Source organism: Bombina bombina, chromosome 3, assembly GCF_027579735.1.
Source record: "Bombina bombina isolate aBomBom1 chromosome 3, aBomBom1.pri, whole genome shotgun sequence".
In the NCBI taxonomy this organism is placed as follows: Eukaryota; Metazoa; Chordata; class Amphibia; order Anura; family Bombinatoridae; genus Bombina; species Bombina bombina.
In genome coordinates this window covers 771,388,867-771,460,955 of record NC_069501.1, presented here as the reverse complement: position 1 = coordinate 771,460,955, position 72,089 = coordinate 771,388,867, and positions in this window count along the sequence as shown.

Sequence of the window (72,089 nt, the reverse complement as noted above, 5' to 3'; positions counted from 1 at the left end):
TAGGGGGAACAGAGCAATGAGAGAAGTAACGCAGCTCTTTCTATAAAATGTTGTAAAGAAACTTAAAAACACACACAGCTTCCCGGGGTAGATGCTCTCACAGAGCGATCACAGTAAAGTGACAGGGGATATGACCCACTGCTACAAGGAACAGTGGGAAAAGGGTGGGGACCGTGTTATGTTCCGCTACCTAAACAGAAGGTAATAGCCCAGAAAGCAGATTGTACACAGGGCCTTTGTGCTTTGACTAGTTTGAGAGCGAATCCAAATGAGTCACAAAGTATGGATTAAAAACTTTGAGTAGAGACCAATTAGGCAGGTAAAGGGCTTTAACGCTCAAATGTCTCTGTTGCAACGGCAAATTGTTCAGCTCTTATTTAAGTATCCATGTCTAAACTCAAGCAGCCCTCGATATATAACTGCGTATCTCCTCAGTTATCCGAATAACAGTAGCCAGTAAAGCAGCGTCCATATCACCAATTATAATATTCAGTATTCGGTTTCAGAATCAGGCAGATGTAAAGTTTACCTTGTTAGCCCGCGGTCTGCCGTGACGCAGTTCAGAAGCAGCGTGGGCTTGCAGAATGCTGCTCAATATTCACCCTCAGAATCGGAGCTGGTCATTAAAAGTTGGTGCAATGTGCTCACAAGATATTCCGATGTCTTTATCTTGGTCTCATGTCGACATAGCTCAAAGTTTACAGTTATAAGGGGCCGTTATGCCCAGCTTGCCTACAGAGCCTCAATGAAGTGCGGCCATCTTAATCAGCCGCTCGCTCCGCCTCCTGCAGTGGGGATGGGGCATCATTTTATTGCAGGGGGACTGGGCATTATTTTATGACAGGGGAGCTTGGGGTTTAATTTTAATGCTGGGGTATCATTGCAGTGGGGCTGGGGGAATCATTTATTGCAGGGGGCTTGGGGGCATCATTTTATTGCAGGGGCATCATTTTGTGCAGAGGGCATATTTTTTGCAGAGGGCTGGGGGTATATTTTTTTTGCAGGGGCCTGGGGGCATAATTTTATTGCAGGGGGACTGGGCTTCATTTTATTGCAGGGGGCTTCATTTTATGGCTGGGGGCAATTTAAGGGGGACTGGGGCATAATTTTATTGCAGGGGAGATGAGACAATTTTATTGCTGGGGCATCATTTTTGTGCTGGGGGCATCATTTTATTGCAGGGAGGCCTGGGGGCATATTTTTATTGCAAGGGACATCATTTTATTGCAGGGGGGCTGGGCATCATTTTATTGTAGAGGGGTTTCATTCTATTGCTGGGGGCATCATTTACTGCAGTGGGGCTGGGGGCATCATTTTATTGCAGTGGGGCTGAGGGCATCAATTTATTGCAGTGGGGCTGGGGGCATCATTTTATTGCAGTGGGGCTGAGGCATCATTTTATTTCAGGGGGGCTGGGAGCTTCATTTTATTGCTGGGTGCATAATTTATTGCAGGGGTGCTGGGTGCATCATATTTTTGTTGGGGGCATCATTTTATTGCAGGGGCTGGGGGAATAATTTTATTGCAGGGGAGCTGGGCATAATTTTATTGCTGGGGCATGATTTTTTTGCAGGGGGACTGGGGCATCATTTTATTGCAGGGGGGCTTCATTTTATTGCTGGGGGCATCATTTTTTGCAGTGGGGATGGGGCATCATTTTATTGCAGTGGGGATGGGGCATAATTTTATTGCAGGGGGACTGGGCATAATTTTATTGCAGGGGGCATCATTGCAGTGGGGCTGGGGGAAACATTTATTGCAGGGGGGCTGGGGGCATCATATTTTTGCTGGGGGCATCATTTTATTGCAGGAGCATCATTTTTGTGCAGGGGGCATAATTTTATTGTAGGGGGCTGGGGGACTAATTTTATTGCAGGGGGCTGGGGCATAATTTTATTGCAGGGGGGCTGGGCTTCATTTTATTGCAGGGGGCTTCATTTTATTGCAGGGGGCATCATTTTATTACAGGGGGACTGGGCATCATTTTATTGCAGAGGGCTTCATTTTATTGCAGGGGGCTTCATTTTATTGCAGGGGGCATCATTTTATTACAGGGGGACTGGGCATCATTTTATTGCAGAGGGCTTCATTTTATTGCTGGGGGCATCATTTTATTGCAGTGGGGATGGGGCATGATTTTATTGTAGGGGGACTGGGCATCATTTTATTGCAGGGAGCTGGGGCATAATTTTATTGCAGGGGGACTGGGCTTCATTTTATTGCAGGGGGGCTTTATTTTATTGCAGGGGGCATAATTTTATTACAGGGGGACTGGGCATCATTTTATTGCAGGGGGACTTCATTTTATTGCTGGGGGCATCATTTTATTGCAGTGGGGATGGGGCATAATTTTATTGCAGGGGGACTGGGCATCATTTTATTGCAGGGGGGCTGTGGCATCATATTTTTGTTGGGGGCATCATTTTATTGCAGGGGCATCATTTTTGTGGCATATTTTTTTGCAGGGGGCTGCGGGCATAATTTTATTGCAGGGCGCTGTGGCATAATTTTATTGCAGGGGGACTGGGCTTCATTTTATTGCAGGGGGACTGGAAATCATTTTATTGTAGGGGGGTTTCATTTATTGCTGGGGGCATCATTTATTGCAGTGGGGCTGGGGGCATCATTTTATTGCAGTGGGGCTGAGGGCATCATTTTATTGCAGTGGGGCTGGGGGCATCATTTTATTGCAGTGGGGCTGGGGCATCATTTTATTGCAGGGGGGCTGGGGTTTAATTTTATTGCTAGGGGCATCATTGCAGTGGGGCTGGGGGAATAATTTTATTGCAGGAGCATCATTTTTGTGCAGGGGGACATCATTTTATTGCAGGAGGCTGGGGCATAATTTTATTGCAGGGGGACTGGGCATCATTTTATTGCAGGGGGACTGGGCATAATTTTATTGCAGGGGGGCTTCATTTTATTGCTGGGGGCATCATTTTATTGCAGTGGGGATGGGGCATCATTTTAATGCAATGGGGATGGGGCATCATTTTTTTTGCAGGGGGCTGGGGGTTTAATTTATTGCATTGGGCCTGGGGGAATCATTTTATTGCAGGAGCATCATTTTTGTGCAGGGGGACATAATTTTATTGCAGGGGGCTGGGGCATAATTTTATTGCAGGGGGACTGGGCTTCATTTTATCGCAGGTGGCTTCCTTTTATTGCAGGGGCATCATTTTATTACAGGGGGACAGGGCATCATTTTATTGCAGGGGGGCTTCATTTTATTGCTGGGGGCATCATTTTATTGCAGTGGGGATGGGGCATCATTTTAATGCAGTGGGGATGGGGCATTATTTTATTGCAAGGGGACTGGGCATCATTTTATTGCAGGGGGGCTTGGGGAATCATTTATTGCAGGGGGGCTGGGGGCATCATATTTTTGCTTGGGGCATCATTTTATTGCAGGGGCATCATTTTTGTGCAGGGGGCATATTTTTTTGCAGGGGGGCTGGGGGCATAACTTTATTGCAAGGGGGCTGGGGCATAATTTTATTGCAGGGGGACTGGGCTTCATTTTATTGCAGGGGGGCTGGGCATTATTTTATTGTAGGGGGGTTTAATTTTATTGCTGGGGACACCCTTTATTGCAGTGGGGCTGGGGGCATCATTTTATTGCAGTGGGGCTGAGGGCATCATTTTATTGCAGTGGGGCTGGGGGCATCATTTTATTTCAGTGTGGCTGGGGCATCATTTTATTGCAGGGGGGCTGGGAGCTTCATTTTTTGCTGGGTGCATCATTTATTGCAGGGGTGCTGGGGGCATCATAATTTTGTTGGGGGCATCATTTTATTGCAGGGGCTGGGGGCTTCATTTTATTGCAGGGGAGCTGGGCATAATTGTATTGCTGGGGGGGCTGGGAGATTCATTTTTTTGCTGAGTGCATCATTTATTGCAGGGGTGCTGGGGGCATCATATTTTTGTAGGGGGCATAATTTTATTGCAGGGGGACAGGGGCATAATTTTATTGCAGGGGGACTGGGCATTATTTTATTACAGGGGGGATTCATTTTATTGCTGGGGGCATCATTTATTGCAGTGGGGATGGGGCATAATTTTATTGCAGTGGGGATGGGGCATCATTTTATTGCAGGGGGACTGGGCATCATTTTATTGCAGGGGGGCTGGTGGTTTAATTTTATTGCTGGGGGCATCATTGCAGTGGGGCTGGGGGAATAATTTATTGCAGGGGGGCTGGGGGCATCATATGTTTACTGGGGACATAATTTTATTGCAGGAGCATCATTTTTGTGCAGGGGGGCATAATTTTATTGCAGGGGGCTGGGGCATAATTTTATTGCAGGGGGACTGGGCTTCATTTTATTGCAGTGGGGGTTCATTTTATTGCAGGGGGCATCATTTTTACAGGGGGACTGGGCATCATTTTATTGCAGGGGGCTTCATTTTATTGCTGGGGGCAACATTTTAATGCAGTGGGGATGGGGCATCATTTTAATGCAGTGTGGATGGGGCATCATTTTATTGCAGGGGGACTGGGCATCATTTTATTGCAGGGGGGCTGGGGGTTTAATTTTATTAATGGGGTATCATTGCAGTGGGGCTGGGTGAATAATATTTTTGCTGGGGGCATCATTTTATTGCAGGGGCATCATTTTTGTGCAGGGGGCATATTTTTTTGCAGGGGGGCTGGGGCATAATTTTATTGCAGGGGGCTGGGGGCAATTGAAGGGGGCTGGGGCATCATTTTATTGCAGGGGGATTCATTTTATTGCTGGGGGACTGGGGACATCATTTTATTGTTGGGGGCATCATATTTCTGTTGGGGGCATAATTTTATTGCAGGGGGGCATCATTTTATTGTAGTGGAGATGAGACATAATTTTATTGTTGGTGCATCATTTTTGTGCTGGGGCATCATTTTTTTGCAGGGGGGTCTGGGGCATATTTTTATTGCAGGGGGCATCATTTTATTGCAAGGGGGCTGGGCATCATTTTATTGCAGGGGGCTTCATTTTATTGATGGGGCATCATTTATTGCAGTGGGGCTGGGGGCATCACTTTATTGCAGTGGGGCTGGGGGCATCATTTTATTGCAGTGGGGCTGGGGCATCATTTTATTGCAGTGGGGCTGGGGCATCATTTTAGTGCAGGGGGCTTGGAGCTTCATTTTAGTGCTGGGTGCATCATTTATTGCATGGGTGCTGGGGGCATTATATTTTTGTTGGGGGCATCATTTTATTGCAGGGGAGCTGGGCATAATTGTGGTTAGGGCAGAGATTGGGTGGGGTTGGGGCAGAGATTTGGCAGGGTTGGGGTGGAGATTGGGCGAGGTTGGGGATGGGGAGAAAGGGGGTCCCATTTTGTTATCCTGCCTTGGGCCCCGCAATGGCTATGGCCAGCCCTGGACTTACCCACTCTCCAAAGCTGAAACCAAATCAATGGAGGAGTACATTCAAGAGAACGTAGCTAAAGGCTTAATTCACCCTTCCTCCTCTCCTATTGGGGCATTCTTTTTTCGTCAGTAAGAAGGATGGTGGGCTCAGACCCTGCATTGACTACAGGGCCTTGAACAACATAACTATCAAGAATCGCTATCCCATTCCTTTAATTACCGAACTGTATGACTTACTCCAGAATGCTTGCTTCTTCACCAAGCTGGACTTACGTGGGGCATACAACCTGATTCGTATCTTCCTAGGCCAGGAATTGAAGACCGCCTTCAACACAAGATCAGGGCATTACGAATACCTCATAATGCCCTTTGCGCTGTGTAACGCCCCTGCAGCCTTCCAGGAATTTGTCAACGATGTCTTCCGTGACCTCCTCAATTGCACTGTCATCATCTACTTGGATGACATCCTTATTTTCTTTTCCACTCTGGAGGAGCATCATAAGCACATGAGACAGGTACTTCAATGTCTCAGAGACAATTCTTTGCTAGCCAAACGAGAAAAATGTGAGTTTTACCAAGTTCAGATCCAGTTCCTTGGTTATGTCATCTCGAAAGAAGGTTTTGCCATGGGTCCTTCTAAACTCACCGCAGTTTTAGAATGGCCTCAACCTAGTTCATTAAAGGAATTACAGAGATTCTTGGCGTTCTCCAATTATTACTGCAAATTTATAAAGAACTTTTCTCAAACAGTCGCTTCACTCACTGAATTGACAAAACGGAACAAGGACTGTAAACATTGGCCCCCTGAGGCCATAAATGTCTTCTCTTGTCTAAAAAAGGCTTTCTGTTCTGCTCTTGTGCTCCGCCATCCTGATCCTGACCTACAGGTCACTTTAGAGGTTGATGCCACCAAGATAGGGGCTGGAGCAGTTCTAACCCAAAGGGATCCTTTGCCCTCCAAGTCAAACCCTGTAGCCTTTTTTTCCAAACGCTTTACTCCTGCAGAGAGGAATTACGATGTGGGTAATCATGAACTCTTAGCCATTAAGATGGCCTTGACTTATTGGCGTCATTGGTTAGAAGGCACCGCCAATCCTATTCAGATTCTCACCGACCACAAGAATCTGACTTACCTAGAGACTGCTCATCGACTCAATCCTCGACAGGCCAGGTGGGCCTTGTTCTTTTCCCATTTTAACTTTGTGGTCTCTTATCTTCCTGGGACCAAAAACAAGAAGGCTGATGCCCTTTTCTGTCAGTTTCCTCACTCAAGTGATTCCTCTGAAACTCCTATTGAACACATCATACCTCCCTCCTGTGTGGTTGCTCAACTGAATACCACGCTTTTTCAAAGACTGCAATGTGCCCAGTCTAGTAAACCTCCTGAAGCCCCTGTGGCTTCCAATATCTTTTTTGTACCTTTGAACCTACGCACTCCTGTGCTATCCTGGGCTCATGATATTAAACTCTCAGGACATCCTGGTTTGACAAAGACTTTTAAGCGTCTTTCCCAACATGTATGGTGGCGTACTATGACGTTTGATGCTCAGGCTTATGTTAAAGCCTGCACAACTTGTGCTGCCAACAAAACTCCCTGATCCTTGCCTCCTGGCTTGCTCCAACCATTGTCCATTCCCAAGCAACCATGGACACACATAACAATGGATTTAATTGTGGACCTTCCTCCTTCTGACCACCATACAGTTATCTGGGTTGTGGTGGATTGCTTTTCCAGACTGGCTCATTTTGTACCCCTAAAAAAAAGTGCCTTCTGCCCAAGAATTATTGTCTCTTTTTCTCTTGCATGTGGTACGACTTCATGGCATTCCTGCGAATATTGTTTCAGACCGAGGTCCACAGTTCATTTCTACCTTTTGGAGAGTCTTTTGTAAGTTGATTGGAACCACTGTTTCCTTGTCTTCTGGCTACCATCCTCAGACCAATGGACTAACAAAGAATAAACCAGGATCTTGAGGTCTACCTTAAAGCCTTTGTCAATGCTCTCCATACCAACTGGTCTGAGTTGTTACCCCTAGCTGAGCGGGCAAGAAACACTCATTGGAACTTTTCTCTTGCATGTTCTCCATTTCAAGCCGCAGCAGTCTTCCCTCTTTCTGCTCAGTCCACTGGGGTTCCTGCTGCAGATCAACACGTTACTTAACTCACCACTCATTGGCAACGTATTCGCTCTCAGCTACATTCAACTGTCTCTAGATACAAACGGCTAGATTTAGAGTTCGGCGGTAGATGGGTTGCTAACGCCACGCGTGTTTTATGTCTAACGCACGGCATTGTTTGACTCCGGTATTTAGAGTTCAAAACAGACCATCTAACGATGCTCCTAACGCGTGTATGTCACACGCGTAATCCTGCCCGCGTTAGACAGTCTCCCATAGAGATCAATGGGAAAGGCAAAAAATTGCTTTTTTCACCTAACACTCGATCTCGCGAGAATACGCACAGCTCGGTCATATGACGCATACCACATCATGCACAACAATAACACGCCGCAAATGTCACAACAACAATCAATCAACAAAGCACACAAGCATTACACATTCACAAGCGGGGGAATTTGAAATAAAATTATATACGGGGAATACGCATATACTTTAAGATGCGGAAATTCGCAAAATAACAACAAGGAATAAAAAATATATACATACACTAGAAAAATATTCGCATTCAATATCACTATATATTAGGACAAACATACATATACAACACTTCAATAATACCACACCATCGCAAATTCAAATTTAAAAAGAATACTATTGGACAATGTTAGAGCAAACGACCACTATGACATCATCGCATTCTACACATTCCACAAATAATAACTCAAAATGAGCATGCACAAATTTACACACCTTATACACATTGCACTAATATTAATTGCTAATAAAGCACACCTGAACACAATTTACAACGCAAATCGGTACATCATTAAACATTTACACAGGGTATATAAGCACCACACAAGCAGGGCTTCTTTGACTGTGTTGCTGGTGGGTCTTTGGAGATTGGAGGTTTAAGATTAGAGAGTTGGTGCATTATTGTGAGTGAGTTAGTGAGTTAGTGTTAGCGTGAGAGAGTCAGTTGTTAGTGTTATCGTGAGTTAGTGGGAGTGGGAGAGAGTCTGTTAGTGGGAGCGTGAGTGAGTTAGTGGGAGTGGGAGTTGTTAGTGAGAGTTGTTAGTGGGAGCGTCAGTTAGTGGTAGTTAGTGAGCGTTAGTGGGAGTGTTTGTTAGTGAGAATTAGTAGTAGTGTGAGTTAGCGAGCGAGTGATTTTTCTGTACACTTAACACATTTATACGCAAACACATTCAATACATACATACACTTATCAATAACACTACATACACTCCATACCCCATACCCCCTCATACTACACTCCATACCCCATTCCTTGTAGTCCCATTCCCTTTCATCCCATTTACTCTTATCCCATACCCCATACCCATCCCATACCCATCCCCTAGTTACATTTAGTTTACATATCCTCCTTTTAGTCTTCTTCTTCTTTTGGTTTATTTAAATACTCCTTACCCTCTTTGTTTTTTTACATCCCTCTCACACTTTAAGCACTTTTTTTGTCTTTTTACTTCTTTATTTTGACCCCCTTTCATTTCATCACACTCACTTTTTGTTTGATTATTTGGGGTTTAGTTTAGGGAACAGATGGAGGCCAGGCAGGGGACAGGTAGAGGGGGGAGGAGAGGGAGGGGGAGAGGAACAGGGCAGGAAGGGGAGCAGGAAGGGGGGCAGGAAGCGGGGGTGGAAGCGGTGGGTGGACCCAGCCACTTGGTTCAAGATGAACAAGTGGCTGGGCCCAGTGGCGGTCAGAGTAGGGCTTCACAGTCCGGGAAACAGAGGGCATCGTCACAGGGGAAGGCCAAGGCGACTAGGGAGGCGAGGTTTTCGATGGAGGAGAAGGAGGCCCTCGTAGAGGCCTATATGGCCAGGCATAGGAGGCTGCAGAACCAGAAGACAACCCCGACTGACAAGAGGAGGCTCTGGAATGAGATAAGAAATGCAGTCAATGCAGTGGGTGGCCGGAACAGAGATCTGGATTCGATAAAACATCGCTACCGGGACTGTAAAATGGATCTAAAAAAAAAGTTAAGTCTGGAGGCCCGACATGCCGCAGGAACCGGTGGCGGACCTGCCCTGGAAATAGAGTACTGCCGATGGGAGGAAATGTTGCGGCCCAGCATCTCCGAGGTGGAAGTAGTCGGTATCGGAGGAATTGATACCGGGAACCTGCCACTCTCATCTGATGGTAAGCTCATTGAACAATAAATTCACATACAAATGTATTTCAAGGGGCACTATACGCAAACCTTTACTTTCATGATTTAGGTAGCGAATACAATTTGACAAAACATTCAAATGTACTTATATTACCTAATTTGAATCCTTCTTGAGATATATTTTAATGAAGAAATAGCCATGCACACGGTGAAACAATCACAGGAGGCAGCTATATTCAGCTAACAATCAGCATCTTATAAGCATATTTAGATATGCTTTTCAGCAAAGAATATCCAGAGAATGAAGCTAATTAGATAAGAAAAGTACATTAGAAAGTTGATAATAAATGTATGCTTCTAAATCATGAAAGATAAAACATTGGGTTTCATGTCCCTTTAAGGATCAGATTAATGCTATAACGTTGTTTACACGCATTCAATTACTTTGCGGTTACATCAGTATCTAGGCTATAGGTTAGGTGTGCATTTAAACAGACTGAAAACAAACGCAAAAACATTCACATTGACCACAGATATCACAAACACGGTTTAGAAAAAGCGGAAATCGTATTGATTGTTTGTTAGATTTCAAAGTGGATTAATGATTCTGCATTTGTAATTGTATCGTAAGCTAAGTCATTTAAAGCTTGATTTGCAAATATGCTAATATATACATTTTTTTTTTCTTTTTAAATATACAGAGTCTGGGGAGGAGGCAGCACAGGAAACACAGCCTCATGCATCTCCCCGGGATGAGAGTGGTGGGGAGGAATTTCCACTTCGGAGGGAAGAGGCCCCCCGTGACGAAGAGCGCACGGGAGCTGATGAAGAGGCCCGGGAAGCAGAGGAGGATCCCGCGGAACCAGAGGACCCTCAAGGACTCGCACCCCGCCGTGCACAGGCACCCCGCCGTGCACGGGTACCCCGCCAAGCACAACAAGAGGAAATAGCGGAGGTGCGGGTTCTACTGGACTACATAGACCAGATGCGTAACTCCCGGATACAAAATATCGGACGCACTAGAATACTTGATGGCCAAAATCAAATAATTGAAGGACAAAACCAAATAATAAACATACTCAATAGAATCGAACAAGGCCAAAACAGAATCTTTCATCTGCACCAAGAGATGTTCAATTTTTTCCGGGAGGCGCATGCTGGTCTACCTCCTGGTCCGCCTCTTGCTGCTGGGCCTCTTGCTGCTGGGCCTCTTGCTGCTGGGCCTCCTCATGCCGGCCCATCTCCTCCTGCCGGCCCATCTACTCCTCCTCTTCAGCCATCTCCTCCTCTTCAGCCATCTCCTCCTCTTCAGCCATCTTCTCCTCCTCAGCCATCTTCTCCTCCTCAGCCATCTTCTCCTCCTCAGCCATCTTCTCCTCCTCAGCCATCTTCTCCTCCTCACCTTGGTCGTCCCAGTACTCTTCCTTCCACTCTTCCCACAACATCTCCAAGGAGAACTCTTCGGAGTCGGCAGTTGCCCCTCCCAGAGCCTCAGCCCCGTGGGAAGAGGGGAAGGAAGAGGAAGTAAGTATTTGTTTTCATCTTTAATGTTTTTTTTTATTTAATGTGTAATGGATAGGTATGTGATGATGTGGTTTTCATACACTTGTGGACCACACTCTGTATATAATCTACTTCTATGGGACCGGGTCCATGGAGGCAGATTTTTTGCAGAGTGTGGGTTATAAGTGTGTGAAAACCACATCATCACATACCTATCCTTGTTCATGATATTGATTGGTTTCTGTGATGTGATGTCCAAACTGTTTCCCGAATCGCAAACAAAATTACCATTACAATTATCCATGATGGCATATTACTGTTTGAATGCAAATAACACAGCTTAAAGGGACAGTCAGAAAATTATTGATTACAAAGAAAACACTGTATTAAGCATTATCAAGTTGGAAACAACAAAACATGCAGAAATACGTGTGACTTATGTGCTTAACCTTGTATCTATGACTCTGAAAAATGACCACTTATTTGTTGTTCAGACATAACAACATTTTAGATATCAATGATCAATACATGGTAAATAATATGCTGTATGAGCACAAGGTTTTACATATACAAATGCTATCCAAATGCCCTCTAGTGGTCAAATTGTATAATGATTACATGCACTCTTCAAGCTCGAAGAAATGAGCACACGAACCTCATAGGTTTAGCTAGCAAATTTAAATAAACACAGACAAATGATTAATTGGTGAGAAACATTTGATATCATTGATATTACATAATTGACTTTTAGAATAATGAAAAACATTATTTGTTTTCTAAACTGTCCCTTTAACAAAATTACATATGCTAACACATATTTGAAGCTTGTTGGTATATCTACATGTACTTGTTCAAAAAATAAATATTGAAATCACATTTATATTGACGTGTTAAATAAAGTCTATTTTCTTAAAGAGACATTATTGTGTTAATTTTTTATTGGAAAGACATTTGTTTGAACAATGAATATGGTTTAAAGTCCTTTTAGGAGTGGGGGGGGGTGAAAATATGCTAACAATAATATATTTGAAGATTAAACAATGTGGAACTCATACATGATACAAAAATCAACATTTGCATTAAAGGGACAGTATACTATATTTTTAACAGAACTGTATGTAATAGACACTACTACAAACAACAAGATTAACATATACTGATATCAATATTACAAAGCTTCAAACACATTCAAAGAAAATCGGGTTAGCTCTATTTAAAATATAGATGAACCCCCATTACAAACGTAAAACAAGACAATACCCCATCATTAACATATGAAAAGACCCTTTACACAAACAGGAGAAAGCTGGAGATGGTACTCACATGAAACTCAGAGGCTTTGCGAGGAGTCTGAAAATTACTTACATTTTCTTAGAACAGAAGCAAAATGAAACGTATTTGTTAAACAATGGACTATCTAACTAGAGACAAAATAAAAGCTTTTGATTTATAATGTGAGTGTCTAATGAACCTTTAATAAAATATACAACGAAATTACATTTAGAAGAAGTCGGCATCATATATTTAGCATATGATAAAGATAAATGCATATTGATTACTTGATTCTAACACAATAGCGCATATTTATTAATTAGATATCTTTAACATTAAACACAACAGTCATTTTTCAGAAAAAGGAACATTGTTGACAAACATATTAAACAACATGGACTATAGAGATTTGCACTTGCCTCGAAATATCATATGCATGAAAACATTTTGCTTTCGTTCGTTTATTCAACCAGACATCCAGCAAAAGAGAATGTGGTGGTCTTTATCAGCTACGGGTCAACAATGTAACAGGATGCAAATAATACATATTCGCAAGGTTTTTAAAATTGGCTGCAGTCACAAACGTTTTTAACGTGCACAAACAAATATTGCGGGACTACGTAATCCAATCAGACGTTTTTTTACCTTTGCATGTGACGTCTTAACATGGCGCTTCCTTGATCACGTAAGAACGGCATCCAATAAAAGGCACATTCTTGATCACGTAAGAACGCCCCAAAAAAAAGGCGCATCCTTGATCGCGTCAAAACGCAATCCAATAAAAGGCACATTCTTGATCACGTAAGAACGTCAGTCAATACAAGGAATCATTGGACAGCCTGGCAGGTGACGTCTTAAGCAACATGGCGCATCCGAGATCGCTGAAAAACCGCAGCCAATACAAGGACTCAGTGACATCTTGGCATATCACTAAGAAACGTATTTATATTTTAGGAACTAGTATGTGTCTAGATTGCTATCTAGGAATGTCACCAAATCATGAATCATCTTTTCGGACTTGACTGTCCCTTGAACTATAGCTATGGTGTATATCTTTAACATTTAAAAGATACACATGAGAAATACATATGCCATTGATGTTTTAAGATATGTTTGGATTGTTTTGGAATAACAATAGTTATACATGGATTGATTAAACGTGTCATTTATTCAAGTTTAATTATGGTCAGCCTACCTATAGCCATATATGGGAGGAGAAGTATTTTGTTAACATATTTGTTAACAAATATTCATCATCTAAATTATTTGCATTACACACAGAGATTTATTTGGTTACACTTTTACAATAAGATAGAATTGAAAATGAAATACATGTGCTGTCAACATTACAATAAGATTGTTTATTAATAAGATTATATGTCCTTGTTCATGTAAAAAGGACAAAAACGCTTTAGAAATGGAAATACATTCATTAACAATTTTGCTCACCATCACTTAAAGGGACATGATTTTGTTTTTAAAAAGAGGATACACATAGACAATACTATTTCAATAAAATAAACACTTTACAGGGATTATATCATTGTATCAATACTCAGATCATTTGTTAAAGGTGCATCAATTCATGCAGAGTTTCTAAATACACACATGGATCTAAACATTGAAATATACATATATACACAAATAACAATCTATATATACATATATAAAACAATTACTATGCTAATCATAATCATGCAATGATAAAGCTAAGAGAAAAATATATAAAGACAAATAATAAGATTACATTGGAGATGTTAATCTTAAAGTCATTTACAATTGTCTTACATATATGATTTTATTCTAAAAAATATTTTTGGTAGGTCCCTTTAAGGATCAACAACATAAACTAGAGCTTTAAAAAATTAACATGAAGAATCAGGACAAATATTCGTGCAATGACATGTCTTTTATTAGTATGTAAGAAAACATCAACAACGTTTATAAATAATCTTGTCAAAATAAGGAATATATGAGCCATATGACAAGGTAACACAGTGCATCACAGTCCATGAAGAGAGTTGACAAGGGCCAGCATAGCCCCATTGGAGACATATGACAAGGTAACACAGTGCATCACAGTCCATGAAGAGAGTTGACAAGGGCCAGCATAGCCCCATTGGAGACATATGACAAGGTAACACAGTGCATCACAGTCCATGAAGAGAGTTGCCAAGGGCCACCATAGCCCCATTGGAGACATATGACAAGGTAACACAGTGCATCACAGTCCATGAAGAGAGTTGCCAAGGGCCACCATAGCCCCATTGGAGACATATGACAAGGTAACACAGTGCATCACAGTCCATGAAGAGAGTTGCCAAGGGCCACCATAGCCCCATTGGAGACATATGACAAGGTAACACAGTGCATCACAGTCCATGAAGAGAGTTGCCAAGGGCCACCATAGCCCCATTGGAGACATATGACAAGGTAACACAGTGCATCACAGTCCATGAAGAGAGTTGCCAAGGGCCAGCATAGCCCCATTGGAGACATATGACAAGGTAACACAGTGCATCACAGTCCATGAAGAGAGTTGCCAAGGGCCAGCATAGCCCCATTGGAGACATATGACAAGGTAAAAGAGTGCAACAGGCACAACAATAAACTTTTAAAAAGGCCAAATGGCAACAATAAAACAAAAAAATCAACATGTGGACGGAGGATTCTTATCTGCCACCTTGGAGCATCTCCAGATCCTCCACTTACTGGTCATCCTCTTCATCGTCCTGTGCATGTCCAGCTCCAGATTCAGGCCTTGAACTTAATCGCATAATTGCACGCAGAGTCAAGTCCTGAACCCGGAGTTGGGCCTGCATGGTGTCGTTCATCCCTCTCAGGACAGCTGTGTTCCTCAACACGGCCTGCTCTACTCTTGCTATACCTTCTAGCATGAGCCATGCTGAGTCACAGCCTAAAATAAAGAATACATTAAATATTAAGGATAATTACACAACAGACGAAAAAAATAGAAAAGATACATTGTCATCATAAAGACAAATCATTCTTTACATCAATTAGTTTAAATTTATTCTTTACACATGAATTAGGTTATTCAGACAGACAGAAATCATTAAAGGTACAGTTTACTCAAACATGTTGTCCCCTTTAATTGGTTTTAGATGATCCACTTATACAGCTTGAGTGTATCAAATCTTGTTAAAGGATTTACATTGTACTTACATTAGCAATTTAAATATTTCAATTATACTGTGGTAGGCACACCTATCCTTAAACATTTTGGCATTGAGGACAAGCTGTGTAAACATAGCAACCTGAAGAAATTACATTCCCACTGGGTTAGACAAGAGATAATGTATCAACATTTGTACATTAATTGTTGGATCCAAGTAGTGGTGATTGGTATATGTAGTGATATCCAATTAAAGGGACACTGAACCTAAATATTTAATTGACTGATTCAGATAGAGCATGACATTACAAATCTTTAAAAATAACACATATTCTTTAAATGTTTGAATTCTATAGCTAGATTTTGAATGCAAGAATGTTGCTTTTTAGGGAAGCCAATATTTGTTTATCAACTTTGTTTGTCCCTGCTGGTTGATGGATACATTCATCCAACAATAAAGAAATGATGGCCACAATTATTTTATTGTTTAAAATAATTATAGGCATTTCTTTGTTTCAATAAAGATATCAAGAGAATGAAGAATAATTCATAAGAGTAGTAAATTATAAATTTGATTAACATTGCATGCTCTATTTGAATCACAATAGAAAATATTTACCTTCACTGTACCTTTAAGTATCTTATAAAGTGGATTTTGAATGATACTTACAGCTGTGCCTGGGAAGGACAATCCGACACCCAGGACAATGAAGGTTGAGACAGGGGGGAGGGATGGGATTGGCTTGGGGAGGGGTGAGCTGCTGCTCCAGGGTAGGCCGTACAGCTGGGGAGTGGGGAGTTGGGGTCTGGGCAGCTGTACGGGCCATAATACGGGGAGAGCGGCGAAGGGGGTTGTAGGGGCGTTTTTTGGGAGGGACAGGAAATGATAAATGGGAAGGGCCGGCAGGGGTCTGGGCATGGGCAGGAGTCTGGTCATGGGCAGGGGTCTGGGTGTGTGCAGGGGTCTGGGCATGGTCAGGGGTCTGGTCAGGGGTCTGGGCATGGGGAGGGGTCTGTGACTGTGCAGGGGACTGGGCAGGGGCGGAAACCAGATGACCAGAAGTGGTGGATCCATCTGAAAATTTAATAAATATATATTAACATCTCATACATCATGAAATCAAATCAACGCATTTCAAATTGATTATGTTTTCAATATACTTCGAAGTGTGTTTGAATTTGTAAACAATTATGAAATGAGGATATGGTATGCATATAGGCACTCAGATGAATATCAATTACTGTCTGTACAAATATAACATTATTATTGTGTTTTGGCCTGGAATATGCATGTGACATAATGATGGCATGAATTTTAAATATTTTCAATTCAAAATTTTTCATGCTGCCTGATATAGAAAGGGGGCAGTAGTGTATTTGAACAGACAAATAATATTCCTTTTTAAAGTGCAAAAGCTGTAGACTTTGAATGTCTTCAATTAAATTATTTCAAATAAAGCAACATGTTGGAAACATGATAGATATATTTCACATACCATTAGACTCCAAGGCAGCCTCTTCCTCCTCCGTCACATATGTTAAATCAATCTCTGTAAAACATAACATGTTGTGTACACGTTAACAACAGATATTATAACATATGTTACTGTTGTTCAAAGACACACATCAATGTTGCATTAAAGATATACACACACAAAGTTATGATTTACATCATTTTGATGGAGCATACAAATTACATTAGATTTGTTATTCTCAATGATTCATATTTTCGATGTATTGTTTGGATTAATTTAAAAATCATAAAAGCATAGTACATAGAACATTTAAGATTTCTCATGTGTGTATCACTTGATGACTGTTGTCAAAAAAGAACATGGAAACAAACATATGCTATACATCTTCTGAATAACAAATGTGTAGACTTATAAAGTTTAAATTATTAATCGTTCAATATTAAAAGAAAATTAATATATAATCAGAAGAGAAAATTATATGTTTGTTTCAAATGTTATGCTTCATCAGAATCATGCTCATAATATTGATTACCAATACACCTTCAATTACATATAAATGAGTCAATGGACTTACCAGGAGACCGCAAAGGCGGCTCTATGTCACTGCTGGATTCCTGTGGGCTCACCACACCAACTCTCTCTATGAATGATATAGATATATATTAGGAAACACATTTGGGATATCACTAAATCACATCTGTCTCGAATTTTAAGATTAATCAACTTTAAAATGTGAAGAATAGAGCAGTCATTAAACCAGAAAATACTTGATTGAATCAAGGGGATTGTGTTAAAAATTCTGTATTGAACATATGTTTAATTTCAGACTATATTAGACATCAAACTCATCTCATACGATGCTATTGCATATCTAAATATACCCATTGATCAATGTTCGTAAAAGAATACACACAAACCACATTATGAAGAGCAGCTGTTGACAAATCTAAAGAAACACATGTGGCACATCGAGCCATTTGTGCAATGTACAGTAATCTTGTTTAGGACACAACACATATTTATCACAATACAAAACCAAATTGATTAGTACAAATATGTAATCATGGTGCTGTTAGAGTATGCTGATATCTATAAAGTAACTCCAACAGTGAATATGTGAATTATATATCAATATTGTTTAATCCAAAGAATGTAAAGATGAATGAATCTATTTTTTCTTAAAGGGACACTGACATGGTTAATTTAAATCATTGATTTCTCTGTTCAAACTGTTCAAAATGATTTAACATTGACTACTATTATAATTTGAATGTTGCTACATTTTAATCTTAAAGGCAGATAAGCAATATTGGATTCAATAAATATTGTTTGTTGAAGGTATCCACCAATCATCAATAAAAACCCAGGTTGGTCAACCAAAATTGAGATGTAGATAAACGTACATTCTTGATTTTAAAATACATTTAGCAATAGAAGATTTCACATATGATGATAGTATTATATTTAAATGTTTATTAATATAGCATACTCTATCTGAATGACAACATTAATAATTGTAGCTCAGTATCCCTTTAATATAAAATTATATTGATTTGACATTGTTGGTGTTAATGAATTCTCTACTCCATATGTTGATGTAATGAATGGGATTGAGCATGCAATTCAAATCTAATATGTTATTTAAGGATATCCGAACAATTATTTAATTTCCATCTATTAAAGGGACATTACATATAAATATTGAACAATGTGGATTTAGTATGTAATGTTCTGTCCATGTTTCTAAGACAAATGTCAATTAAAATGAGACATACCATACTGTGACAAGCCCTGCCTTAAGGATCCAGCAGCAACATCCATATCTGTAATATATTAAATGAGGATTGCATATAATTAATACAAATCATGCCATGTTTAAAATCTTTACATTATTAGCAAATCAATTTCAAACTATTAATCCTTTGGTAGTCCCATGAGTTAATTGTTTCCTCAATTCAATTCATGATAAATATATCCTGTACTCTTATTTTCAATCAGTTGTGTTGTTTACTGTAGCTTTAATTATTGATAGTTGTTATTTCATTCTCATCAATTGATGGGCATATGTTATAATTTATTTTTATTGTTATTTTTTTATTATGTATAATATTGAAAATAAGAATACTGTATTCTTCACTTATATAATAATTCACATTTCATTTTGACCAACATGTGTAAAGCAATGCCACTTACAGCAAAGCCATGTTAACGTGGATGCGAAATTCCATTTTCGCGATCATTGCGCAATGATTCCAAGCGGAATTATGCATCCGTCATTTGACCAACATGTGTAAAGCAATGCCACTTACAGCAAAGCCATGTTAACGTGGATGCGCAATTCCATTTTCGCGATCATTGCGCAATGATTCCAAGCGGAATTACACATCCGTCATTTGACCAACATGTGTAAAGCAATGCCACTTACAGCAAAGCCATGTTAACGTGGATGCGCAATTCCATTTTCGCGATCATTGCGCAATGATTCCAAGCGGAATTACGCATCCGTCATTTGACCAACATGTGTAAAGCAATGCCACTTACAGCAAAGCCATGTTAACGTGGATGCGAAATTCCATTTTCGCGATCATTGCGCAATGATTCCAAGCGGAATTACGCATCCGTCATTTGACCAACATGTGTAAAGCAATGCCACTTACAGCAAAGCCATGTTAACGTGGATGCGAAATTCCATTTTCGCTCTGTGACGCATATTCTGTAGAGTGCAAGACACATCATTCCTATTTCATGTATCACTAATCTAAAATCAGATATCTAAACATCATATGTAGTGTATGTTGTGAGATCTGTATAGGTTTAGTATCTGACTATATACACATTTTTTGATAAAAATAACAAATATTAAGTTATTATATGAAGTTGGATAATTACCTTGTTCAGATTCTCCATCTCCTCCCAGGCCACCGGACGGAGAAGCAGCTGCCCTGGCCCCCGCGTCAGGACTTTCAGATCCCGCAGCTGGGAGGGAAGAAGAGGAGGCCGAGGATGGGGAGGATCGAAATCTTTTGGGGACCCGGAGATTGAGGAGCTCGCATAAAGTCACCTCATAAGGGAGTAGGTACAGTTTCCGCGGGGCCTCTCTTTTGCCACCTCTTTTACGGGCTTGTACCCAGTCCCTTATGAGGTTGACTTTTTTGGTTAACCGCAACCTCATATCTCCGAATCTCCTCATGATCTGATCCTGGGTCCTCTGGACGTCACACACCAATCTAACCGCATTGGTGATAGACTCCCAGAGGGCCTTCTTAACATGCGCATCTGTCAACCTCCTCTTGTTCCCAAACAGCTGGGGATAAAAGTCCTTGACGGCGTGGACCAGTGCAGCGCTCTCCTCCTTGGTGAACCTGGGAGCTGACATGCCTGCTGGGTTTTCAAAAAAATATATTATTATAATATATACTGCCTGCAGGCATTAGAGAACTGACAAAGATGGCAACGTGTAATGGACTTTTATATGGTGAAGTAAACATGAGATGCACCATGGGACAAGTTATCTGTACATCTGATTGGATAAAGGTTTGAAATATTGTTAGAATGTCTGTGAGACCATCCTGACTCAAGTTGTGTTTGTGTGATGAACTCTGATTGGCCGTTCATTAATGTTTCATATCTTAGTAACTTCCTTACACATACCTCATGGTGGTGCTGTTACTTCATTTTTCATGTAGACTTATTAGTAACTCATGGGCCTGTCATGCGGATATGTGTGACGCAGATTTAATATCCGTGATCCGTTAAATATTAATGATTAAATTCTCTTTAAAATATAATACTGTCACATTATTAAATGTTGTAGACATTTCTCAGTTTAATAACGGTCTTTTTCTTTAATACAAATACACATTTAATATTGTATGTCTTTATTGTTCATAAAATCCATTTATTGACATATTGTGAAGTATTGATATTGCTCTATTAAATGTATTTCATAATGCACATTGATTGTGTGCTATTGCGTGACATTAGACTAATGTTTATAGATGCTAATCTGGTGTTTCAAGATGCGTTTCCCACACAATATTTCTTAATGATCAAATTCAGGTTATAAGGTCAGTAACTTGGATAATCTGTTTATAAATGGTAAACTACAGGTTTGTTTGTTATTAGCAAATAAACCTCGAGCTTGTATTTGTCGGAAGTGCTCATATATGTTATTTTGCAATGGCGTCTTTATTTTTAAATAGACATTACAAACAAACAATTGTATCAAATTATCTGTAGAGATAGAAGATTGTTTAGACTTTAAAATGTAAATCAATTGATCTTAGTATTTAGATATCCTCAACAGAAGAAATTTAAATGCACATGGTTGAGCCAATCACAAGGCATCTCTGTGCATCCACCAATCTTCATCTACTGAGCCTATCTCGATATGCTTTTCAAGCAAAGTATGTCAAGATAGGAAGAGAAGTAAATACACTCTTTAAATTTCTTAAAGGGACACTGTCCAAACAAATTTAGCGTTGGTGATTCAGATTGAGCATGAAATGTTAAGCAACTTTATAATTTAATCCGATTCTAAAATGTTAACAGTTATCTTTCTTTGCAAATCAATAATGATATTTTAGATTACGGACAATTGTTTCAAAAAACAAGGGTTGTCCTTGATGATTGTTGGATAAATTAATCCAACCAAAAAAAAAAGTTCTGTCCAGAGTACTGAAGCAAATAAATGATCTATTTAATGCCTTTTTTTAAAGTAATGATAGCAACATCACAAGGAGCATTCATAAAACGAGACAATTTTTAAAGTTGCTTAAAATAGAATACTCATTCATAATGTATAAATCATTAATTTTTTAACTGTCTCCCTTTAAGTATATTTTGATTTCATGTCCCTTTAAAGAAACATTTCACAATAATGCTTAAAATATCAGAAACCTAGGCACCTTCCTTTTGCTAAATTAGTATAACATATGAGTAAAGCATATTTAGAATAACTTCTGGATTGTTTTACACACTGACTGAAATATATTTTGTAAAGGAGGTATTTTGGAGACTTCAGCTTAGAGGGACATTAAGCTATATGTTATGTATGCATTTTGTATAAGATTATAATATTAGAACAACTTAATATGTTTTGTTATTCAATCATTAGATTGTAATTATATATATTCTTGGATTAAATACATATCTACATAGGCTATTTTGATGCTGATTGTTGGTTGCACATAGATGCCTTATGTAATTGACTAAGATATGTGCATTGATGTATTTTTGTAAAAGTATATTTAAAGACTGAATGTAATTCTATATTACTTTATAAATATGTTTAAATTCTTTGATGATTTTTTTAAAAATCTATACACAATATACTTTGTGAATGTCCCTTTAAGGACCAAAACATTTGGAATGTTGATTTAACATTGTCAAAATAAACTAAAGGGGAATTAAAATTATATATAGATATTTGATGTCTAACCCAAGAGGTAAGATTTTAAAAACTACATAATATTAATAACTATAGTTAAATGAGTCCACTAGAAAATTACATCGATTAACCTGGCATCCAATAACTAGCTTGTGAAAAATATCAAGTTAAATGACCTACCATTTATAAAAGTAAAAATTTGAATAATTTCGAAAATAATGTTTTGAGATACCTAAGGAAGATACAAGATCTTATAAAATTAATTTTACATTCAACAACACTGTCACTTTAATGTAATTGAACCACTTCCCCTTCTTAAAAGTGTAAAAAAATTATTTTTGAGAAATTGACTACATATCCCAAATTATTTTAACATCTAATCATTTCTAAAGAAAAGCATCGATGGATCTCACTCCCCAATGAATGTTAAAAAAGATAGTTTAATGTAATATTCTAGGAATCAGTTGATTTTCTAAAATTAATGCATTATTTGATCTTATGCATGTGCTTGTCAAATAGCCAACTACCAGTCATGGGAGTCAAACTTTTTTTTATTGACAGATTATATGGATATTTATTATAATCTGTTCAAAAGAATGTATTTAATAATAAAATGTTTATTATTAACATTAAAAAAAAAAAAAAAAGGTTATGAAAAAAAAAATATTCCTGGAAGTCATCAGATGCCAATCTGAAATTAAAAAATAAAAATTGAACAAAGTTAATACACGCGTTGTCAAATATTCATAAAATACATTTACAATCATCTTGTTTCTATGCTCTAACTTTGTTCAACATTTGGTAAAGATATTTATTAAATTGATTTTAAAAATAAAAAAAAACATACACCATTATATTGTGGAATAAAAATTACATTGAAATATCCAAATGTCTAATTATACATAATAATGTATATCACATTTCAACAATATATGTATGCTGAACATAAATGTAATATTTCATGTCCATTCAAATACCTCTATATCAACTATAATATGTATTCCTTTTTCTGATTGTGATCCCTAAATATCTAATGATGAAATAAGTATGACTAATGTATGTAAGCTAACAATAATCAACATTCTTCCTGTGATTCTTAACTAGCATGCACCAACCTGGATAATGCATGGTCTTTGAAAGTCAATTCAGGGGTAAACAGTTGATCTTCAATAGGTGTCTTATTCATCAGTTCATTAAATAGAGGACTGGGAAATCCCATCTAAAAAAGTAAAATCATCTAAGTGTCTGATTGTGATCCCTAAATATCTAATTAATAACTAAATATGACTAATGTATGTAAGCTACTAATATTCAACAGTCTTCACTAGCATGCATTGGTACACCAACCTGGATAATGCATAGTCAATTCAGGGGTAAACAAGTTGGGGGTCGATCCGATATAAATCGTCGCCCGCAAAAGCCGGCGATGCCAATAATTACGCTGATTTGGTATCCTATATACGGCGTAACCTAGAAGTTACGCGCGTATATTTCTGCCGTCGCCCGTAGTTTTTTGGGCTATAGGCAGGTATACCAAACCAGCGCAGTTTGGTATCCAATATGCAGCGTAAGGACTTACGTGGCGAAAATGGAGAAAACTTACTCCATTTTCACCTCGCCACAAAAAGCAGCCGTAAGAAGCCTTACGCTGACTATTGGAGCCCCGTAACTCCCTAAACTAACTAGAAAATAAACCTAACACCTAACGCATGCGCAATGTCTATCTCCCTGTCAACCGCGATCTGCTAAATAAAACCTAACACCTAACGCATGCGCAATGTCTATCTACCTGTCAACCGCGATCCCCCCTCCCCCCCGAAATCCCTAATAAAGTTATTAACCCCTAAACCGCTGCTCCCGGACCCCGCCGCCATCTACATAAACTAACCCCCTACTGTGAGCCCCTAAAACCGCCGCCATCTACCTTATCTATCCCCTAATCTGACCCCTTACACCGCCGCCACCTATATAAAAATTATTAACCCCTAATCTAATCCCCCTATTCCGCCGCCAGCTATATTAATATTATTAACCCCTAATGTAAGCCCCTTACACCGCCGCCATCTCTATTAAAATGATTAACCCCTAATTTAATCTACCTACCCCGCCGACAGCTATATTATCTATATTAACCCTAAGTATATTATAGTTAATATAGGTATTACATTATATATATTAACTATATTAACCCTAATTATATTAGGGTTAATATAGTTAATATAGTTACTATAGTATTTATATTAACTATATTAACTCTATCTAACCCTAACTAAATTTATATTAAATTAATCTAATTCATTTATAAACTAAAATATTCCTATTTAAATCTAAATACTTACCTATAAAATAAACCCTAAGATAGCTACAATATAATTAATAATTACATTGTAGCTATGTTAGGGTTAATATTTATTTTACAGGTAAATTGTTAATTATTTTAACTAGGTATAATAGATATTAAATAGTTATTAACTATTTAATATCTACCTAGTTAAAATAATTACCCAATTACCTGTAAAATAAATCCTAACCTAAGTTACAAATACACCTACACTATCAATAAATTTAATAAACTACAAACATCTATCTAAAAATACAATTAAATTAACTAAACTAAATTACAAAAACAAACAAACACTAAATTACAAAAAATAAAAAAAAGATTACAAGATTTTTAAGCTAATTACACCTATTCTAAGCCCCCTAATAAAATAATAAACCCCCAAAATAAAAAAAAATCCCTGCCCTATTCTAAATTAAACAAATTTCAAAGCTCTTTACCTTACCAGCCCTTAAAAGGGCCTTTTGTGGGGCATGCCCCAAAGAATTCAGCTCTTTTGCATACAACAAATACAATCCCCCCCCCCATTACAACCCACCACCCACATACCCCTATTCTAAAACCACCCAAACCCCCCTTAAAAAAGCCTAACACTACCCCCCTGAAGATCTCCCTACCTTGTCTTCACCACACCGGGCCGAACTCCTGATCCGATCCGGGCGATGTCTTCCTCCAAGCGGCAAAGAAGAATTCTTCCTCCGGCGATGTCTTCCTCCAAGCGGCAAAGAAGAATTCTTCCTCCGGCGACGTCTTCCTCCAAGCGGCAGCAAAGTCTTCATTCTTCCGGCGGCATCTTCAATCTTCTTTCTTCGCTCCGCCGCCGCGGAGCATCCATCCCGGCCGACTGCTGTACTACGAATGAGGTACCTTTAAATGACGTCATCCAAGATGGCGTCCGCCGAATTCCGATTGGCTGATAGGATTCTATCAGCCAATCGGAATTAAGTTAGAAAAATCTGATTGGCTGATTGAATCAGCCAATCAGATTCAAGTTCAATCCGATTGGCTGATCCGAACAGCCAATCAGATTGAGCTCGCATTCTATTGGCTGATCGGAACAGCCAATAGAATGCGAGCTCAATCTGATTGGCTGATTGGATCAGCCAATCGGATTGAACTTGAATCTGATTGGCTGATTCAATCAGCCAATCAGATTTTTTTAACTTAATTCCGATTGGCTGATAGAATCCTATCAGCCAATCGGAATTCGGCGGACGCCATCTTGGATGACGTCATTTAAAGGTACCTCATTCGTCGTTCAGTCGTCGGCCTGGATGGATGCTCCGCGGCGGCGGAGCGAAGAAAGAAGATTGAAGATGCCGCCGGAAGAATGAAGACTTTGCTGCCGCTTGGAGGAAGACGTCGCCGGAGGAAGAATTCTTCTTTGCCGCTTGGAGGAAGACATCGCCGGAGGAAGAATTCTTCTTTGCCGCTTGGAGGAAGACATCGCCCGGATCGGATCAGGAGTTCGGCCCGGTGTGGTGAAGACAAGGTAGGGAGATCTTCAGGGGGGTAGTGTTAGGCTTTTTTAAGGGGGGTTTGGGTGGTTTTAGAATAGGGGTATGTGGGTGGTGGGTTGTAATGGGGGGGGGATTGTATTTGTTGTATGCAAAAGAGCTGAATTCTTTGGGGCATGCCCCACAAAAGGCCCTTTTAAGGGCTGGTAAGGTAAAGAGCTTTGAAATTTGTTTAATTTAGAATAGGGCAGGGAATTTTTTTTATTTTGGGGGTTTATTATTTTATTAGGGGGCATAGAATAGGTGTAATTAGCTTAAAAATCTTGTAATCTTTTTTTTATTTTTTGTAATTTAGTGTTTTGTTTTTTTTTGTAATTTAGTTTAGTTAATTTAATTGTATTTTTAGATAGATGTTTGTAGTTTATTAAATTTATTGATAGTGTAGGTGTATTTGTAACTTAGGTTAGGATTTATTTTACAGGTAATTGGGTAATTATTTTAACTAGGTAGATATTAAATAGTTAATAACTATTTAATATCTATTATACCTAGTTAAAATAATTAACAATTTACCTGTAAAATAAATATTAACCCTAACATAGCTACAATGTAATTATTAATTATATTGTAGCTATCTTAGGGTTTATTTTATAGGTAAGTATTTAGATTTAAATAGGAATATTTTAGTTTATAAATGAATTAGATTAATTTAATATAAATTTAGTTAGGGGTGTTAGGGTTAGATAGAGTTAATATAGTTAATATAAATACTATAGTAACTATATTAACCCTAATATAATTAGGGTTAATATAGTTAATATATATAATGTAATACCTATATTAACTATAATATACTTAGGGTTAATATAGATAATATAGCTGGCGGCGGGGTAGGTAGATTAAATTAGGGGTTAATCATTTTAATAGAGATGGCAGCAGTGTAAGGGGCTTACATTAGGGGTTAATAATTTTAATATAGATGGCGGCGGTGTTAGGGGCTCACTTTAGGGGGTTATAGATATAATATAGCTGGCGGCGGGGTACAGGAGCGGCGGTTTAGGGGTTAATAACTTTATTAGGTTGCGGCGGGGTACGGGAGCGGCGGTTTAGGGGTTAATAGCTTTTTTATTGTTAGGATAGTGAGGGGGGATAGCGGATAGAGGGTTAGACGTGTCGGGCTATGTTAGGGAGGCGTGTTAGACAGTGCGGGCTATGTTAGGGAGGCGTGTTAGACAGTGCGGGTGTTTTAGACTTTAGTCAGGTTTTAGAGGCGCCGGCAGTTTCTAACATGCCGTAAGTCACTGGCGACGCCAGAAATTTGTACTTGCGCAGATTTCTGGACATCGCTGGTTTGTCAGACTTACGGCACGTTAGCATCTGACGGCGACTTATATGGGATGGCTCGAGTTGCGAGCTGAAACTGCGGGCGACGCCGGTTCCCTCGCTTGCGCCGCAAACTGCGATCTATATCGGATCGCGCCCCTTATCTTCAATAGGTGTCTTATTCATCAGTTCATTAAATAGAGGACTGGGAAATACCATCAAAAAAATTGAAAATCATCTAAGTGTCTCCAATAGGATGCCTCCACAGCCTTATTCTATCAAATAGTTGGCACTTACCATGTGAACATGTCTTTGTATGGTTTTCAAGGTCAGCAGATTTGAAAGATAATGGCAGACATGATCCCATTGGTATACTTCAATTTCAATCTTGGCTTTTTCCACTGTCAGTCTGGGCAATCTTCACTGTCAGGCTTCTAATTCTTCCCTTTCAGTCTTTAGATTAAGTCAGCTCCCTAATGGCATAAAGAGTTTATTCAAAATTACTACAAGTGTGTGAATCATTTCTGTAGCCCTCTCCCACCCCCCATTTCATAAGAAATTTCTTTCACTAGCTTACTAAGCGTGTGTAGCATCTTGTGTTATGTTCTATCAAGTGTGAAGATGAGTCATATTGAGCAGAACAAACCTCTAATGTGTGACATTAAACCATAGTCATGCTAGAGGATCCCTTTCTGAATATTTACATTTTAAGTAATGTGTAAACTAAATACTAGTTAATAAAATGTATGCCATATGATGTATTTGTGTACAATTCATGCCAGCAACAGTCCATACATTTATACTTACCAGCTGATGTCCTCTTTAAAAACCAGGTGGCAAAGACTCGCTACAGGACACAATGGCCAGAGCATCACCTATATTAATAAATGAAACACATTTTTAGCATTTGATGAACAATCCTAACATGTTTTCACAATTCTCTACTTGTCATTTCCCTAGAGTTCACATCTATTGATAATACTCCAGTCTAACTTCTATTCTTTACCGTCTAAAGTTGCGGTTGATGATGTCTGCTCTGACATTGAGCCCCTCGTCCCGGAATGGCCCCTCTAGAACAGGATCATCCTCCTCATCTCTGAGGAGGTCTCTGTCCGGCCAGACGGCCTGCAGCATCCCAGCCCGCTGTGCAATATTATGCAGGACGCTACAGGCTACAACGATCTTAGCCACCTTCTTTGGGTTGTACTGGAGGGCTCCTCCCGACCTGTCCAGGCACCTGAACCTCATCTTCAGGAGCCCGAACATCCGTTCAACCACCGCCCTGGTTCTCTTATGAGCCCTATTGTAGCGCTCCTCAGACACATCAGTCGGGCTACGCAAGGGGGTAATGAGCCAAGGCCGGCTCATGTACCCAGAATCACCTATAAATTATGAACAGAACATAATTCTAACAGAATCCTCAAAATAGTATTTGTAGTACAATAAAAAGTTTTGTCCACGATAATCCATTAACAAATGTTTTTTAAATTTAAAATATCTAGTTCAATATTATTCTCTATCTTCCCATTTCAGCTAAGACATGCTACATATGCGTATTTCTCCTAAACCAGACCTTGTGTAAAATGGAAACAAAATGGTTACATTGCATTCTCTATCTGAGCATTTAAGGTAAGACATGCTACATATCTGCATTGAACGAAAAGTAGACATTAGCGGAAAGAGACAATGACATGGTTAAATTGCATTAGCTAATATGTTCCCATTTCAGCTAAGACATGCTACATATGCGTATTTCTCCTAAATCAAGCCTTGTGGAAAATGCTAACTACATGGTTACATTACATTCTCTATCTGAGCATTTAAGGTAAGACATGCTACATATCTGCATTGAACTAAAAGTAGACATTAGCGGAAAGAGACAATGACATGGTTAAATTGCATTAGCTAATATGTTCCCATTTCAGCTAAGACATGCTACATATGCGTATTTCTCCTAAATCAAGCCTTGTTGAAAATGCTAACTACATGGTTACATTACATTCTCTATCTGAGCATTTAAGGTAAGACATGCTACATATCTGCATTGAACGAAAAGTAGACATTAGCGGAAAGAGACAATGACATGGTTAAATTGCATTAGCTAATATGTTCCCATTTCAGCTAAGACATGCTACATATGCGTATTTCTCCTAAATCAAGCCTTGTGGAAAATGCTAACTACATGGTTACATTACATTCTCTATCTGAGCATTTAAGGTAAGACATGCTACATATCTGCATTGAACGAAAAGTAGACATTAGCGGAAAGAGACAATGACATGGTTAAATTGCATTAGCTAATATGTTCCCATTTCAGCTAAGACATGCTACATATGCGTATTTCTCCTAAATCAAGCCTTGTGGAAAATGCTAACTACATGGTTACATTACATTCTCTATCTGAGCATTTAAGGTAAGACATGCTACATATCTGCATTGAACAAAAAGTAGACATTAGCGGGGGGAAAATATATGGTTAAATTGCATACTATAGCTGAACATTACGCTAACATTTTAAAAATACTGTGGCAATTGTCAAACGAATTAAATATGTTGTGCACAAATACTCCCCAACGAGATAACCAGGGGGCATTTGTCTTTCCTCAAACTGTCTCCACAGGGACGACAGAGAGAGGATGCGGGCATCATGACAAGCCCCTCCAAAATTCGCACACACATGCATAATCCTCATCTGTGCGTCACAAACATACTGCACGTTGAGGCTATGAAAATGTTTGCGATTTCTGAAGGGCAAGTCATCAATTGGAGCACGCAGCACAATGTGGGTACAATCTATGGCTCCCAAGACATTGGGCATTTGAGCAATATCAAAGAATTCCCGCTTCAGGCGCCTCCAATCACCATCATTCTGTGGGAATCCTATGTATTGCTTACTGATACGTACCATGGCGTCCAGAAAGTTATCAAACACCCCAGAGAATGTACCTTGAGCCAGGCCATGCATGTACAGTTCTCCGGATTGAAAACTCCCAGAGGCCAGGATGTATAGACAGCTTAGCATCTTACTCATGGCGGGAACAGCAGTCCTTATTCTTATACGTGGCTCCAAATGAGGTTTAAGAAGATCGTAAAGGCCAATGAGCTGTTCGCGATCGAGCCGATACTTATCAAAAACCTCAAAGTCGCTCATGTTTTCCAAGGTGGGTCTCACCCTGTAGACACGAGGACCTCGAACCAGACGACCCCTTCGTCTCGGTCTGAGCCGCCGAGGCTGCCTGATTCGACCAACAGCTAGTTCGCCAATAGCAGCACCAGCAGCGTCTACCATGTCATCGTCATCCATCTTTCAAAACAGCGTAACAAGGTATGCACTTGATCTGATGTGGATCACAAGTGATGCATTGGCCATGTTGTTTGTGGGATTTATAGTACAATTAGTCCAATGGTAGTGAGTTTGTAATGTTTGCTGATTGTATTCACCTGTTTGTATGTGAGCGGCGCGAATGCTTTCACAGTGGGCGTTTATTTGTTTTTTGCTGAAATGTTATTTTCCAACAATGAATCTCAATGTGAAAGTGTAAAATATCACACATACAGTGCATGTTTGTAATGTTTGATCATATGCGTAATCAATATTTGTTAAACGCGATCTTATAGTAACAAGCACACGTCCAGGCTAACATGAATGAAAGTGCATAGTTGTGTATAATGTGCATCGAATGTGATCGATCAATGTTGCTGCAATATTGTTTGTAAACGATAAAGTAACATCTGCCATCTGTAGTATTGTATATATAAGTGATTGTCGAAATGTCAATATTGTACGCGTCCCTTTCAAATCGCAATAATAATTCCGAACTTCCCGTCTGCCATCTGTAGTATTGTATATATAAGTGATTGCCGAGCTGTCAATATTGTATGCGTCCCTTTCAAATCGCAATAATACTGAATAACTTCCGGCTGTCATCTGTAGTATTGTATATATAAGTGATTGCCGAGCTGTCAATACTGTATGCGTCCCTTTAAAATCGCAATAATAATTCAGAACTTCCCGTCTGCCATCTGTAGTATTGTATATATAAGTGATTGCCGAGCTGTCAATATTGTATGCGTCCCATTCAAATGGCACTAATACTGAATAACTTCCGGCTGTCATCTGTAGTATTATATATATAAGTGATTGCTGAACTGTCAATATTGTATGCGTCCCTTTAAAATGGCACTAATACTGAATAACTTCCGGCTGTCATCTGTAGTATTATATATATAAGTGATTGCTGAGCTGTCAATATTGTATGCGTCCCTTTCAAATCGCAATAATAATTCCGAACTTCCCGTCTGTCATCTGTAGTATTGTATATATAAGTGATTGCCGAGATGTCAATATTGTACGCGTCCCTTTTAAATCGCACTAATACTGAATAACTTCCGGCTGTCATCTGTAGTATTGTATATATAAGTGATTGCCGAGCAGTCAATATTTATTAATTGTCCCATTCAAATCTCCCTAATAATGGTGTTCCAAACAGTTCTTTACCTATATGTTGTATTGTAGTATTAAGTGTTAAAGTTCCTAAAGGGGCGGAACAGTGGTGAATCTGTGATGTGTATGGTTGAATCTTCTAATGACGTCATGATATTCTTAACCTGCCTATGTAGTTCTGAAATCCTCATTGTGTTGTTGTATTTGACTACATTGTTATTGTGTGCTGAATAAAATCTAAATGTGTGCTTTGTGGTTGCGTGATGGGTGATGCGTGTTATGTACATATACGTATATATTGTGATTGTGTCCCACATATGCTGACTTCTATATAGCGGTGTGGCATTGTTGTTCCTTCCCATAAAGTGACATCTGAAATCTGGTGTAATGATGTTGTTCTTGTACGTAATTCCTAATGGTATATTGTGAGTGAATCATGATGTTAAAAGTACAGTAAAATCCATATGTTGTGTTTTGTGATTCCTCGAGAGAATGTAATGTGTTTTTCCCCCATCATTTGAATGCACATGTATGAGTGAATGTTAAAAGTAATGTATGTGCATCCATGAGTGATCATGTGTTAAGCCTATGTAGATATGCTGTTGCTGCAAGCATATGAGTTGAATAAATGAAATGCAATAATAAAGGTAAATGAGAGGTGTTTCCCATTGTGTACTGTTTGTGAATCCTGAAAATTTTCCTTTTTTTTTGTGTCCGTTTAAATGTAAAAAAAATTAAAAAAAAAGTTTGTTACTAGTGATGTTGATTTGTAGTTGATGTAATATAAAAGTCTGAAAGAATGTAATGGTGTTGTGAATATTGAAACAGTAAAATCCATAAATCCACCATAGGGAAATAGTCATTTCTTGATCTATTTATCATAGCTGGGTCTAACGCATGAAATCATGTCTTTTCTAGCGCTGGTATTTGGAGTTTTTCTGTCTACGCTATTTGCGTGCGTTAGGAAAATGAGGGTTTCGCGTGCACGAGCACGTCTTCACAATAGAAGTCAATGGAGGCTCTAAAATTTGTGTTTTTTTTTTTTCTAAGACTGGTTTTCCTCGTAAAGTGAATGACGTCATGAGCTTATGTGAAAAAGTAACTAAATCGTGTTCTTTTTGTGATAAATAAATATTTTGAGTATGTCATGTGGTGTATATTGTTTGTATGCATCGATGAGTGTATGTTTGTGATAATGTTATTAGTTAGATGTAGTTATATGAGGGTCTTTTCCCGTGTGTCAATGTAAGTCAATGGGAAAATGGATTTGTGTTGTTTTTTTTCTAACACCCGAGATCTCGCAACTTTAATCCTTTGTATTTTGATGAAAAATTATTAAATCTTAAAAATAAATATAGTGTAGTGTTTGTATGAGTGTAAGTGTACTTTGTGTAATATTTGTTTTGTGATTCGTGGATGTTTTTTTTGTCGGTATATGTTTACTACTGGGTCTGAGGTGGCGGTAGAAATGTGAGCGTTAGGTGTTTTTTAAGTGTCGGTAACTGAACTCTAAATACCGGAGTACGTAAGAAACCCGCGTTAGGAGCCTCTAACGCTGGTTTTCACGGCTAACGCCGAACTCTAAATCTAGGCCAAAATGTTTTCTGATCATCATTGAGCTTCTGTACGTGACATCTCAGTAGGTGAACGTGTTTGGGTCTCTACTTGACATATTCGTCTACGTCAACCCTGTCACAAATTGGGGCCTAGGTTTTATTGGTCCTTACAAAGTCCTGAAAAGACTGTCTCCTGTTGCCTACAAAGTGGCCTTGCCCAAAACCCTGCGCATACACCCAGTCTTCCACATCTCACTACTCAAGCCTTACATCAAGAATAGATATACCCGGCTCTGAGCTCCTCTTCCTCCGCTCCTTGTCCGTGGTGACCCTGAATATGAGGTTGCTAAGATCCTAGACTCCAGATACAGGCACAGAAAACTGCATTATCTGGTACATTGGAATGTTTACTCTGTGGTGGATCGTTCCTGGGTTCCTGCCCATGATGTGCATGCTCCATCTTTGGTCTCCAGATTCCATGCTGCTCATCCTTTGAGGCCGACTCTGGTTCCCGGAGGGAACCCTTGAGAGGGGGGCTATGTCGCGCCGCTCTATCTGTTGCTAAGGATGCAGCGCCTGCTGTTCTGCTTGTTACCTAGGGGGAAGTCGGCTCCTGTATGCGTGAGGAGGTGACGTCATCGCCGCACACTCTCTCCATTCTGATGCCGGTCAGGATCTCCTGTGGCGTGAATCCTGCACCTATGTAAGTTACTCACTTGCTACCTATCACTGCCCAAGTATAGGTGTTACTTTGTGTGCCCCTGGGTGTGATAGCTTACTGTATTCTGGATTGCCATATGGTTATTGAACTCTGCCTACACTGCTTGCTTAACCCCTAAAGTACTGCATTGTCTCACTGCTATTGAACTCTGCCTGTCTGACTACTCTATTTGCTTAACCCCTAAAATACTGGATTGCCTCACTGTTGATGAACTCTGCCTGTCTGACTACTCTGCTTGCTTAATTCTTAAAGCACTGGATTGCCATACTGTTGACAAAACCTGCCTGTCCGACCATTCAAATAATTTACATTTGGACTGCCTTACTGTTGCCAAAACCTGCCTGTCTGACCAGTCAAGTGGTTTACCTTTGGATTGCCTTACTGTTGCCAAACCCTGCCTGTCTGACCTTTCTAGTGGTTTACCCCTGAACTGCCTTCTGCTGATTCCCTGTCTGTTGCTGCCGCAGACTATCCTACTTGTGGTGAGTGCAGCTTACCTCATCTTGCGTACTTTTTCTGCTCTGAGATATTCCCTATCATTCTGGCTCGACGCCGGGATAAGAAGGCTACTGGCCAAGTTCGGTCTGATAGTGGAAAATCCCACGAGCATTACAAGAGCCAAACACAGAATATACAAGTTTGTTTAGCTTACTAAAAATACTCAATTAATGGGATATTATATCATAAAGTCTATGAAATTTTGTAACTGGACTATACATATATATTAAAAACTGCGCAAGAACTCTAAATATAAAGTTGCTAAGATTGAGAATTCCTAACAGTTAGGATGTACAATTGAACCCCAATATTGATATACTTTCTGGGTATATGGATATCACTGACTGGTCCTATTCTGTTCCGATTCATATTTAGGCACATCTAGCTCAATTTGTTTTACTCTTTGTTTAATCTTATACATATAAAATGGTCTAGAAACATACCAGAGGCTTGATAATGGCTCTAAGTCAAACTCTTTGAATATCTCTGCGGACCTAGAAAGTAATTAATATTCTGAAAAATCAGCATACTATAATTTATTGTTAAAGGAAGGTGTTGCCTGATTTATTGTAAAGTGATTGGTATATTTAAGGTGAAAAATTACCATTGGGCAGCTATATTGTTAATTTATAGATCTCTTATCTTTACTTGGTTAGCCCTGTGAGTTTATTTTTGAATAAATATATTTTTAGCAGAAGGTAACAAATAACCACTGATTAAAGCCAAGGGGAAAGAAAGTATAGAGGAGTGGACGAAATTAATACGTTATCTGGGGTACAATAAAAGGAAGTAAATTTGACAGCTACTATACCAATTCATCTGACATCTGATTAGATATCTTAGAAGAAGCCCTTCAGTCTGTGGCCTCTATGTATGAAGCCGTCTACTTTCCTGCATTCGCCGGTCCAATATGCTCGCCTAAGCTCGCCTACCATCAATGCCGCGGACCTGAATACGTTCACCAAAGTTATCAAGAAAGCTGTGAAGAAGCCGCGCACCAAGTACGGAGCGATGAGCAGCGGACTGTTGTTAACTAACAGTCATCGATCTCGCTGCTCTTCGGCTTCTTTGCAGCTTTCTTGCTAGCCTGTCACTAAGCACCCACTAAACTATACTGTTTTACCCCCTAAACCGCCGCTCCCGGAGACCCCCCCGCACCTAAATAAAGTTATGACCCCCTAAACCGCCGCTCCTGGACCCCGACACAACTATAATAAATATATTAACCCCTAAACTGCCGCTTCCGGACCCCGCCGCCACCTACATCATACCTATTAACCCCTAATCTGCCGCCCCCTATACCGCCACCACCTATATTCAAGTTATTAACCCCTATCCTGCGGATCCCGGACCCCGCCGCAACGAAATAAATTGTTTAACCCCTAAACCGCCGCACCTGGAGCCCACCGCCACCTACATTACATTTATTAACCCCTATCTTGCCTCCCCACTACACCGCCGCCACCTACATTAAACTCATTAACCCCTAAACCGCCGCTCCTGGACCCCGCCGCCACTAAATTAAATGTTTAACCCCTAAACCGCCGTTCCCGGACCCCGCCGCCACCTATATTAAACTTATTAACCCCTATCCTGCCGCCCTATACCGCCGCCACCTATATAAAACTTATTAACCCCTAAACCTAAGTCTAACACTAACACTAACTCCCCCCTTACTTTAATATTATTTTAATAAATCTAAATAAAACTACTATTATTAACTAAATTATTACTATTTAAAAATAAATACTTACCTGTAAAATAAACACTAACGCCTAGATTTAGAGTTTTGCGGCCAAAGGGGTACGTTAGCTATGTGTGTTTTTTTTCTAGCGCTGCTTTCAAACAACGCTGGTATTTAGAGTTCTCTGAATGGCTGCGTTATGCTCCAAAAAGGGAGCGTACAGGCATATTTACTGCCACTTCAACCCTCAATACCAGCATTGCTTACGGTAGCGGCTAGCTGGAAAAATGAGCACGATATCCCCATAGGAAACAATAGGGCAGTTTGGGCTTAAAAAAAACCTAACACCAAAAAAGCAGCGTTAAGCTCCTAACGCAGCCCCATTGTTTCCTATGGGGAAACACTTTCTAAGTCTGCACTTAACACCCTAACATGTACCCCGAGTCTAAACACCCCTAACCTGACACTTATTAACCCCTAATCTGCCGCCCCCTCTATCACTGACACCTGCATTATATTATTAACCCCTAATCTGCCGACCGGACACCGCCGCAACCTACATTATACCTATGAACCCCTAATCTGCTGCCCCTAACATCGCCGACACCTATATTATATTTATTAACCCCTAATCTGCCGCCCCCAATGTCGCTGCTACCTTACCTACACTTATTAGCCCCTAATCTGCCGCCCGGACCTCGCCGCCACAATAATAAATGTATTAACCCCTAAACCACCGCACTCCCGCCTCGCAAACCCTATAATAAATAGTATTAACCCCTAATCTGCCCCCCCCCAACGTTGCCGCTACCTTACCTACACTTATTAACCCCTAATCTGCCGACCGGACCTCGCCGCTACTCTAATAAATGTATTAACCCCTAAAGCTAAGTCTAACCCTAACCCTAACACCCCCCTAAATTAAATATAATTTTAATCTAACGAAATAAATTAAATATTATTAACTAAAGTCTTCCTATTTAAAGCTAAATACTTACCTGTAAAATAAACCCTAATATAGCTACAATATAACGAATAATTATATTGTAGCTATTTTAGGATTTATATTTATTTTACAGGTAACTTTGTATTTATTTTAACTAGGTACAATAGCTATTAAAAAGTTATTTACTATTTAATTACTACCTAGTTAAAATAATTACAAAATTACCTGTAAAATAAATCCTAACCTAAGTTACAATTAAACCTAACACTACACTATCAATAAATAAATTAAATCAATTAACTACAAGTACCTACAATTAAATAAACTAAACTAAATTACAAAAACAAACAAACAAACACTAAATTATAAAAAATAAAAAAAGATTACAAGAATTTTAAGCTAATTACACCTACTCTAAGCCCCCTAATAAAATAACAAAGCCCCCCAAAATAACAAAATTCCCTACCCTAATCTAAATTAAAATAGTTAACAGCCCTATTACCTTACCAGCCCTTAAAAGGGCTTTTTGCGGGGCATGCCCCAAAGAAATCAGCTCTTTTGCCTGTAAAAAAACACAATACCACCCCCCAACATTACAACCCACATACCCCTACTCTAACTCAAACCCCCCTTAAATAAACCTAACACTACCCCCCTGAAGATCTCCCTACCTTGAGTCGTCTTCACTCAGCCGAGCACCGATGGACCAAAAGAAGATATCCGGAGCGGCAGAAGTCTTCATCCTATCCGGGCAGAAGAGGACATCCGGACCAGCAGACATCTTCATCCAAGCAGCATCTTCTATCTTCATCCATTCGACGAGGAGCGGCTCCATCTTCAAGACCTCCGGCGCGGAACATCCTCTTCCTACCGACGACTACCGACGAATGAAGGTTCCTTTAAGTGACGTCATCCAAGATGGCGTCCCTCGAATTCCAAATGGCTGATCGGAACAGCCAATAGAATGTGAGCTCAATCTGATTGGATCAGCCAATCTGATTGAACTTGAATCTGATTGGCTGATTCAATCAGCCAATCAGATTTTTCCTACCTTAATTCCGATTGGCTGATAGAATCCTATCAGCCAATCGGAATTCGAGGGACATCATCTTGGATGACGTCACTTAAAGGAACCTTCATTCGTCAGTAGTCGTCGATAGGAAGAGGATGTTCCACGCCGGAGGTCTTGAAGATGGAGCCGCTCCTCGTAGATAGATAAAGATAGAAGATGCCGCTTGGATGAAGATGTCTGCCGGTCTGGATGTCCTCTTCTGCCCGGATAGGATGAAGACTTCTGCCGCTCCGGATGTCTTCTTTTGGTCCATCGGTGCTCGGCTGAGTGAAGACGGCTCAAGGTAGGGAGATCTTCAGGGGGTAGTGTTAGGTTTATTTAAGGGGGTTTGGGTTAGAGTAGGGGTATGTGGGTGGTGGGTTGTAATGTTGGGGGGTGGTATTGTGTTTTTTTTACAGGCAAAAGAGCTGATTTCTTTGGGGCATGCCCCGCAAAAATCCTTTTAAGGGCTGGTAAGGTAATAGAGCTGTTAACTATTTTAATTTAGGAAGGAAAGGATAGAGGGCGCCACATGGTGCAGATCATAAAAATAAGTAAAAACAGCAGCAAATGGATCACAAGAATCCTACTCACACAGTGTAAAGCACCAATGTGCAGTATTCGCAGTCCGGAACCACACGTCGTCCGATAGCCTGATGAAACAGTGTTGAACACTGAGAAACGCGTTGCTGTTGTTTTTAATTTGGAATAAATTTTATTACTTTTTAACTCTCTATCTGCTGCATCATTTTTGGCCTAGGCCAATTTTATATCACCACCATCCATTTGGTTTTTTTGGGATTATCTGGTATGAACCATACTGGACACTGACTTGCTCCCATCACACTATTTTAGATTTCCCTGGACTCTCCCTGGTGAGACGAGGAATCCCACCTGACGACATCCCTTGAAAGAGGTCTACCGGACGACGTGTGGTTCCGGACTGCGAATACTGTACATTGGTGCTTTACACTGTGTGAGTAGGATTCTTGTGATCCATTTGCTGCTGTTTTTATTTATTTTTATGATCTGCACCATGTGGCGCCCTCTATCCTTTCCTTCCTAGATATATCATCCGTGTTGTGGCACAACACCCTGGAGGAGCAGCCTATACTATCTTGGAATACCTTCACCTGTCTATCAGCTTCTGGAATTGCCATTGTGTATTCTTGGACTCTGTATCAGAATACATACATTGAACTTTACAGGTTCTATTGTTACTTTTACTTTTGAGTGTCATTACAAGCAATGTTCTGATACTAATATTATAATACTGTTATTGTTATTTTATATACATTTATATACAATTATTTTTATCTTTACAGTTCATTTACTTTTTTCATCACTAATCTTTGTAATACCTATCCTAGGCGCATCTTATAAGTGCTTTAGTGATATCATCACTGAAACACTAGTTATTTTAATTTAGATTAGGGTAGGGAATTTTGTTATTTTGGGGGGCTTTGTTATTTTATTAGGGGGCTTAGAGTAGGTGTAATTAGCTTAAAATTCTTGTAATCTTTTTTTATATTTTGTAATTTAGTGGGGTTTTTTTTGTAATTTAGTTTAGTTTATTTAATTGTAGGTACTTGTAGTTAATTGATTTAATTTATTTATTGATAGTGTAGTGTTAGGTTTAATTGTAACTTAGGTTAGGATTTATTTTACATGTAATTTTGTAATTATTTTAACTAGGTAGCTATCAAATAGTAAATAACTATTTCATAGCTATTGTACCTAGTTAAAATAAATACAAAGTTGCCTGTAAAATAAATATAAATCCTAAAATAGCTACAATATAATTATTCGTTATATTGTAGCTATATTAGGGTTTATTTTACAGGTAAGTATTTAGCTTTAAATAGGAAGACTTTAGTTAATAATATTTAATTTATTTTGTTAGATTAAAATTATATTTAACTTAGGGGGGTGTTAGGGTTAGGGTTAGACTTAGCTTTAGGGGTTAATACATTTATTAGAGTAGCGGCGAGGTCCGGTCGGCAGATTAGGGGTTAATAAGTGTAGGTAAGGTAGCGGCGACGTTGGGGGGGGGCAGATTAGGGCTTAATACTATTAATTATAGGGTTTGCGAGGCGGGAGTGCGGCGATTTAGGGGTTAATAGATTTATTATTGTGGCGGCGAGGTCCGGGCGGCAGATTAGGGGTTAATAAGTGTAGGTAAGGTAGCAGCAACGTTGGGGGGGCAGATTAGGGGTTAATATATATTATGTAGGTGTCGGCGATGTTAGGGGCAGCAGATTAGGGGTACATAGGGATAATGTAGGTGGCGGCGGTGTGGCGGTGGTGTGCGGTCGGCGGATTAGAGTGGCGGCGATGTGGGGGGACCTCGGTTTAGGGGTACATAGGTAGTTTATGGGTGTTAGTGTACTTTAGAGCACAGTAGTTAAGAGCTTTATAAACCTGCGTTAGCCCATAAAGCTCTTAACTACTGACTTTTTTCTGCGGCTGGAGTCTTGTCAGTAGAGGCTCTACCGCTCACTTCAGCCAAGACTCTAAATACCGGCGTTAGGAAGATCCCATTGAAAAGATAGGCTATGCAATTGGCGTAAGGGGATCTACGGTATGGAAAAGTTGCGGCTTGGAAGTGAGCATTATACCCTTTCCTGGCTGACTCTAAATACCAGTGGGCGGTAAAAAGCAGCGTTAGGAGCCCTTAACGCTGCTTTTGACGGTTAACGCAGAACTCTAAATCTAGGCGTAAGATAGCTACAATATAATTAATAATTATATTGTAGCTATTTTAGGATTTATTTTTATTTTACAGGCAACTTTGTATTTATTTTAACTAGGTACAATAGTTATTAAATAGTTATTAACTATTTAATAACTACCTAGCTAAAATACTTACAAAATTACCTGCAAAAAAAATCCTAACCTAAGTTACAATTAAACCTAACACTACACTATCATTAAATTAATTAAATAAATTAACTACAATTACCTAAAATTCAATTCAATTAAATAAACTAAACTATAGTACAAAAAACAAACAAACACTAAATTACAGAAAATAAAAAAGAATTACAAGAAGTTTAAACTAATTACACCTAATCTAAGCACCCTAATAAAATAATTAAGCCCCCCAAAATAAAAACATACCCTTCCCTATTCTAAATTACAAAGTAATCAGCTCTTTTACCTGTAAAAAAAATACAACCCCCAACATTAAAACCCACCACCCACATACCCCTACTCTAACCCACCCAAACCCCCACTTAAAAAAACCTAACACTAACCCCCTGAAGATCACCCTGCCTTGAGCCGTGTTCACCCAGCCGTGCCGAATTCTTCATCCAAGCGGAGCAAGAAGAGGTCCTCCATCTGGTAGAAGTCTTCATCCAAGCGGGGCAAGAAGAGATCCTCCATCCGGTAGAAGTCTTCATCCAAGTGGTGTCTTCTATCTTCATCCAACCACGGCTCCGTCTTGCAGACCTCCGACGCGGAACATCCTGTTGTGGGGCTTGTGAAGTTGCACTGCTAGCCTAATCCTGCCTACCTATCTGTGCTCACTGCTCAGTGACGTGTGGAGCAGTGGAGTCACTCACTGCTGTGCTGTCTCTCTAAACGGGAACCGGGAAATCGTGTGGGGGATGCCTGGCACCTGACCGCATGACTGTCTGACACTGTCTCTAAAGTGAAGGAGCCACATATGATGCCCACCAGACCGGTACGGTTATGGTTCACTAAGTGCACACTGAAGAGGTAGGAGGGGAGGGTGGGCGGGGTCTGGGGGTGGGCAGAGTGCAGAGGTGATTGGCCATAAGAAGCGGTAGGCATGCGGCCCGGGGCTGTGCACTGACAGACTTGGAACAGAGTTAGAGAGCAGAATTTTCATACTTTGCGCGCCTAAACCTTTTCTTTAGTGATTTATTTTAGAGTGCTCTGTTTATCTTTCATTTGATGCTCTGCTGAGCAGCTCTAGGCATGAGCTTTATAATTAATTCAGTGCAGTTTACATATTTTGTATGTGTGTGTGTCTGAGTTTTTGTGTGTGTGTGTCTGAGTTTTTGTGTGTGTGTGTCTGAGTTTTTGATTGTGTGTGTCTGAGCTTTTGTGTGTGTGTCTGAGTGTTTTGTGTGTGTTTGGGCCTGAGTGTTTTTGTGTGTGTGCCTGAGTGTTTTTGTGTGTGTTCCTGAGTGTTTTTGTGTGTGTGCCTGAGTGTTTTTGTGTGTGTGTCTGAGTGTGTTTGTGTGTGTGTCTGAGTGTTTTTGTGTGTGTTTCTGAGTTTTTGTGTGTGTGTGTCTGAGTTTTTGATTGTGTGTGTCTGAGCTTTTGTGTGTGTGTCTGAGTGTTTTGTGTGTGTTTGGGCCTGAGTGTTTTTGTGTGTGTGCCTGAGTGTTTTTGTGTGTGTGCCTGAGTGTTTTTGTGTGTGTTCCTGAGTGTTTTTGTGTGTGTGTCTGAGTGTTTTTGTGTGTGTGTCTGAGTGTTTGTGTGTGTGTGTCTAAGTGTTTTTCTGCGTGTGTTTTTGTGTGTTTCTGAGTGTTTGTGTATGCATATGAGTGTATTTTTAAGTGTGTCTGAGTGTTTGTAAGTGTGGGTGCCTGTGTTTTTGTGATTGTGTGTGTCTGCTTTCTGGGGGGAGGGGAGGTGACACCATAATTTACCGCACCGGGTGACACTAACCCTAGCGACGCCACTGTGTGTATCTTCACTATTTGCCCCAGTGCTTTCTCTTATTGATAGAGAAATTTGTTCTTAATTTAAAAGACAAATCACTAATGATGGCAGCTAAAAATAGAGACAGAAATAGAAACAAAAACGCTACTGAACAAGAGCTCACGGATGGTGCTAGCATGGCATATTCAAATATTGACACTCAAATGCTAATAACACAAATCTCAGCCTTGATGTTGCCCCAGTTTTATGACCTTAGGCAAGACAGTATTATCCAATGAGTTAAAACAATTTAATTCAAGACTAAGAGAGGCAGAAAACAGAATCTCTGTTTTAAAGGATCAAATGAGCTCTAAGAGTAATATAATTGATTCACAAACAGCAAAAATAGTAAAATTGCAAGAAAGAGCTGAAATATCAGAAGACAGAGCTAGAAGAAATAATTTAAGATTCATAGGTATATCTGAAAAATATCTACAGCAAGATTTAGAGTCACTCATATCAAAAGAAATACCCAGAAACCTCTATCAAAAGGAAAATAATATCACAATTATGTTCACAATTTATTCAAAAAGGGTTGCAGGCATTTATTGTTTACCCCGCCATATTGAAGGTTATAAATCCTTCCAGAATAGCGAAGAAGCAAGGCAGTTCTTAGTTCAAGAATATGGCGCTGTTTAATTTGTATGTAAGGGAATACTTTAGTTTTTTTATTTTTATGTGTGTGTTTTTTTTCCTTTCTCTCTCTCTTTTCCTCCTTCCTCTCTTTCTCTCTCCCCCCCTTTTTTATCAACCTTCTCCCACATTTATGGGCTTCTCAAAAGGTTGTGTTGATCAACACAAGGGCATCAGGATATACATATCATCTAATTATTTTAAAATAGTTTCATGGCTTCCAGTTTAAAAGACACAATAAATTTCACGTCTTGGAATGTTGGTGGAATTATTTCACCAATTAAAAGAATTCTCAAACAATTTAAAACATTAAACAAAGATATTGCATTTTTACAAGAGATAAGATTATGGATTTCAGAACTTGATAAGCTTAAAGCTAATTGGGTATGGGAGATATACGCTACACCATGTACTGAAAAGAAAAAAGGTGTGGCTATCTTGTTTAGCAAAAATTTAGAATACAAAATCTGTCAGGGATCTGTTAGATTTTCTCTCTGTAAGGAGAAAGAAGGTATTATAGGACCACAACTGCAGGACTATGTGCAAATAGTATATATGTAGGTAGGTCAGTCTATGATACTGGAGTATGTGCGTGGTGGCTAATTGCATAGTCTGTATCAGCAGGCTGACCTGGCAAGTAATATAAGGTTTAGGTGAACTGTGACTGAGATGTGTGAGCAGAGAATTCTACCCAGTATAGTTCCACTGTACCTATGTTTCAATTGCAGCAATTGGGGTTGGTGATAAAACTAAAAAATGTGTATCAAAGCTTGAACAAACATAGGTGACAACTAGGTAGAAGGATCTCAAGTTATGTAAGTAAATACTAATAAATATATACAGTTGATATTGAGTAATCAGATTATGTGAGTAGGAGATATCAAGTTGATGCATGCGTTCAGATTATTGAGAAACCAGCTTTAGCGTAACATGTTCCTATATGAGTGCAAACAGATTCAAATTTCAGTCCGGTAAGCACTTACCGATATTCCAAGGAGCAGATCGTCTACATGCACTAAGGTAATAGTGTTTGTTCACTGCGATCGAGTGGGTGAATGCCTGCGACTGGAACAAGGCAGGTTGCGCAGAATCTCAGTTCCGGTGGTACTCACGGCGAGAACGTAGGCGAGTGACGTCACCGCAGCTGAGCAGAGTTGTAGTGATCCAAAGGTGTCAGAAACAGCTTGATAGTTGAGATGCTGGGGAGTGGAATAGGAAGCAATAGGTTGCCTGAATTCAAAATAAAGCAATTAGCCAGAGTTGAGTACAAAATTTATGTAAATGCCAATAGAAGGAGTCAAGGAAGTAAGTGCAAGAACCGAAAGCACAAAGGATAGACTAGAGAGTTAGAAGAATTGAATATACATGACAAAATCATTGAGACCAAAATTGATGACAAATCACAATATCTTATTATTAAATTAGAAATTAAAGGGGATGTCAACACAATATGCAATATTTATGGTCAAAATAACATAGGCCTAGATTTAGAGTTTTGTCGGTAAGGACCCGCGTAGCTAACGCCGGCTTTTTTCTGGCCGCACCATAAAAATAACTCTGGTATTGAGAGTCCACATAAAGGCTGCGTTAGGCTCCAAAAAAGGAGCGTAGAGCATTTTTAACGCAGCTTCAACTCTCAATACCAGAGTTGCTTACGCAAGCAACCAGCCTCAAAAACGTGCTCGTGCACGATTCCCCCATAGAAAACAATGGGGCTGTTTGAGCTGAAAAAAAACCTAACACCTGCAAAAAAGCCGCGTTCAGCTCCTAACGCAGCCCCATTGTTTGCTATGCGGAAACACTTCCTACGTCTGCACCTAACACTCTAACATGTACCCCGAGTCTAAACATCCCTAACCTTACACTTATTAACCCCTATTCTGCCGCCCCCACTATCGCTGACCCCTGCATATTATTATTAACCCCTAATCTGCCGCTCCGTAAACCGCCGCTACTTACATTATCCTTATGTACCCCTAATCTGCTGCCCTAACATCGTCGACCCCTATATTATATTTATTAACCCCTAATCTGCCCCCCACAATGTCGCCTCCACCTGCCTACACTTATTAACCCCTAATCTGCCGAGCGGACCTGAGCGCTACTATAATAAAGTTATTAACCCCTAATCCGCCTCACTAACCCTACAGGGAGTGCAGAATTATTAGGCAAGTTGTATTTTTGAGGATTAATTTTATTATTGAACAACAACCATGTTCTCAATGAACCCAAAAAACTCATTAATATCAAAGCTGAATAGTTTTGGAAGTAGTTTTTAGTTTGTTTTTAGTTATAGCTATTTTAGGGGGATATCTGTGTGTGCAGGTGACTATTACTGTGCATAATTATTAGGCAACTTAACAAAAAACAAATATATACCCATTTCAATTATTTATTTTTACCAGTGAAACCAATATAACATCTCAACATTCACAAATATACATTTCTGACATTCAAAAACAAAACAAAAACAAATCAGTGACCAATATAGCCACATTTCTTTGCAAGGACACTCAAAAGCCTGCTATCCATGGATTATGTCAGTGTTTTGATCTGTTCACCATCAACATTGCGTGCAGCAGCAACCACAGCCTCCTAGACACTGTTCAGAGAGGTGTACTGTTTTCCCTCCTTCTAAATCTCACATTTGATGATGGACCAAAGGTTCTCAATGGGGTTCAGATCAGGTGAACAAGGAGGCCATGTCATTAGATTTTCTTCTTTTATACCCTTTCTTGCCAGCCACACTGTGGAGTACTTGGACGCGTGTGATGGAGCATTGTCCTGCATGAAAATCATGTTTTTCTTGAAGGATGCAGACTTCTTCCTGTACCACTGCTTGAAGAAGGTGTCTTCCAGAAACTGGCAGTAGGACTGGGAGTTGAGCTTGACTCCATCCTCAACCCGAAAAGGCCCCACAAGCTCATCTTTGATGATACCAGCCCAAACCAGTACTCCACCTCCACCTTGCTGGCGTCTGAGTCGGACTGGAGCTCTCTGCCCTTTACCAATCCAGCCACGGGCCCATCCATCTGGCCCATCAAGACTCACTCTCATTTCATCAGTCCATAAAACCTTAGAAAAATCAGTCTTGAGATATTTCTTTGCCCAGTCTTGACGTTTCAGCTTGTGTGTCTTGTTCAGTGGTGGTCGTCTTTCAGCCTTTCTTACCTTGGCCATGTCTCTGAGTATTGCACACCTTGTGCTTTTGGGCACTCCAGTGATGTTGCAGCTCTGAAATATGGCCAAACTGGTGGCAAGTGGCATCTTGGCAGCTGCACGCTTGACTTTTCGCTTCTTGCGACCCTGTTGACTATTTTGAATGAAACGCTTGATTGTTCGATGATCACGCTTCAGAAGCTTTGCAATTTTAAGAGTGCTGCATCCCTCTGCAAGATATCTCAGTATTTTTGACTTTTCTGAGCCTGTCAAGTCCTTCTTTTGACCCATTTTGCCAAAGGAAAGGAAGTTGCCTAATAATTATGCACACCTGATATAGGGTGTTGATGTCATTAGACCACACCCCTTCTCATTACAGAGATGCACATCACCTAATATGCTTAATTGGTAGTAGGCTTTCGAGCCTATACAGCTTGGAGTAAGACAACATGCATAAAGAGGATGATGTGGTCAAAATACTCATTTGCCTAATAATTCTGCACTCCCTGTATAATAAATAGTATTAACCCCTAATCTGCCCTCCCTAACATCGCCGACACCTAACTTCAATTATTAACCCCTAATCTGCCGACCGGAGCTCACCCCTATTCTAATAAATGTATTAACCCCTAAAGCTAAGTCTAACCCTAACACTAACACCCCCCTAAATTAAATATAATTTTAATCTAACGAAATTAATTAACTCATTAAATAAATTATTCCTATTTAAAGCTAAATACTTACCTGTAAAATAAATCCTAATATATCTACAATATAAATTATAATTACATTGTAGCTATTTTAGGATTAATATTTATTTTACAGGCAACTTTGTAATTATTTTAACCAGGTACAATAGCTATTAAATAGTTAAGAACTATTTAATAGTTACCTAGTTAAAATAATTACAAAATTACCTGTAAAATAAATCCTAACCTAAGTTACAATTAAACCTAACACTATACTATCATTAAATTAATTAAATAAAATACCTACAATTACCTACAATTAAACCTAACACTACACTATCAATACATTAATTAAATACAATATCTACAAATAACTACAATGAAATAAACTAACTAAAGTACAAAAAATAAAAAGAACTAAGTTACAAAAAATAAAAAAATATCTACAAACATAAGAAAAATATTACAACAATTTTAAACTAATTACACCTACTCTAAGCCCCCTAATAAAACAACAAAGCCCCCCAAAATAAAAAATGCCCTACCCTATTCTAAATTACTAAAGTTAAAAGCTCTTTTACATTACCAGCCCTGAACAGGGCCCTTTGCGGGACATGCCCCAAGAAGTTCAGCTCCTTTGCCTGTAAAAAAAACATATAATACCGCCCCCCAACATTACAACCCACCACCCACATTCCCCTAATCTAACCCAAACCCCCCTTAAATAAACCTAACACTAAGCCCCTGAAGATCTTCCTACCTTATCTTCACCATACCAGGTTCACCGATCCGTCTTGAAGAGCTCCTCCGATGTCCTGATCCAAGCCCAAGCGGGGGGCTGAAGATGTCCATGATCCAGTAGAAGTCTTCATCCAAGCGGGGCAGAAGAGGTCTTCCATCCGATTGAAGTCTTCATCCAAGCGGGGCAGAAGAGATCTTCCATCCGATTGAAGTCTTCATCCAGGCGGCATCTTCTATCGACATCCATCTGGAGCGGAGCGGCAGCATCCTGAAGACCTCCGACGCGGAACATCCATCCTGGCCGACGACTGAACGACGAATGACGGTTCCTTTAAATGACGTCATCCAAGATGGCGTCCCTCGAATTCCGATTGGCTGATAGGATTCTATCAGCCAATCGGAATTAAGGTAGGAATATTCTGATTGGCTGATGGAATCAGCCAATCAGAATCAAGTTCAATCCGATTGGCTGATCCAATCAGCCAATCAGATTGAGCTCGCATTCTATTGGCTGTTCCGATCAGCCAATAGAATGCGAGCTAAATCTGATTGGCTGATTCCATCAGCCAATCAGAATATTCCTACCTTAATTCCGATTGGCTGATAGAATCCTAATCCTATCAGCCAATCGGAATTCGAGGGACGCCATCTTGGATGACGTCATTTAAAGGAACCGTCATTCGTCGTTCAATCGTCGGCCAGGATGGATGTTCCGCGTCGGAGGTCTTCAGGATGCTGCCGCTCCGCTCCAGATGGATGTCGATAGAAGATGCCGCCTGGATGAAGACTTCAATCGGATGGAAGATCTCTTCTGCTCGCTTGGATGAAGACTTCAATCGGATGGAAGACCTCTTCTGCCCCGCTTGGATGAAGACTTCTACCGGATCATGGACATCTTCAGCCCCCCGCTTGGGCTTGGATCAGGACATCGGAGGAGCTCTTCAGGACGGATCGGTGAACCTGGTATGGTGAAGATAAGGTAGGAAGATCTTCAGGGGCTTAGTGTTAGGTTTATTTAAGGGGGGTTTGGGTTAGATTAGGGGTATGTGGGTGGTGGGTTGTAATGTTGGGGGGGGTATTGTATGTTTTTTTTACAGGCAAAAGAGCTGAACTTCTTGGGGCATGCCCCGCAAAGGGCCCTGTTCAGGGCTGGTAAGGTAAAAGAGCTTTTAACTTTAGTAATTTAGAATAGGGTAGGGCATTTTTTATTTTGGGGGGCTTTGTTGTTTTTTTTGGGGGCTTAGAGTAGGTGTAATTAGTTTAAAATTGTTGTAATATTTTTCTTATGTTTGTAGATATTTTTTTATTTTTTGTAACTTAGTTCTTTTTTATTTCTTGTACTTTAGTTAGTTTATTTCATTGTAGTTATTTGTAGATATTGTATTTAATTAATGTATTGATAGTGTAGTGTTAGGTTTAATTGTAGGTAATTGTAGGTATTTTATTTAATTAATTTAATGATAGTGTAGTGTTAGGTTTAATTGTAACTTAGGTTAGGATTTATTTTACAGGTAATTTTGTAATTATTTTAACTAGGTAACTATTAAATATTTCTTAACTATTTAATAGCTATTGTACATGGTTAAAATAATTACAAAGTTGCCTGTAAAATAAATATTAATCCTAAAATAGCTACAATGTAATTATAATTTATATTGTAGCTATATTAGGGTTTATTTTACAGGTAAGTATTTAGCTTTAAATAGTAATAATATATTTAATAAGAGTTAATTAATTTTGTTAAATTAAAATTATATTTAACTTAGGGGGGTGTTAGTGTTAGGGTTAGACTTAGCTTTAGGGGTTAATACATTTATTAGAATAGCGGTGAGCTCCGGTCGGCAGATTAGGGGTTAATAATTGAAGTTAGGTGTCGGCGATGTTAGGGAGGGCAGATTAGGGGTTAATACTATTTATTATAGGGTTAGTGAGGCGGATTAGGGGTTAATAACTTTATTATAGTAGCGCTCAGGTCCGCTTGGCAGATTAGGGGTTAATAAGTGTAGGCAGGTGGAGGCGACGTTGTGGGGGGCAGATTAGGGGTTAATAAATATAATATAGGGGTCGGCAGTGTTAGGGGCAGCAGATTAGGGGTACATAAGGATAACGTAGGTGGCGGCGCTTTGCGGTCGGCAGATTAGGGGTTAATAAGTGTAGGTAGCTGGCGGCGACGTTGTGGGGGGCAGGTTAGGGGTTAATAAATATAATATAGGGGTCGGCGGTGTTAGGGGCAGCAGATTAGGGGTACATAAGGATAACGTAGTTGGCGGTCGGCAGATTAGGGGTTAAAAAAATTTAATCGAGTTGCGGCGATGTGGGGGGACCTCGGTTTAGGGGTACATAGGTAGTTTATGGGTGTTAGTGTACTTTAGAGTACAGTAGTTAAGAGCTTTATAAACGGGCGTTAGCCCAGAAAGCTCTTAACTACTGACTTTTTTCCTGCGGCTGGAGTTTTGTCGTTAGATTTCTAACGCTCACTTCAGCCACGACTCTAAATACCGGAGTTAGAAAAATCCCATTGAAAAGATAGGATACGCAATTTACGTAAGGGGATCTGCGGTATGGAAAAGTCGCTGAAAAGTGAGCGTTAGACCCTTTTTTGAGTGACTCCAAATACCAGAGTTAGCCTAAAACCAGCGTTAGGAGCCTCTAACGCTGGTTTTCACGGCTAACGCCAAACTCCAAATCTAGGCCATAGACTTGGATTGTTGGGGCAAATTTCAGGCGCTTCTCCTTAATTACATAGATTCTAATTTAATTGTAGTGGGTGATTTTAATTTAACACCTAGATTTCCACTTGACATGAAAAGTTTGCAAGGTAGAAAGCAGGATTATAGACTATCAAAAGAAAATAGAATCTTACATACACTTAAAAGAGCCCTTAAACGAAATGATATTTGGCGGATTCAGAATCCGGATAATAAATGCTACACATGCCTTTCTAAATCTTTTGCCTCCTTGTCCAGGATTGACTATTTTCTAGTAGCTGATGCTTTATTGAGGGAAGACTTAAAGGGACATAATACTCATATGCTAAATCACTTGAAACTGATGCATTATAACTGTAAAAAGCTGACAGGAAAATATCACCTGAGTATCTCTATGTAAAAAAGGAAGATATTTTACCTCACAATCTCCTCAGCTCAGCAGAGTAAGTTCAGTGTAAAAAGTTATACTCAGCTGCTCCCAGCTGCAGGTAAAAAAATTAAAAAAAATGAAGAAATGAACAGCAGCCAATCAGCAGTGCTGAGGTCATGAACTCTTTTACTGTGATCTCATGAGATTTGACTTAACTCTCATGAGATTTCATAGTAAGCTTCCTTTACCTGATTGGTGAAATAATATGAGAGTGCACAATGCTCATCCCTTCTGCTGTCCTAGGACAGACACACTAAAATGCTGCTTAGAAATCCTTCACAATGGGATTTGGCTACTGAGGAACTTTTGAGGTAAAATATCTTTCTTTTTTACATAGAGATGTTCAGGTGATATTTTCTAGACAGCATTTTACAGCTATGCTGCATCACTTTCAAGTGTTTAAAAATTTGTGTATTATGGCCCTTTAAAAGCAGAAATAAAGGAATTCACAGTCTCAGATAATTCGCCCATTACATTAAAAATATTTCTGGAAGATATAAAAAAAAGGGATCAAGAGGAACTTTTTCCGCACTAAATATATGCTAAAAAATGTTATTCTAAGGGAAAAATTAAATATGTTCTTTCTTTTCTTTAAATAGAGCGTATGAAGACAGGTTAGAGATTCTATGGGAAACAGTGAAAGCCATATTAAGAGGAGAGATAGTGAGTTTTATGGCAACATTTAAAAAAAAAGGAAAAGAGAAAGAGGAGCAACTCACTAATCAATTAACCAATGCCTAAAATAGATATCTTCAAATAGCCTCAAATAACAATTGGTCTAAATATATACAAGCAAAACAAGAAAGAGATTTTTTTTTATAAGAAGCCATAAGAGAGGACCTGAAAAGTAAAGCTAAATTTATGAAATTTGGTAATAAAATGGGCAGCTATTTGGCTAAGGTAGTTAAATCTGTTAAAAAAATAACATAATTCATACAATAAATGTAGGAGAGTTCAATATACATGACCCTGAGAAAATAAACAATACCTTTTACAAATTATTCCGAGAATTTTATAGTGCTAGCAAGATAGATAGCATAAAAAAGATCTGTTCTGGGACACTCTATCCATTCCCACTTTATCACCAGAACAGATTGAAAGTATAAATCAACCAATTACAGAAGAGGAGGTTGACTTAACAATCAGAAAGATTAAAGTTAATAAGGCCCCTGGACCGGATCAATTACCAGCAGAGTTTTACAAAATATTAAGCAAAGAAATCTCAAAAAACCTGACAAAACTATTTAATTATTATTATGTGGACAGAGGACCAATGTCAAAAAACGTTACCAAAGTGGTAACTATTATCTTCCATAAGAAAGGAAGAGATCCATAAAGCTTGTATTATTCTTGAGAACTTCAGGAATGATAAAGATAAAAAATATGAATCAAATCAAGATGCAGCAATGATAGCTATAGATGCGGAAAAAGCATTTGACGCAGTGCAATGGGATCATCTGTTTATATCTCTGATAAAGTTTGGCTTTTCTGGGTCTTTTATGAATTATATTAGATCAATATATAATAACCCAATATCTGTAATCTCAGTTAATGGAATTGATTCTCCTGATATAAAATTGGAAAAAAGGAACTAGACAGAGTTGTCCACTTTTGCCTCTCCTGTTTAATATATCTATTGAATCCCTAGCTATAAAAATCTGTCAAGACTTACAAGGGGTTTTATGCAAAAATATAGAGGAAAAATTTCTGTTATATGCGAATGATGTGCTGATTTTTCTACGACTTACCTCACAGAATATCCCTAGGTTAATGGAAATAATAGATAATTATAGTGCGTTCACGGGCTATAAGGTAAATATTAATAAGACAGAGCTTTTATGGTTAAAGAAAGATAGAGATTCTATAACTGAAAGCCCCTTTAAAGTAGTGCACCAATTTATATATTTAGGTTTATGCCTTAGTAAGAATCCAAAAGACTGGTATCATCAGAATTTCAAGCCAATATTCTAAAAAATATGTGAACATATCAACGCTTGGAAACATCTTCCACTAGCTTTAACAGGTAATATTAACTTAATTTAAATTATTTTATTCTCAAAAATCCTATATAAATTACAGAACTTACCTATACTGATAAGGAAGGCAGATATAAAAGCCTTCAATAAAGACCTGATTAATTGTATATGGGTCTTTAAAAACACTAACCCATACCAGAGACTTAGGAGGATTTGGTCTTCCAGATCTGGAAAAATATAATTTATTCTGTCTATTTAAAGTAGATGTTGAATGGATTTTAGATACTGAGTATTACACAACAAAAAATAGAAGAGGGCATAGTTAAACCTTTTTCCTTAAAAGCTATATTACATACAAAAGTAAAAGAATCTTCCAAAAGAGATTAAAAACCAGAAGTACCTTTAAGGGTATCATTAAAGCTTGGTAGCAATTTTGTAAAAAATTACGGTTAAATTATACGGTTTCAAATTATCTAACAATTACTGGTTTTCCTCTATTTCCTGAAGCATTAAGATTAGCAGTGTTTCATAGATGGAAAAGGAAGGGGTTGATATATATTAGTCAAATAAAAAAACATTTCTGACCCCAGGATTCGGGTCAAAACCTTTGAAGATCTAAGATCCGAGTTTGATCTACCCAGTAAATCCTTTTTTGCGTTCCAACAACTAAGAAACCTAGCTAATAACTTAGTATATACTCAAGGTACTGACTGGAACTGGTCTACAATTAAGGAAAACTTACAAATTTGTAAAAACAGAGACTATTCCATTAAAAACTTGTACAGGAAGATAGTTGAAAAAGAGGGCCAATAAATCTTCAATTGTTAGTTAAAAAATGGCATATTAAGGGTTTTTGAGAGAGTAATGAATAATCAATACAAAATAGCTTCAGAAGAATAGACAAAATTATTGTATCTAGTAATTATAGAGAAGCGCATACTAATCTACTTCATCAAACGTATCTCATTCCCGCAATGATGGCGAGATGGAGGGAAAAAAAAGATAAATGTATAAAATGTTGCAGTGGAGGTGCGGATATTTTACATTATTTTTGGGAATGTACAAATGTTAGACAATATTGGAATAATATAAGCTTCTGGCTATCAAGAATCTTGAAAGAAAACATCCACCGAGATATAGTATTTTTCTTATTTCCAACGGAAAATAGAGTTAAAGAAAAATTATTTATTGAAACTGATATAGTAATAGCCAGGTTTTTGTTACTGAACTTTTGGATTTCTAGGAAAACTTCATCTATAGCTGAATTTAATAAACAGTTGTTCAATCAAATGATCATAGAACAATATATGATAGAGCATGATAAAGTCACGGAAATTTAAAGACTTTTTAAAGAAATCAGAGATATTTATTCAATCACAGACACTTAATATGCAAAAGAGAAATATATATCCCCTGCGATCTTCTGATTATCTAATGAATGCAATACTAAGGGACGAATTACCCAGTATATATTTTTTTTTTAATAAATATTTTTATTTATTTGAGGAAAACACATAATACAAAAATATCATACAAAGGAAACATTTTGAAAAATATGAATACAGGAAGATAACGACAATCACTAAAGCGATAATCTAATGTTGTATGACATTTCACATAAAACGAAAAGAAGAAAGAGAAAGTATCTTCCTCAATTTTATATTAATAGTAAGTAAGTGGGGATATATGCTCTCATAGGGTAGTCTTGAGAAGGTTAATGGGGCGAGGAACGGAGAAGAGGATAAGGAGAAAGTAGTGGGTTAGGAAAGGGAATAAGAAGAGGGTGAGTACTATGACAAGGCAGTAGTATCTAATGTTGATGGTGTATGGTATCAGAGAGAAGTGGCCAAGGTCTAAGCAATGTAGAATTGGTTTAATCAGAGAATTTTTCCCACCAAGGGGCCCAAGTTGCGTGATAGAAATCTAGTTTATCTAGGGCTGAGTGGGAGTGGGCTTCCATCTTAGATATGTAGTTAACTGTAGCTAAGATCTGTGGGGTGCTAGGAGGAGAGACTTGTTTCCAGGCTTTTGCGATTTCTAGCTTAGTGGTCATCAGAACATAAATGGACAAGGCTTTCTGTGTAGGTGTGAGGGCCGGGAAGTTGAGGTGGTGCAGACCAATTTGGGGGTTAAGCTGTATAATTATGCCTAGAGAGTTTAGTAAGTTAGTTACCCAGAGCCATGTAGAGGAGAGTCTCGGGCAAAACCACCAAATATGCGCCTGAGTTCCAATTTGTCCGCAGCCCCTCCAGCAGAGAGGAGAGTGAGAATTATATATCCTATGAAGGGTAACTGGGACTAGATGCCATCTCACTGTGAATTTATAGTGGAGTTCCCAAAGGGATGTGAAGTGTAATAACTTTCTAGTAAACTTGAGTTCTCTGTACCAAGAGTCGGCGTCAACCGTGAAGTTAAGTTCAGTTTCCCAAGCTATAAACTGTGAGACTTTTTGTTGAGAGGAGGGATCCAATAATATCTCGTAATGGAACAATAAGGTTCCTTTGAGCTTGTGAGGTAGGGACCATCGCTGTTCCCATTTTGTGTCAGATCGAAGGCGCTCTTTAGGGAAACCCCATGATCTAATAATGGAAGAGAGTCGGAAGTCCTCAAACTTCAACGGGGTTGGGATCCGTAATTTACTACAAATCGATGCGTGAGAGATACCTCCGGTATGACCATAGAGGTCAGCAACACGGTCCGCTCCAAGAGAGGACCAGCTAGAGATATGAGTATCAGGAAGGCAGAAAAGAGCACTAGCTATAGTTTGACACGGGGAGGGGTGGGGGGCAATCGAATCTAAGTGTCTCGTCTGATCCCAGAACTTAAGGGTATCCAGTATCACCGGGTGTGCAGTATCAAGGTTTTTCCAATAGTGAGAGGGAATCCAAGGGAGGTCAGATAACCCCATTCCCAGAGGGAGTAAAGACTGTTCAACTTCTCTCCATAGGGCAGAGTTATCAGTGCGTCCCCAGTCGATCAGGTGGGTTAGGCGCGCCGCTTGATAGTAGAGAATGATATTAGGCATTCCTAGGCCTCCTCTATCACTTGTTCTTTGAAGTGTTTGTCTCGACGTTCGGGGGTGCTTGCCCTTCCAGACATAACCGGTAATAAGACTCTGAAGCTTATTCAAAATTGGGCGAGGCAGATTCAGTGGAATAGTGCGGAATAGATAGATAATTTTCGGAATATAAGACATTTTAATGGCGGCAATTCTGCCAGTCCATGAGATATCTCTAAAGTCCCAAGATTCTAGTAATTTTTTCCAATCAGGGAGTCTCTCTGTGAAATTCCTAAGAATGACAGTGGAAACATTTGGGGAGAGGTGGATACCTAGAATTTTCAAGGAGTGGGGTGACCATTGGAACCGATATCTTTCACGCAGAATGAGAAGATCTCGGGGTGTGACATTGACATGTAATGCTTCGGTTTTGGCAACATTTAATTTATAGTAGCTTAGGGCCTTAAATTTAGAAATGATTTTGAAGACGGGAGGGAGTGACTTAAGAGGACTAGTCAGCAGGAGAGTTACATCATCCGCATATAGGGAAATGGTGTGCTGGTGTGGGCCAATGGTAACGCCGAGAATATCCGGGGCTGTCCTCATGGCTTGGGCTAATGGCTCAATGGAGAAAGCAAACAAGAGCGGGGAAAGGGGACAACCTTGTCTCGTCCCATTGGTTATATCGAAGCTCTTAGATTGAAACCCTATTCCCTTGACCCTAGCGGATGGACTGGAGTATAGAGCCTGAATAGCAACAATGAATTTTTCAGGGATCCCAAAAATACGCAGAGTTTCCCATAAGTACTCCCACCTCACCCTATCAAAAGCTTTCTCAGCGTCCAATGATAGGGCTAACGTGGGGGTATCTCCCTTTGCGCTCTCCATTAGTATGTCTAGGACGCGCCTTGTGGCATCCGGACCTTCTCTCCGAGGAATAAATCCCACTTGATCTGGGTGTATCAGAGTGGGAGTGATTTGGGCAAGTCGATTTGCTATTATCTTTGCGTAGAGTTTGGTGTCTATATTAAGCAAAGAAATCGGGCGATAGCTCCCACAGTCCTGAGGGTCCTTGCCAGCTTTTAGTATAGTGGTGATGGAGGCTTCAAGAAATTCCCTTCGGAAACTGCCTTTGATAAACACTTCATTAAAGACCTTACAGAGAATTGGGGAAATTTGAAGGGAATAGGATTTATAGAATCGACTTGTAAATCCATCTGGACCCGGAAATTTCCCGATTTTAAGGTCTTTAATGGCTAAGGTGACTTCTTCAAGAGAGATGGGTGCTGTCAGAGTCAATATTTCGTTTTGGTCCAATCGAGGGAGATCTAGGTAGGAGAGGTATCTATGAATGCTAATAGGATCAAGAGTTTTCGTAGGGTCTGAAGAGCCCAAATTGTACAACTGGTGGTAAAAAAAAAAAAAGACGTCACGTGGCCACCTGAGGTTTTTATGGAAGTAATTTTGGCTTGTGCCGTCCAATTTCTTAGTTTTCTGGCTAATAAAGTAGAGACCTTATTGTTATTATGATAGTAGACCTGTTTAAGTCTGTCTAACATGCGCTGGGATTCACCAACTTCCAAATCCTTGATCTGTTTAGTGATCTCCGATAGTTGAGCATTAGTTGTAGCGTACCCAGTATATTTTAGTACCATTGTTGTATGGTGGTGATAGAACAGGAGAAGGTGGATGCTTTATACCCGTTTTAGTCTTTTTTTTCTTCTCTTTTTTCTTTTCTTCTTGTTCTATGTTTTTTATTTTTGTTTAGTTATACATGTTCAGAAAGATATTCAATTCATTGTTAACTAAGGTGATACGGGAGTCTTTATTACAATATATTATGATTAATTTCTCATATGAATGTTTTTGGAAAATATGAAAAAGACTGTCTAGATTTAGATAACTATTAATTATCTGGGTTCTTATATTCAATGTATTAGGAAATTGATTGATGTCAGATGACTATTTTATGTTTGAGAGTTTATGATATAAAGAAGCAAAATATGGTTGTTATATCCATTTATGTTATCCTGCTGATATGTACCAAATGTTCTCATTGTATCATGAATTGATTCATCAATAAACAAATAATTTTTTATTTTTTATTTATTTTATTATTTTTCCTGCAAATTAATTAAAGGACCAGTAAACACAACAGATTTGCATAATCAACAAATGCAAGATAACAAGACAATACAATAGCATTTACTCTGAATTTCAAATGAGTAGTAGATTATTTTCTAACACATTTCAAAGTTATGTATATTTCCACTCCCCCTATACCATGTGATACCAATCAGCCAATCACAAATGCATATACGTATAGTCTGAGTTCTTACACATGCTCAGTAGGAGCTGGTGACTCAAAAAAGTGTAAATATAAAAGACTGTGCACATTTTTTTTAATGGAAGTAAATTGGAAAGTGGTTTAAAATTACATGCTGTATCTGAATCATGAAAATTTTATAAAACCTGAGTGTCCCTTTAATAAGCACATATTCAGAATATTTGGAATGTATGAGACTAAATGTAGATAATTTGTAATACTCAGTTATCTGTTTCCACCCTTGTCGGGTAATGGAACATACACACAAAAGTGTATCAAAATCAACGTAATAGGGCTGATTGATCAAAGCATCAATCTCGGTGCATTCGTTGGAGTCTATACGCCCGTCAGACATCGCTGCCGCGAATCCACATACGATGCCCTTATTTATTAAAAAGTCTGTCAAGTACAGAGCAATGAGCATTGGACTGTTGATCAATAAGAGTCATCGATGTTGTGGATATTCTGTTTTCCCTAACTTTATACCATATCATTACTATAAAAGTAAATTTCTCTAAAGCTAATCTTTTATTTTTCATCTGTTAATGTCCAAGAAATAGCTAGATTTAAACTTGAACAAACAATAATATCTCATTGTTTTATTTATTTGTAAAACAAAAAATCTGATATATGATATTTTGACATAAATTAATGTGTATTTGTATTTCTAGAAATCATGATATGACTATCTCATGTTTTTTTCTTTTTTTAAAATTATTATAATTGCTAGAATTTGTACATATATCTTTGCACATACTTTTATTTATACCACTATATATGTATATAGTGTAAATATATTATTATTCTGAGCAAGAATAATATGCGAATATAACATGTAATCAGGGTATTATATGTATTTATTTGGAATCAATGGATAATTTAGGAGCTGGGACAGTTTTCTCTTCTGTGTAACCCTTCCTGATTGCAGTCTAGTTTGAAACACCACCCCTACACAGGTGTTATAAAATGGGCTGGCATATAAGATGACATTTCTTAATGAAAATTAAATTCAAGAGAAGGGAAAAAAACCACTGGCCTAGATTTAGAGTTTGGCGGTAGCCGTCAAAACCAGCGTTAGAGGCTCCTAAAGCTGGTTTTTACCGCCCGCTGGTATTTAGAGTCAGTCAGGAAAGGGTCTAACGCTCACTTTGCAGCCGCGACTTTTCCATACGCCATTTGCGTATCCTATCTTTTCAATGGGATCTTTCTAACGCCGGTATTTAGAGTCGTGGCTGAAGTGAGCCTTAGAAATCTAACGACAAAACTCCAGCCGCAGAAAAAAGTCAGTAGTTAAGAGCTTTCTGGGTTTATAAAGCTCTTAACTACTGTGCTCTAAAGTACACTAACACCCATAAACTACCTATGTACCCCTAAACCGAGGCCCCCCCCACATCGCCGCCACTCTATTAAAAAATTGTAACCCCTAATCTGCCACTCCGTACACTGCCGCCATTTACGTTATCCCTATGTACCCCTAATCTGCTGCCCCTAATACCGCCGACCCCTACATAATATTTATTAACCCCTAATCTGCCGCCCCCGCTATCGCTGGCACCTGCATATTTTTTTTAACCCCTAATCTGCCGCTCCGTACACCGCCGCAACCTACATTATACCTATGTACCCCTAATCTGCTGCCCCTAACACAGCCGACCCCTATATTATATTTATTAACCCCTAATCTGCCCCCCACAACGTCGCCGCCAGCTACCTACAATAATTAACCCCTAATCTGCCGACCGGATCTCGCCGCTACTCTAATAAATGGATTAACCCCTAAAGCTAAGTCTAACCCTAACACTAACACCCCCCTAAGTTAAATATAATTTAAATCTAACGAAATAAATTAACTCTTATTATATAAATTATTCCTATTTAAAGCTAAATACTTACCTGTAAAATAAATCCTAATATAGCTACAATATAAATTATAATTATATTGTAGCTATTTTAGGATTAATATTTATTTTACAGGACACTTTGTAATTATTTTAACCAGGTACAATAGCTATTAAATAGTTAATAACTATTTAATAGCTAAAATAGTTAAAATAATTACAAAGTTGCCTGTAAAATAAAGATTAATCCTAAAATAGCTACAATATAATTATTATTTATATTGTAGCTATATTAGGGTTTATTTTACAGGTAAGTATTTAGCTTTAAATAGGAATAATTTATATAATAAGAGTTAATTTATTTCGTTAGATTTAAATTATATTTAATTTAGGGGGGTGTTAGTGTTAGGGTTAGACTTAGCTTTAGGGGTTAATCCATTTATTAGAGTAGCGGCGAGATCCGGTCGGCAGATTAGGGGTTAATTATTGTAGGTAGCTGGCAGCGACGTTGTGGGGGGCAGATTAGGGGTTAATAAATATAATATAGGGGTCGGCGGTGTTAGGGGCAGCAGATTAGGGGTACATAGTTATAATGTAGGTTGCGGCGGTGTACGGAGCGGCAGATTAGGGGTTAATAATAATATGCAGGGGTCAGCGATAGCAGGGGTGGCAGATTAGGGGTTAATACATGTAATATAGGGGTCGGCGGTGTTAGGGGCAGCAGATTAGGGGTACATAGGTATAATGTAGGTTGCGGCGGTGTACGGAGCGGCAGATTAGGGGTTAAAAAAATATGCAGGGGTCAGCGATAGCGGGGGCAGCAGATTAGGGGTTAATAAGTGTAAGGTTAGGGGTGTTTAGACTCGGGGTACATGTTAGAGTGTTAGGTGCAGACGTAGGAAGTGTTTCCCCATAGAAAACAATGGGGCTGCGTTAGGAGCTGAACGCTGCTTTTTTGCAGGTGTTAGGTTTTTTTTCAACTCAAATGGCCCCATTGTTTTCTATGGGGGAATCGTGCACGAGCACGTTTTTGAAGCTGGCCGTGTCCGTAAGCAACGCTGGTATTTAGAGTTGCAGTGGCGGTAAATATGCTCTACGCTACATTTTTTGGAGCCTAACGCAGCCATTCTGTGAACTCTAAATACCAGCGGTATTTAAAAGGTGAGGGGGAAAAAAAGCATGCGTAGCTAACGCACCCCTTTGGCCGCAGAACTCTAAATCTAGCCGACTGAAAATATCAGGACAGTAAAGAGGTGATTTTCATTTCTGCAGTATCTGATTCATGACAGTTAAATGTTAGGTGGACTATCCCTTTGAGCTATCATTTTAAGATTATATTGAATCAAACATCAATTGATTTTTAAAATAATTTTCAAAAATATTACAATGTGTGTCCAAATGTCATCATTAATGTTTAACTTTAATACTAATTTCACATATACATACTTTCAAAGTATAATACACAATTGTAACAAATGGCACTTACAAGTTCTGATGAGTGATCAATGACACACGAATCAAGCAATTTGATCCGTTAGTGATAGTATATAATGTATATTTAAATCAGATTGGCTGAAGTCATACATCATGTGGTTATGCATTTCACAATCAAAAGTGGTGGAAAATTTCACTAGTTTTTGGGTTGTTTAGGAGTTTGAGTATTCCGTCCAATTTGGTGCGAAGTATTGCATCAAATTTGGTGCGAAATGCAGTGGGACTTGTATTACATGCTTCAAACAAGGTTATATTAGATTGATAAAAAAAAGGAAGTTAGTTATAGTATGTAATGTATTTATTTCATTTGTATCCCTATATCTACTAGTCCTGCTGCCAGACAGACATTACCTGTCATTAAAACTACTTTTGAAATGCATCTGTCCCTTGAAATTACATGTGATTATAGTATTATTATTTAACATTATTTAGATAGTGAACATGCGTCTTTGTTGTCTGTGTGATTTAGAAAGAGTATATAATTGTAATCAACTTTCTAATTTACATAAATATGTAATAAGCTTCATTCTCTTGCAGCATCTAACATAACCTTTCTGAGTTTTCAGACTCCCATTGATTTCTATGGCATTCGCGGCCTCAAGGGTGGTGGTTTGAACAATAGGTTCGCTGCTGTTGAATGTTTGATAAATTGGGAAGAGGGTCAAATAGAGTCGAATGTGAATTCGAAACATCTGGAATGATGCAAGCATCGATCTGCGTCGGATTGGAAGCGTACATTATGTTACACATTTCAACATCTGACGATGTTGATGCTTTGTTAATTACGGCGGATTCAATTTGCGTCAAATATAACACGAGATTCAAGCAGATTCCATCGTATTATCAGTTGAAGCTTTGATAAATTGGCCCCAATGTGTCATCTTTCTCAAAAAACAGTCAGGTGCTAAAACTACATAGTCCCTATCATTTAGTGAGCAATAGAAGTCTAAACATGCAACATACATTTTTTTGGCTTTAATTTCAATTTAAACAGCTTTCCACATAACTTATTTTAATAAAAATAAACATTTACAGTACATTTTTTGTTGTTGTTTAATAAGCAGTAACTGAGTAAATCCACCTTTATCAAACACATGGGAGAGTGGCTGTGCACAGGGTGACGTAACAGGGGAGGGGTTTTATGCTAAATGCTGGTTCATGAGAATCATGAATACATGAGCGGTTGGGGAGACAGAATAGATACAGTACACCAGGGAACCAATCCCTGTAGGCTATTCAGTCTTCTCCTCCTTCGTGTTCACCATTGTCTCCACCCTCCAGCAGTAGCATCACATTTAACCAGGTGGCTGTCTTCTTACCACAGGCAGCGTGCACCCTTATTCATAAACAAACCCTTAGTCTTCCGCCTGCTGTATACTCCAGGGACATGTTCCATTCAGCAACAACATTATACTGGACTAGTTTATTTTATATATATATATATATATATATATATATATATATATATATATATATATATATATATATATATATATATATATGCTGCAAGCTACAAGAACAAAGCTTTATTAGGCTTTCTTTGTTCAACAGCTTTTATACTGTTCTCTCTGAGGTCCATAAAATGTTATAAATTAATTAAAGCTATACACAGCATCAATAAAAATAATTCTTGTTTTGCTTAGTTGCTAAGTTATTTAGTATTCAGAGACTGGTGACTTATTTTTATACTTTTCACAGTTACACAGTGCAAACGTGTTAATGACTTTAACTCATAATAGCAGAGATCCTATTAGCCTGTCTCTGTAATATAATTATCTGCACATGGTTTTGTTTTGCCCACATACCCACCTGTCTTAAACACAATGGTTACTCTTTCCCCTGTTAAAATAGATGCTATAATGTTGATTTGTTTGTCACAGTTTAACTGTGACTGTAGAGGGTTCGGCTTTGTAATTTATTCCCACTCAGCCCTGCAGCACAGAATGGGTTGATAGTATGAGCAAACCCAGCAACAAGAGAGGCACCAATCCCAACATACAGACCTTCATTCTCCCTCACCTCCTCCTCTTTTCCCATGCACCCGCCCTCAGCTAGCAACACAGTCTGCTCTCATCCCTTAGGGATGTTTTTAATTTTATGTATGGTTGAAAGTGTATCTTTAATCACATGGTATAATACTAATACTATTAATAATATAGGAAACAGAAAAACAAAGGTGCCATTGCAGATATTAAATACATTAATAAGAAAAGGTACCTACTCGTTTAATTAATATTCTGTATGCATCTTGTAATTTTTGTACATTATATATATATATATATATATATATATATATATATATATAAATACTGTATATATATATATATATATATATATATATATATATATATAAAATTTCTTTTTTTTAGCAATTAAAAAAAATGCAAAGTGAGTACACTAATGAAGAATCTAAATCAAATAAATATTTGGTGAGACCACACTTGACAAAGTTAGGGATTTTGTAGGCATGTAGGGCTAGATTACGAGTGTTACACTAACTGTTGCAGGTATTAAGAGTTGAAAGTAAATGCGTTCGCTTGAGCACAATTGAATTTAACACACATCAGTTTCAGAGCAACTTCAGAGCGCTGATTAACTGTAATGTGAAACAAAAAAGTGGCACAAAAAACATCAAAAATACCTTTAAAACTAGTTACACTCAGAATAACATTAAGTTATCATGATAGGAGTATCATGTACATTATAGCATAATGCTTAAACAAACACATGCACACCCACTAACACACACAGACACGCCCACTAACACACCCGTGTGCACACATACACACACAAACACACTAACACACACAAAGGCACACACACAGAGACACAAAACACACACAAATATACACACACTAACACATATGCATAAACTAAGTACTCAATTGTACATAATCATACACTTCATGTTAGCTTTACTGTAAATTTAAACAACTTTTGCTTAAAGGGACAGTCTACAGAAGAATTTTTATTGTTTAAAAAGATAGATAATCCCTTTATTACCCATTCCCCAGTTTTGCATAACCAACACAGTTATATTAATATACTTTTTACCTCTGTGATTACCTTGTATCTAAGCCTAATTTCCCCTTATTTTAGTTTTGAGAAACTTGCATTTTCACCAATTAGTGCTAACTCCTAGGTAACTCCACAGGCGTAAGCACAATGTTATCTATATGGCACACATGAACTAACGCCCTCTAGTTAATGCATTCAGATAAAAGGCGGCCTTCAAGGGCTTAGACATTAGCATATGAGCCTCCTAGGTTTAGCTTTCATGTAAGAATACCACGAGAACAAAGCAAAATTGATGATTAATGTTCATTGGAAAGTTGTTTAAAATTACATAAAAATCATGCAAGTTTATTTTTGACTAGACTGTCCCTTTAAAGGGACACGAAAATGTTTATTTCTTGATTAAGATAGAGAATAAGATTTTAAACAACATTTACAATTTACTTCTATCTAATTTGCTCCATTCTTTTAGATATCCTTGATTGAAGAAATAGCAATACACATGGGTGAGCCAATCACACAAGACATCTATGTGCAGCCACCAATCAGCAGCTACTGAGCCTATTTATATATGCTTTTTTAACTAAGAATAGCAAGAGAATGAAGCAAATTAGATAATAAAAGTAAATTGGAAAGTTGTTTAAAATGTCATGTTCCTTCTGAATCATGAAATTTTTTTTTTTGGATTTCATGTCCCTTAAATCGATAAAAAAAAATATATGGTATTTTATATACCGTACATGATAGAAATATATATCTCTTTAATTACCAGTGGAGCTTGATCACTATCATTCGGCTAGATTACGAGTGTTGCGTGAAGGTAAAAAAGCAGCGTTATCAGGTCCTAACGCTGCTTTTTTACGCCCACTGGTATTACGAGTCTTGCAGGTTTAGGGGCACCGCACACTTTTTTGGCCTGAACGCAAAGCAACTTACGTAAATTTCGTAAAGGCTTTTTTCAATGGGATTTGCATAGCGCCGGTATTACGAGTTTGTCCTGGGAGGCCAAAAAGTGAGCGGTACACCCTCTACCGCCAAGATTCCTAACGCATTTTAAAGTCAGTAGTTATTAGTTTTTTGCTACAAAGCTGTAGCATAAAACTCATAACTAAAGTGCTAAAAAATACACTAACACCCATAAACTACCTATTAACCCCTAAACCTCCCGCATCGCAAACACTAAAATAAAATTATTAACCCCTAATCTGCCGCTCCGGACATCGCCGCCACTAGAATAAACATATTAAGCCCTGAACCGCCGCACTCCCGCCTTGCAAACACTAGTTAAATATTATTAACCCCTAATCTGCCGCCCCTTACATCGCCGCCACCCACATTATACTTATTAACCCCTAATCTGCCGCTCTGGACATCGCCGCCACCTACATTATACCTATTAACCCCTAGTCTGCTGCCCCCAACATTGCCACCACCTACCTACATTTATTGACCCCTAATCTGCCGTCCCCAACATCGCCGCCACTATTCTAAATGTATTAACCCTTTAAACCTAAGTCTAACTCTAACCCCAACACCCCCTAACTTAAATATAATTTAAATCTAAATAAAACTTACTATCATTACCTAAATTATTCCTATTTAAAACTAAATACTTACCTATAAAATAGACCCTAAGCTAGCTTCAATATAACCAATAGTTACATTGTAGCTAGCTTAGGGTTTATTTTTATTTTACAGGCAAGTTTGTATTTATTTTAACTAGGTAGAATAGTTACTAAATAGTTATTAACTATTTACTAACTACCTAGCTAAAATAAATACAAATTTACTTAAGTTACACTACCACCTAACACTACACTACAATTAAATACAATTAAATAAATAAAATACAATTAAATAAATTAAATACAATTATCTAAATTACAAAAAAACAAAACACTAAATTACAGAAAATAAAAAACAAATTACAAGATATTTAAACTAATTACACCTAATCTAAGAGCCCTATCAAACTAAAAAAAGCCCCCCCAAAATAAAAAAAACCCTAGCCTAAACTAAACTATCAATAGCCCTTAAAATGGCCTTTTACAGGGCATTGCCCCAAAGAAATCGGCTCTTTTACCTGAAAAAGAAATACAAACAACCCCCCCAACAGTAAAAACCCACCACCCACACAACCAACCCCCCAAATAAAACCCGAACTAAATAACTAAAAAAACCTAATCTCCCCATTGCCCTCAAAAGGGCATTTGGATGGGCATTGCCCTTAAAAGGACATTTAGCTCTATTACTGCCCAAAGCCCTAACCTAAAAATAAAACCCACCCAATACACCCTTAAAAAATCCTAACACTAACCCCCGAAGATCCACTTACCGGGAAAAGTCTTCATCCAAGCGGCAAGATGTCCTCAACGAAGCTGGCAGAAGTGGTCCTCCAGACGGGCAGAAGTGGTCCTCCAGACAGGCAGAAGTCTTCACCCAGACGGCATCTTCTATCTTCATCCTTCTGACGCGGATCGGCTCCATCTTCAAGACATCCAGCGCGGAGCATCCCCTTCAATCGACGTCTTCTTGCTGAATGAAGTTACCTTTAAATGACATCATTCAAGATGGCGTCCCTTAGATTCCGATTGGCTGATAGAATTCTATCAGCCAATCGGAATTAAGGTTGAAAAAATCCTATTGACTGATTGGATCAGCCAATAGGATTGAGCTTGCATTTTATTGGCTGATTGGAACAGCCAATAGAATGTGAGCTCAATCCTATTGGCTGATTGGATCAGCCAATAGGATTGAAGTTTAATCCAATTGGCTGATTGCATCAGCCAATAAATAGGATTTTTTCAACCTTAATTCTGATTGGCTGATAGAATTCTATCAGCCAATCGGAATCTAAGGGATGTCATATTGGATGACATCATTTAAAGGTACCTTCATTCAGCAAGAAGACGTCGGTTGAAGAGGATGCTCTGCGCCAGATGTCTTGAAGATGGAGCCGCTCTGCATAGGAAGGATGAAGATAGAAGATGCCGTCTGGGTGAAGACTTCTGCCCGTCTGGAGGACCACTTCGGCCCGTCTAGAGGACCACTTCTGCCGGCTTTGTTGAGGACATCTTGCTGCTTGGATGAGGACTTCTCCCGGTAAGTGGATCTTCGGGAGTTAGTGTTAGGATTTTTTAAGGGTGTATTGGGTGGGTTTTATTTTTAGGTTAGGGCTTTGGGCAACAATAGAGCTAAATGCCCTTTTAAGGGCAATGCCCATTCAAATGCTCTTTGCAGGGCAATGGGGAGGTTAGTTTTTTTTTTGTTAGGGTTTTATTTGGGTGGTTGGTTGTGTGGGTGGTGGGTTTTACTGTTAGGGGGGTTGTTTTTTTCTATTTCCTTTTCAGGTAAAAGAGCTGATTTCTTTGGGGCAATGCCCAGCGAAAGGCCCTTTAAAGGGCTATTGATAGTTTAGTTTATTCTAGGTTTTTTTTTTAATTTTGTGGGGGGCTTTTTTATTTTGATAGGGCTCTAAGATTAGGGGTAATTAGTTTAAATATCTTGTAATTTGTTTTTTTATTTTCTGTGGAATTTAGCTAATTAATTTAATTTATTTAATTGTATTTAATTTAATTAATTGTATTTAATTTATGTAATTGTAGTGTAGTGTTAGGTGTTAGTGTAACTTAGGTTAGGTTTTATTTTACAGGTAAATTTGTATTTATTTTAGCTAGGTAGTTAGTAAATAGTTAATAACTATTTAGTAACTATTCTACCTAGTTAAAATAAATACAAACTTGCCTGTAAAATAAAAATAAACCCTAAGCTAGCTACAATGTAACTATTAGTTATATTGTAGCTAGCTTAGGGTTTATTTTATAGGTAAGTATTTAGTTTTAAATAGGAATAATTTAGGAAATGATAGGAATTTTATTTAGATTTATTTAAATTATATTTAAGTTGGGGGGTGTTAGGGTTAGGGTTAGACTTAGGTATAGGGGTTAATACATTTAGAATAGTGGCGGCAACGTTGGGGACGGCAAATTAGGGGTTAATAAATGTAGGTAGGTGGCGGCTATGTTAGGGGCGGCAGATTAGGGGTTAATAAATATAATGTAGATATCGGCAATGTTGGGAGCAGCAGATTAGGGGTTAATAAGTATAATGTAGATGGCGGCGATGTCCAGAGCAGCAGATTAGGGGTTAATAAGTATAATGTAGGTGTCTGTGATGTAGGGGGCGGCAGATTAGGGGTTAAGAAGTATAAGATTAGGGGTGTTTAGACTCAGGGTTCATGTTAGGGTGTTAGGTGTAAACATAAAATGTGTGTGCTTTACGCTGCTTTTTTGCAGGTGTTAGACTTTTTCTCACCCGGCTCTCCCCATTGATGTCTATAGGGAAATCGTGCTTGAGCACGTAAAACCAGCTCACCGCTGACTTAGGCAGCACTGGTATTGGAGTGTGGTATGGAGCACAGTTTTGCTCTACACTTCTTGCCTGTTAACGCCGGGTTGATAAAAACCCGTAATACCAGCGCTGCAGGTAAGTGAGCGGTGAGAATAAACTGCAAGTTAGCACCTCACCCCTCATAACGCAAAACTCGTAATCTAGCCGAGAGGTTTTCTAACATATAAAAGGTTCCTCTTTGTTACCTTTTGTCATATTAATTTGATAGAAATCAGTTTAGAACCTGTACTATCTCATTTCAAAACATTTTATATATTGATATTTAAAAATACAGTTTTTTGTAATATATTGCTTTAGTAAGATTGATAGAATTGGTAGAATAGGGAAAACTGTATTTGCAAAGAATTTAGGACTATGGGGCTGATTCCAATCTTCACAATATTGTTAATATACAATTTTTTTTAATATTGATCTGTATTTTTAAGTTTTGACTGATCACAAACAATCCAAGCGATAACGCCATCTCCTTAGTGGGAAACTGTCAGGTGGGATCAGAGCAGATAGCAGAAAAATCGCTCATACAATGCATGGACAACAATGACTTCAGTGATTACAATCCTTTTGATCACAGGTTTTGCACTTTATTTCAGCAACAAAATGAACACATAAAATTCAACTCAAAAATGTTTTTTTAATAAAGTGCAAAATTGGCCTTTTCAACATGTTGTGCATGTGCAAAACACTTTAAAACAGTCGCAGAAGTAATTTAACCCCTTAAGGAAGTTACTTGTACATTGCGCGTCGTGAGGGGTTTAGAGTCCTGTAATAGTACAGGCCTCACCTACAGTGGCAAGATTTTGCTATTACTGCATACCTCTGATTGCCTCACTTCCTATTTAATCCCTTAAACTAAAAATGACAGCTGATGTAAGATTATGTTGGTTGTCATTAAGGGGTTAAAGTGACAGTATACACCAATTTTCATATAACTGCATGTAATAGACACTACTATAAAGAAGAATATGCACAGATACTGATCTAAAAATCCAGTATAAAACCTTTTAAAAACACCTAGATTACGAGTTTTGTGTTATGGCTGTGCGCAAATAGCGCATGTATAATGTTTATTGCATACTATTCGTAACATAGGTATTACAAGTCTGAAAAGAACATTGTTACACATTGCATTAACACGAATACCGCGTTTATTTCACTTGCGTAATCACGGCCGCGTAATGGATTCCCCCATAGAGATCAATGGAAACAGAAAAATAAACTGAATTTTCATCTAACACTCAATATCGCAAGAACTACACATTGCTGTCACATTACACATACAACATAATGGACACAAATAATAATCATGTCAAATGTATAAACAACAATCGCTCACACAATATAGCAGATTCGCATTCAACATTCACAATTATTTACAACAAATACTACATAACATCATGGGACAAAAGAACAAGAAAAACGGATTAGACACTTATACACAAACCAAACATTTGCATTGGCGATTAGGAAACATTTTTAAAAATAAAGATTTAGAACAGTTTACAAATACGATACAATCAAAAATTATAATTTTGATTTTGCAATTCTAAATTATGATAATGTTATGCAAACGATCACTATGACATCATCGCATTATACACATTCCTTTAAAACATACAGTATGTGGATTTAGAACTCAATATGAGCATGCGCAAACTCTACTCCAGATTGCACACATACAAATCTTCACAACAGCACACCCGGACCATGTTTACTTTGCAAACCGGTACATCATTAAAGGGACACTGAACCCAATTTTTTTCTTTTGTGATTCATATAGAGCATGAAATTTTAAGCAACTTTCTAATTTACTCCTATTATCAAATGTTCTTCATTCTCTTGGTATATATATTTGACGACGTGCAATGTGAACAACCTGGGTTGTTCTTGCTGATTGGTGGATAAATTAATCCACCAATAAAAAAGTGCTGTCCAGAGTCTGAACCAAAAAAAAGCTTAGATGTCTTCTTTTTTAAATAAAGATAGCAAGAGAATGAAGAAAAATTGATAATAGGAGTAAATTAGAAAGTTGCTTAAAATTGCATGCTCTATCTGTATCACGAAAGAAAAAAATTTGGGTTCAGTGTCCCTTTAAGCATTTACATAGGGTATATAAGCACAGTCTGAACATGACTTCCTTGACTGTATTGCTTCTTTGAGACAGGTACACATCTAGGCATTGGAGGTTAGAGATAGTCAGAGAGAGATAGTAAGAGATAGTGAGAGGGAGATAGTGAGAAAGAGATAGTGAGAGACAGTTTGTGTACATATAAGTGATTGTCGAGATTTTCAATATTTTCCTGTGTACCATTGAAATCGCAATAATAATGAAGATCTTCCAAACCTCTCGTCTACGTATATGTAATATTGAGTAAGAAACTGATTAAAGAGGCAGTAAAGTCCTAATGGTAGAATCCCTTTTGTTGAAGCTTAGAATGATGTCGTCATATTAGCTACATGCCTGTCTACTTTCCAAATCTTCGTTCTCTTGTTCTACTTTGCAACATTATTATTGTGTGATTATTAAAAAGATAAATGTGTGTTTTGTTGTTGTGTGATATGTGTTATGTACATATATGTATGTATTGTGATTC